This window comes from Neomonachus schauinslandi, chromosome 5 (genome assembly GCF_002201575.2).
Source record: "Neomonachus schauinslandi chromosome 5, ASM220157v2, whole genome shotgun sequence".
Taxonomy (NCBI): domain Eukaryota; kingdom Metazoa; phylum Chordata; class Mammalia; order Carnivora; family Phocidae; genus Neomonachus; species Neomonachus schauinslandi.
In genome coordinates this window covers 109,811,772-109,883,860 of record NC_058407.1, presented here as the reverse complement: position 1 = coordinate 109,883,860, position 72,089 = coordinate 109,811,772, and positions in this window count along the sequence as shown.

Here is a 72,089-nt window from a genome sequence, read left to right as displayed (position 1 = left end):
TTCTAGTTTAATTCCACTATGGAACATATATGATTTTAATCCTTTTAAATTTGTTGACATATGCTTTTTTGGCTCATTTGGTAAAAGTTCCTTGTACATTTCAACAGGATGTGTATTCTGCAGTGGGTGAAAATAATGTTCTATAAACAGTAATTGGTCAAGTTGGTTGATAGTATCCTTAAATATTTTATAACCTTACTGATTTTAAAAGTCTGCTTATTCTATCAGTGGTTCAAAGAATGTTGTTAAATTCTCCAAATATGATGGTGAAATCACTATTTTTCCTCTTTGTCCTGTCAATTTTAGCTTTACATATTTTGGACTTGTATTGTTAGGAATCTATAAATTTAAAAGTGTTCTGTTTTCCTATTGAATTGACCCTTTTATCAGCATAAAATTCTTCCTTTGCCTTTCATAATACTTCTTGCCTTAAGGTCTACTTTGTCTGATATTACTATACTGGATTTCTTTTATTATTGTGCAAGGTACTTTTTCTTCACATATTCTTTTATGCAATATATGCCTTGTGCAAACTAAATATAGTTAATACAGTTGAGTCTTTTTTTAAATGTAGTTCAAAACTTTTTGGCTTTGGTTGGAGGACTAAACCTATTTACATGTAATCAGCTACTGATATTTAAAACACCTTCTTATTATTAGTTTTCTATTCATTCCATCTAATCTTTTCTTTTAATTAATAAATTTTCCTTATTGCATTTTATCTTAGCTTTTTTTTAAATTCCAATATAGTTAACATATAGTGTTGTATTAGATTCAGGTATACAATATAGTTTTCTGCAGTGGCTGCACCAGTTCGCATTCTTGCCAACAGTGCACAAGGGTTCCTTTTTCTACACATCCTTGCCAACATGCGTTATTTCTTGGGTTTTTGATTTTAGTCATTATGGCAGGTGTGAGTTAGTATCTCATGGTAGTTCTGATGTGCATTTTATAATGAGTTATGTTGAGCATCTTTTCACGTGTCTCTTGGCCATCTGGATGTCTTCTTTGGAGAAATGTCTGTTCATGTCTTCTGCCCATTTTTTAACTAGATTATTTGTTTTTTGGGCGTTGAGTTGTATAAGTCCTTTATATATTTTGGATACTATTTATCAGTTATGTCATTTGTGAATATCTTTTCTCATTCAGTGGGTTGCCTTTTAGTTTTATTGTTTCCTTCACTGTGCAGAAGCTTTTTATTTTGACATAGTCCCAATAGTTAATCTTTGTTTTTATTTCCCTTGCTTTAGAAGACATACCTGAAAGATGTTCCATGGCCAATGGAGACATTACTGCCTGTGCTCTCTTCTAGGATTTTATGGTTTCAGGTCTCATTTTTAGGTCTTTAATCTATTTTGAATTTATTTTTATGGTGTAAGAAAATGGTCCAGTTTCATTCTTTCGCATGTAGGTGACGAGTTTTCTGAACACTATTTGTTGAATAAATTATCTTTTTCCCATTGGATATTCTTTCCTGCTTTGTTAAAGACTGACCATATAGTTGTGGGTTTATTTCTGGGTTTTCTATTCTGTTCCATTTATCTATGTGTTTATTTTTGTGCCATTACCATACTGTTTTGATAACACCTTTGTAATTTAACTTGAAGTCTGGAATTATGATACCTTCAGCTTTGCGTTTCTTTTTCAAGACTGCTTTCACTCTTCTGGGCCTTTGTGGTTGTATATAAATTTTAGGATTGTTTCTGTTAGCTTTTTGTTCAAACACCTTTGTACTCTTTTTAAGCAGTTATCCTAGACATTACAAATACTTCCTTGAATTACTACACTTGACTTTTACCACTTCCTATACAAGACAAAAATATTGGTTTTACTCCATTTACACCTATCTGCCCTTTATTCTATTGTATTTTATTTCTACATATGTTTTAAGCCTGAAAGACATTGATTGTTATTATTGCTTTAAATAGGCAAAAATCTTTTATATTTACTCACATATTTATGCTTTTCATTTTTTTCCTAAAGTTCTATGGTCCCAACTGGGATCATTTTTCTTTAGACTGAATAACTTCCTTTAGCATTACTGTACTATGGTGGTGCTACCTGTGATAAAGTCTCCCACCTTTTGTCTAAAAATATCTTTATTTTGCCTTCATTTAAAAAATATTTTTACTGTGCATAAAGTTTTAGGTTGGCAATATTTTTCCTTTCTGCACTTAAACTTTAAAGATGTCATTCCACTGTGTTCTAATTTTAAAAATTTCTGTAGAACAGTCTCCCATAAATCTTATCGTTGCTCCTTTGAAGTTACTGTGGTTTCTTTCCTTGGGTTATTTTAAGATTTTCAATCTGGTTTCTTCAAGTTTCATTATGTTGTACCTATGTGTGGTTTTCTTTATATTAATCTTGCTCAGGGTTCACAAAGTTTCTGTACTTCTTGACTCTGTGGATTGTTATCTTTCATCAGTCTGGAAAATCTTTGGTCATTATCTTTTCAAATATTGTTTTTGCTCTTCTCTCTTCCTGGGACTCCAATTATATGTATATTAGATGAAATGATTCAGTCCGTGTATCTCTTATCCTATATTGTTCTTTCCATTCTTTTCTTTCCCCTGGGCTTTAGCTTGTATATTTTCCCATGGAACTGTCTTTGAGTTTACTAATTCTAGTTGTTTATTTTTTGCTGTGCTTACTTAACTATTAAACTCAAATCTTAACTTCAGATATTGTATTTTTCAGCTCTAGAGTATTTATTTTTTTTATAGATCTCAACTTTGTTGCTATTCTTTGTCTTTTCCTCCATTTTTAACCACTTCCTTTATTTCCTTTAATATATTTATAAGTGATAAAATCCTTGTTTGATTAACTCCTATTTTTAGTGTCATTGATGGATCTACATCTATTTTTTTCTTCTTCGTTGGACTGATTTTTACTTTTCACATCTCATGTAACTTTTTAGTGTATTCTTAATACTGTGAATGTGACAAACTTAAAACTATAGTGGATATTATTTTTTCCCAGTGAGGACCCATCTTTTCCTCTATTAGACAGGTAGAGTGAGGAGATGATCTCTTCAATCTAATCAGTTTACCTCTGTTTTGAAATGTCTCAAATGTTAGAAGTCTGATTACTCTAAGACTACTATGCTTTTAGAAAGGTCATGTGAAGCCAGAATTCCACCTCTGCCCAGGCCCCATATATACGTGTAAAGATATCTTGCATCCTCTAAAGCAATTCACCCACCAGCTAAACACTATCTAATGATCTCATTCAATGCAACATGGAACAGAAAAATCACCCAGCTGAGATCTGCCTCAATTGCCAATCCACAGAATCATAAGCTCTATAAAACAACTGTTGTTTTAAATCACTAAGTGTTGGGACAATTGATTATGTAATAACAGATCATCGCAACAATGATTTTTGTAATTTATTTAAGTTGTTACAGGGGCCACAATAGCCTGTCACCACCTTCTACAACCCAACTGGAAGCAAAAGCCTAAACCTAGATGTTATTCAGAAGTAATGTGCAAAGTTAATTACAAGGTAAAATTATTCCTTAAAGATAAAAAAAAGCCAACATTCTCAGGGTTATTATAAAACAAACAATTTGCCAAACATAAACTTCAACTAAGCTACTGCAATTAACACTTTCTTCTTACTAAATAAACTACTGTACATATATAATCAAGCCAAAAAATTCATGCTCAGGTTGTCCTTTAGTTAATTTAATAAATGGTTACTCAGATACTTTCTCATGATTAGAGCAAGACCAGAATTACAAATATAAAATTGAACACTGATAGCAGACTAAAGCAGTGATTTTAAAATATAAAATATAGAAATACCAGTGTATAAAAAATAAATTATGAAGTACAGAACAGGTAATAGCTGTTACTAAAGTAAAAATATATACATATAAACACACACGTATAGACACATATGCAGACGTATATGTAACTGTGTAATTGTGTATGTGTGTGCACTCAAATCTTATTTAAATGGAGGAGTGCCCCATGCCAGTATGTTTACCACAGCATTATAACAGCTAAAAACTGGAAATAATTTAAATATACATTAACAGGAAAATAAGAAGGGGACAGGGAAAAGAAAGGAGACTTTAGTTTTTTATTCTATATAGTCTATACTTCATATATGAATTGAATTGTTAGAAATGCTTTACAACACACATGTATCACTTTTGAAAATTTATAATGAAAACCACACTATTCCAAGTTTAGTATCTATGGCCATGTTATACTGTCTTCAGAGCCTGAATGATCCCTTGGCCTAAGCACTGGAGAACAGCCAAAATGATTTCTCAGGGAGAATCATAACCCATCAGCACATATTTCTTCAGACTACCTCTATTCATAGACAGTAGACAGTTTATTCTGATACTTTTCCTCCTCGGGCTCCCCAACATTCCTGAAAGGATGCCAACCACACTCCCAATGTAGCTATTAAAGCAAATGGCTCCATATCTAACCTGTAACTGAGAATAACTACACTCCAGGTACTTGCTAGGGGGTAAAATGCTAAACTTAACTATCACTCAGTTTTTACAAAAAAGCTTCTGTGGAACTGCTGCATATCTACTTGGTACACCCATTCATTATTCTAAAACTGCATGTCTGGACTAAGACATACCATCAAAGAGCAGCATTCTTGGCTTTGTCCTTTTACCACTCTCCTTCCTATTCACCCAGCATTACTGTATTTAGTGAAGTGTCTTTGATGTTAAGCCACTAGACTGAATTGAAGGGAGGTTTAAGAAACAGTTCTAGAGAAGTCTTCAGTTACTTACCACAAGGATGCTGTTGAGGGCAGAGCTGAATATGCTGCACTATGAATAAAAGGACACATTTTTCTTTGAATTATAATTATGAGGTTTCTCCTAAGATGCTGATAAATTTTGATCTTGTGAACACTAGTAAAAACATCTCATCTTAGAATGGTCTCTTTAGAAAATTTAGAGCAAAATTTGTGACCGCAAGGAAATATGGGGGCTTTTATGAGATATATTGTGTGTCCTGACCTTGGTCCATTTGTCCCATTTTTATCACCTCTCTTATTTTTACAATACTGAGGTACAATTTACATACCATAAAATTCACCTGTTATAAGTGTACAATGTTTTAGTCAATTTACAGAGGTGTGTAATCATCACCACAATCCAATTTCAAAACATTTCCTTCACTCCTCAATATCTCCTTAAGTCCATATGCAGTAATCCCTGCTGCCACCCCCAAAACTCCTCTGATTGGCTCTATCTAGATATTTCATACAAGTGGAATCATACAATTTTTAGTCTTTTGAATTTGGCATCTTTCACTTAGCATAATATTTTTGAGGTTCATCCATGTTATAGCATATGTCAGTATTTTCATTTTTTCAATTGCTGAAGAGTATTCTAATGTTTTGTTTATCCATTTACTAGTTGATGGACATTTGAACTGTTTCTCATTTTTGTCTATTATGAATAAAGGTACTATGAACAATTGCAAACAAGTCTTTGTGTGGATATATGTTTTCATTTCTCTTGGGTAGATTCTGAGAGTAGAATTGCTGGGTTTTATGGTGTGATGGTTAATTTTATGTGTCAATTTGATTGAGCACAATGCCCAGATATTTGGTCAAACATTATACTAGAAGAGTGTTTTTGCATGAAATTCACATTTAAATTGGTGGACTTTGAGTAAAGCAGATTGGCCTCATTATGTGGGTGGGTGGCATCCAATTAGTGGAAGGCCTGAATGGAACAAAAGGCTAACCCCTCAAAGCAAGAGGAAATTCCCCAGAAGACTGCCTTCAGACTTCATCTGCAACATCAGCTCTTCCTAGTTTTCCAGTGGACTAGCTTTGGACTCAAAGTGCAACTACTTCCTGAGTCCCCAGCCTGTCAACCTCCCCTATCACATTCTGACCCACCAAACCTCCACAATTATATGAGCTAATTCCTTAAAATAAATCTCTCCTATACGTAGACACATCCTATTGAGTATTCCTCAGAAACCTGACTAATGCATATGTTAAGTTGGTTTAATTTTTAAAGAAATGGTCAAACTGTCTTCCAAGGTGGGTGAACCATTCTATATTCCCACCAACAAGGTATGGGAGTTCCTATTTCCCCACATCCTAGACAGGAAATATTATGTGTCTTTTTGACAACAGGCCTCACAGTGGGTATGGAGTAGTATCTCACTGTGTTTCTAATGTGCCTTTTCCTAATAACTAATGATGATGAGCACATTTTCAGGTGCTTATAAGTCATTTAAGTCTTTTTTGATTACATGCCTGTTCAATTCTTTTGCTTGTTTTTAAATTGGGTTGTTTGTCTTCTCATCATTCATCTGTTGAAGTTCTTTATATATTCTGGATACCGTTCTTTATCAGACATGATTTGTAAATATTTTCTCTGTGGCTTGTCTTTTCAGTTTTTTTACAGTGCCTTTTGAGGCACTAAAGTTTGTAATTTTAATGAAGTTAAATTTATCCATTTTTGCTCTCTATGTCTCATGCTTTTGGTGTTATATCTAACAACTCTTTGCCCAATCCAAGGTCATGAAGTTTCTTCTATGCTTTCTTTCAGATGTTTTATAGTTTTAGCTCTTACATTTAGGCCCATAATTAATTCTGAGCTAAGTTTTGTGTATGGTTGACTTTTGTGAGGAAGTACATTTTTTTCGCATATAGATACCCAGTTTTTCCAGGACCATGTGTTTAAAAGATGACCCTTTATTTATTGAATAGTCTTTAGCAGCTTTGTTTAAAAAAAAAAAGACAATGGACCAAATATGTAAGGGTTTATTCTTGGACTCTCAATTCCACTCTATTGATCTGCATGTTCATCATTATGCCAATGATATGTCTTGGTTTTTGTCAATGGATATTAAATTTTGAATTTGGGAAGTAATAAAGCCCTCCAGTTTTGTTATTATACTCATTTATTTAAAACTTTATTTTATATTATGTGTACTAATGAATACCATCTTAAATTCTTTCTGAGCGAAGACAGATATAATACAACAACAAAACAGAGTATATCTTAAAGATGTTTTCAAAAGAATATATTCCTCTTAAGATCTGAAAGTGACAATCACTAATGCATTCTCCTAGGAATAATTATGAAATTAAGTCTCCCCCAACACACACCCACATCCACACTTATCAAATGCTTACTTAGGTATTAGGCATGATGCAGAGTTAGGTGCTAAAGATACAGAGACAAATAAGACACAGTCCCTCACTTAGCACAAAAATAGAGAATGATGGCACAGTGAATTACAGCAACAATTGATGTACAAGAAACAGGGGTAGCAAGGGCAAGGTATATTAATTTTATCTATCAGATCTACCTTACTTCATATAATCTTGTTTCTGAAAAAAAATGGCTTACAATTTTTGGTATTTTTTTTAAACAAAGTGAGTTTGAAAGCACCAAAGAGGCTACTACTTACAAAAGCTTAGAGTAAGCAATTCTTTTACAAAGTAGAGTTTCTCTCATCTAGTAAGGTCTTTTACTTCATTCCTTTTTAAGGACTTTAAAATTTTTACAAAAGAAATTTACACTAATGAAAAAATTCAAACAAAACAGAAATATGTTTAATAAAAAGTGTAAGCCCCATTTTCCCTCCAATCCACCCTACTCCTCCTCCCAAAGGGGCTAGCCATAACTTCTGTTATGCTTGGTCAACTCCTGCTTGTTCAGAGCGATACAAAACGTAGAGAGTAAGACCTCTTGAAATCCTCACACCAATCTCAAATCTTGTTTTATAAAGGAGCCTCTTTCCCACTACACACAATATCAGAATAGCTAGCAAGACTTAAACATTATTCTTTTTCCTTCTATATAGCATGCTACGCCCTAGAAAAGGTGGAGATTAAGAGAAAAATGGACATAAGGAACAGACCTAAATAGTGCGTGTGTGTGTGTGTGTCTGTGTGTGTGTATAAACTTGATAGTAATGATTCCTGAAACTTGTTCTACAGGAAATTTTAATAAGTATTCTTAAAAAAGAAAAGAAAACAAGGAAGCTAAAAGGAAGGAAGGAGGGAGGGAAGGAAGGCAAGCAGAGAGGCAGGCAAGCAGTGGGCATTTCCAAAGTCAAATACATTTGGGAAATACTGGCTTAAATAAAATATCAATATTCACTGAGATGCTCCCACCTTTCATACAATTAGCTGACCACCAAACTCTTTAATCCTGGATCACCTAGTGATATCCTTAAAGACTGAGGCAAAAATACAGTGTGGGAAATAAGCACTGGTTAAAGTTTCCCTTCATCAGCATACTGGCAGCAAGAGTTGAACAAAGGATATGCAGAAATATGCATACGGTCACAAAAATATGCTACGGGCCGAAAGACTAAACAGTAAGACTGTCTTAAGATTCTATCTTTACTATGTTAGAGAAAACTGGTTTCATTTCTTTGTTGTATTGTTTCTCCTTTGACTGTTTATGCAATAAAAGAATAAAACTAGAAATAGAAGTTTGGCTCTAAAATGCACTAAAGTGTTTGCTTTTAATAGTGAATAATAATGAGTAAATACAAAGGGTCTCAATATAAATTCTAGCCATATTTTAATTTGCTTCACAAAACCAAGAAACTGGATTTGTTTGGGATATTATTACAGTAATTGCTTTCTTGTATAAGAATCTTTAAGAGGTTAATAAAAAATTTCTGTGAGGTTCTATTTTTATATAGTTACTGCAGCTACCTATATCTATGCAACAACAACAAAAAAAACAGTGAATTTGGATCTATCTCCTTATATGCAAGACTTCAAATCAAGGTATACATCAGCAGTGAAGTCTGTTAAACTTGCCACTGAGATTGGATGGAGCCTTTACTACCAAAGTATAATCATGAATGATAACTTTTCAATATATATGCTGTCTTCCCACTGAAATTTTAATTTGCGAGGACTTCTTACTGAAGTGGATCCTTAAGGTAACTAACAGAGTTGTATGTCCTCTGTGGAAGCTATTCTGAAATTGCACTTCACTAAAAAATAACGAATTAATAAATCACCAATGGAGAAAAGGCTCCATCCTATCCTTAAGCTTTTTGTTTTTGTTTCTTCACTGCTGTTGGGAAAGGAAGTGTGGTTTCAGATCTTAAGAGGTGAAGTGTCACTTTCAGATCTTAAGAGGAATATATTCTTTTGAAAACTATGACTGGTATTTATAAATGTAAAGTAGGCTCACTCTTTAATATCTAAAACCCAACTATTTGACTAATACTGAACTCACACTTCCTCTCTGAAATCTCTCACCACTCTCTAGTTCAAGTCAAAATGATTTCTCCTTCCACTAAGCTACATGGTTCTTGTTGAGGCCGCTCGCTTAGCACATACCCACATTTAATGTACCGTAAGTTGCTGTTTAACCTGACTAGTGTATGTATCCTATTCATTGAAAAGTCTAAAAGACTTTAGGTGGCACATCTTATCTAGTAAGTATTTGCTGATGACTGACATTACTATTCAGTGCTTTATTATGGTCTTAGAAATAGATATTCCTTGGGAGAATATCTAAGTGTTTTTCCATTTTGAGAATAGTGAATGGGCTTATCAGTTTTAGGAAATGCTAATAGACTATAATTTAAGTAACTTATGACTAAATCTCATTGTTTTCTATGACACAGCAGTGGCATGGTTAGGCCAACCAGGTATACAACACTTTCATGGAGTTGGGCAGAGAATGCTTTGAGAGAATTAACTGTTTAATAACAAAGGACTTCAAACAAGATCTATCATTAGAGACTAAGAGAAAGGGTAAGTGAAACATTACTAGGCATATACATAATCATGCACATACAGAACAATTAAGAATCTACAAAAGTAATCTGGCAGTCTAATTCACTCATTCAACAAACCATTATTGAAAGCCTACTGCATGGCAGGCTCTGTTTAAGGCTTAGGGGAACTAAAGGTGAATGAGAAATATCAACCGTCCATGTTGGCTCTCGCAGGCAGATACAAACAGAATCTAAAAATTCATCTATCCACCTCCGTGTAAAACCATACTACACATGGTTAAGGTGCATAAAGAGTATTTTATCTGTTTTAAGCAATGCAAATAGTTTTCTTTGGCCTAAACACGAGCAAGCTTAAATTATCTTAGAAACTCCTACAAAGAGACATTGTTCCATTTCTGTCTGTCCCCAAACCCTAAGGTTCCCAAGTTGTTGAATGAAGACACAGAGATGTGCTATAAGCAACACAAGCAAACTGACGCAGAGCAGCGTCTAAAGAAACACTCCTTACCTAACAATGGGGGCAGTGCTGGCCCTGGGAGCCCTGCCCCTATCAATTCACCAGCAGCTGCTGACATATTCTTAGGCTTCACAGGAGCATAGCATTTTCTTCTAAAACTGAAGGGGAAAGGCAAAAATAGAAAACCTTTTGCCAACCACAAAAATGTATATTTAAAAAATTGTGGAATAAAAATGAGCTGCTATATACTTTTAAAACCAGAGAAAAAGGAGAAAATTACAACCACCAGTAGCCTCCCTATGCTCAACCACAACCTTCTGAACTGAACTGAAGCAGAAATGTGGCAGTTTCAGTCAAGCAGCTTTGCATCTGAGGCAACTTAAAATGATCTAGCACTTAAGCAAGCTGAAAGTAACATGGTAGAGTCAAATTTTACTCTTTTAGAATCAGAACCCATTTTTCAAGTGTGTTGTTAGAAGGAAGAATGCAATCTTTAATAGATGAATAGGCTTTCATTTAACTAGAAATTCACTAAACCAGGAATCAGGAGATTTTAAAATCTACACAGTTAACTGGACAACAAACTTGGCTGCTAAATTTGATTTTTAAAACTAGTAGGTTATGCTCTGTTCTTGTATTAAATCGCAGGGATTTCTTCTGGGATTGCAAAGGAATGAGCATGTGGCCTATCTCATGAAGGAAGGAGAGATTTCTAGCCTTTAAAAACAGGAGGTTCGCCAACATGATCACCTGGGACAAACTTGGCCAGAGCAAGCAGGCTAGAAGGTTATAGGAGCCTGGGAATGTTTAACATCAAGAAAGAAATTACAGCTCAGTAAGATCAGAGGGAATTACACAGGAAATGTGAACAGTAACCCTTTCATATCTCCACACCCCCTCCTACTGCCTGTGATAAATGGAGTCCTGCAGCCATCCAGCTATGTGAATACACAGACCAACAGCAGAGGGGGACTGGGAAAAAGGAAAGAAGCCATTTTATATAAACACACACACACACACACACTCACAGCCCAGCCAAAATTCATGACATGATAAAATCATGTTGCTCCAGAAAACCGCCTTTAGCCTTTCTAATTGCCACATATGTACTGTATCACCGCCTTATCCAACAGAGCCTTAAGTAAAAATTCCAAAGAAACGTGAAGAATCAGGCGGGGGTGGGGGACAGAATAGTTGGCGCACGCATCACAAGTAGGGAAACGTGGCTCTTCTGAAGCTGACCAAACAAACAGGTCTCCACCCTGGCTTATGTTTAAACATCTTGTTCCTAGTCAGTCTGTAGGGAAAACATTCTTTCCACAATAAATAATACGCAACTGAATCAGAAATTCTTACTCCATCCTTTATCTACTCTATGTAGAAGTTCTTCGGCATTATAATCCAGAAGCTCAGAGAAGTCAACTAATTTTGAACTCTATTAAAAAACAGTTTAGTTGGAGTCAAGGCAAATTAAAATATTTCTTGCTTCTAATTTGAAAAAGCAAATGTGCAGATCCTAGACTCCTCTAGAGACCCCTGGCTTGGGATCTCAAGAAAACAAGCTACTCTTACCACAACTGCCTTTCAGAAAAGGGGAAATGCTCAGTTTCTATAAACAGGTGAGTTTAAAAGAGATTAATTAAAAACAAAACAAAACAAACAAACAAACAAAAACCCAAAACACTATCCGTGATCCTCAGACAGTGAGGGCATGGGTGGGGCAGCAAAATAAATAAAGAAAAAAGTGATATTTCAATGCGCTAAGCTTAAAATATGGAACGGAATTTCATAGATCACTCTGAAATAAGATTTAAGTTTTTTCATTGGTATAACTTCAGGATAGAGGTGGCTTGCCACAAAGAGTAGGTTAAGAAATAAATGAAAGTAAACAGAGATGACAAAGCAAACCACCAGTAAAAGTCAAAAGGGTTAGCTTTTTAGAACTATCCAGAAGAGGAACAATAAAACCAAAGGATTTTTTTTTCCAGCAAAGTGCCTCCTCCAAAGTACACGTATCTTCTTCAAGAAATAGCCTATATCAGTAGTGTTTTTGTATAATAATTGGCACATCAGTCAAATGCCAAATGAGATTTAAATTGCAGACTTCCTAGTTGCCTTAAACAACTGATACCTAATTTCTGGCTCTTAGAGAGGCAATTTGATAACTGTTCAATAAGCTAAAGGTGCTTGTTCTTTCTATGGACTCTGAGTTGCTATAACCTTTATGTTAGGAGAAGCATTAGGGGGATGACAGGGAGCAAAATAATAAACAAATTCTGAGTCAGAAAGCAGACGTCTGAGTGGACTTTCACACAAAATGGGGACCTGAAGGGCACCAAATGGAAACTCAGTGCAGCTACCTCCCCATCTGGAAACGAGAGCTTACCTTTAGCACCTCTTAACCATCGTTCACCCACGTCTTGTTCTGATAAACATAAACACCTCATATCCCCATTGAATGTTATTTGGGATCTCCAAATAATTTAAGTATTATAACCAAAAAGAAACCACAGCAAGATAATTTGATGGTTTTTTCAAACAATGTCGCACTACAACCGAATTTATTACAAACACTTTTTTAAGTACACAGATGTTAATTTATATTTGCTTACTTTTATCTTGAAGACAAAAGAACAAAAATGTCTACGAACACAAATGTATAATGACAATGAAATGGTGATCATTGGGACCTTCAACATATCTCCTCTCCTTGCGAGTTACTGTCAATGATCTTTTCAGTTGTTAAACTGGGCCTAAAGAAATACTGACTCATACATATTAGGCCTTTGATATTTGTTAAATGATTCAGCAATAAGTCCTCTTCTTCTATTTCGAAAATAAGAGAGCCCTAATACAGTACTCTCTTGCAAGTAATAAAGGATAGAAGCATAAGGAGGTTAAATCTTCAGTACAGAAGGAATAGTTAAGAGGCAAACTGTAGACAGCCTTGACAAGAGTTATTATAATAAAAATAGTAAGAATATCACCTAATATTTGCACATTTGTACAGTACTTCCCAATGTACAAAACATTTTATATAATTTCAACCCTCCAACTTTATAAAGTGGATATTATCATTTGATTGAAACAGCATAAAGTGGCTTTTTCTAGATCACCCAGCTAGTTAAGCAGCAAAGCTGAGATTTAAACCTTTCTAAAAAGCTATCTCATTCATTAAAAGTGCTTTATTTTGTCATGAAATTCTGAATATATCTTCCTCCAAACTCCAAAATCAGGGAATACATAATAAACACAACCTTTTTTTCCTCTCAATCCACTCACTATCACTCCCTTTCTACCAATTCCCATTAAAAAAAATCCTCCGAGCTCCTACTGCAACAGCCTTTCTCTGTTTCCTCATACCAGAATGACTAAAGAGCACAGGGAGAAGCATCTTCCAAAAACAAACCTCTTTCCACCTAGGTCTTGTAACCTGTAACTGTTCCCCCAAATAAGGACATCATCACAGGCAAGGACTTTTAAAACCATTAACTAGAGAGGAATGTCTGGGGTTGTCTGTTCTTCATTTAGAATGAGTCAAATACGACACAAATTACCTCTTCATTCCTAAAAGGTGAGCAGGAGTCCCCCTCACATTCCTGGCCTTCTAGCTTAGCAGAGACACCCACTCCGGGGACTTAGTAGTGAAAGGCTGATTGCACAAGAGTAACAAAACTAACAGAGCTAAAAGTTATATTCTTAACAACTTTTACAAATCATCCCACATGTTTATTTTTGAAGTCTTATTAAAGAATGATTAAACTACTGGCATTAGTAATTTAATGTAAATGTGAGGTATAATAAAGGTGAAAATGTATTCATGTAAAACCAACTATTTTTACTCACCTCTGAAGCTTATTATAAAGATTATTAAGCTAAATTATATAAAAAATGCTAAATATCTTGTCTAGTGCATAGTAACTACTCAATAAATGTCAGCTGTGGTTAGTAACATTATTGAAGAATTAAAAACAAAACACGACAGAAGGCCATATTTAAAATGAACAAGCAAACAATATATTCCATGGGTTGTTTTTTTAAAATTTATGCAAAACATAAATATCTGTTCTATGCATACAAACATATCCATATAAATATTCAAAAAAACCTTTTGGATGAATAAATGATAAAATGATGACCTCTGGGAGGATGGGAGAGTGGTGGTCAAAGGGAACTTTGATGTGTAATGCTTTTTTTTTTTAATGAAGTACTTACGTATTCCTTCTATAAATAAATTTTTTAAAAAGCAAAATAGAAAACATCTTTACACAAAATCTTATCTTAATAATTCATTCCTATAGTTATTTCAGCAGTACATGAAAAGTTTACTTCTATTTTTAATGTATCCAAACGATGTCTGAAACCTCATTTTCTTTAGTAATACCATTTAAATTTTACGTTACATACTGCTCTCAATAATCTTCCTAATGATATTCCTAACTGCTATATTAAAAATACTTGCTGGTGCACAAAAAAATATATTTATTAAGTTTTAGAACAACTCAATGTATTTAATCAAGGGGCAAGGAGTCTTTCAAAGTCCAGGAAGCCATAAATCAAAACAGTTTTACATAAAAAGATTACCTTTTCCCTTTAAATTTTCTGTGTGTTTACATTTAAAAAACCAGACAAAAAGTCAAGTCCTTGATTCTTTTTAAAGCTAAAGGGTTGCCTATTTAAAATCATCATAACAATCTCAAATGTCTTGAATGCTGCTCTAATTAAAAACCCTTCCTCCTAGGCTCTTCCCAGCTTCTAATTCTTGTCTGTGCCATATTGATGCTGGTTTTAAAATTCTAGCTTTCCTTCTAGTTTACAACCATAACTTTGACTTTTTCATCCCATTCTTTTTTCCTTCAGACCATCTAGATTTGCGCCCATAAACTGTGGGCAAACCAGGTCACAAAAGCTCTTATTAACTCCCTCAGTGTAGCAAATAGTGGGCCTCCTGTGGTTCAGGCATGGAGGTAAGCCGCATGCACCACAGATCCAACCAGCCTGGGCCCCTTCAATTTACAAATCCAGCTTATAAATTAAAGGCCTCCACTGCTGTAAAAAAAAAAGACCGACATTTCAACGGATGAGCGATAGAGAAAGTAGCCTCTTCCTTGTCCAAGAGACACTGGGTTTAGTAGGAAATCCCCACCTCAAGGAGCTGTGGGATTCAGTGATTATGGGAGGCTGTGCAATCTCTTTAGATATATTCAAAATTCAAGAAAGCCCCTTTCTGTAAATTAATGGGGAACAGTATTTGATCAAGAGGTATCTTCCTATAATTTCAAATAAAATATTCTAGTTATAATTTGTAGCTGCTACAGGGCAATTCCAATAATAATTATAATAATATACAGCTTTAGGGGCGCCTGGGTGGCTCAGTCGTTAAGCGTCTGCCTTCGGCTCAGGTGATGATCCCAGGGTCCTGGGATCGAGCCCCACGTCGGGTTCCCTGCTCGGCAGGAAGCCTGCTTCTCCCTCTCCCACTCCCCCCCGCTTGCATTACTGCTTTCGCTGTCTCTGTCAAAAAAATAAATAAAATCTTTAAAAAAAAAAAAATAATATACAGCTTTATTTCTAGAAAATAAGAAGCACATGTATTGACAGTTTTTTTTCCTCCTAGATGCTCAGCTGTGGACTCATTAATATTAAGCTGCTGGACCTATAAAAATGTACAATGGTTCCCCCAGTAGTCAACTCTCTTAATTTTAGACCACAGCTTAACTTCACACAGTAGTTAAGAACATCAACTTTGGAAACAAGGCCCAGATCTACTACATGCTAATTGTATCGGTCAAGTTACTCAACTGCTCTGTGCCTCAGATTCTAAGTTAATACTAATACCTACCTTATAGGATGACTGTAAGGATTACTTAACTGGTTATACGTAAAACACTAGAACTGTGCCTGACAAAGAGTAAAACATTGTCAAATTCTTGGCTGTTATTATTATCCTTAACATCAGAAATGTATAACTCTTGGAAAAAAACAGAACTTTAAGCACAGCTCACTACAACCATTGAAGAAACAGGTTCTTTGAGACTGTTTAGTTCTATTAGAACACATGCAAAGTTCTCTGCATTATTCTCTCCTATGCATTCTGATTTATTCCCTCCTGCATGTCTCCATGTACCCTGGGCTCTACTTATCCATTTACTCCTCTCCTTCTGGACTATAAATGTCTTGAAAAAAGGGATTCTATCTTACCTTGTAGTTTCAACATCTAGCATAGAGTAGATGCTCTACAAAAACTTAACAAAACATAGTATTAGCAATTTAACCTTGCAAGCCCATGGCCATGACATCAATTCCTTTGCGAAGCTGTGTTTTGCAACTCTCTACCCGAGTAGTCTAGTAGAAGGTGAATAACCTTCTGCATGATAATGACATACAGTATCCCTCTATGTACAGGCTGAAGAAAAGAGGAATCCCGTGTCCCACAGAAGAGTCTAGAATTCAGGTTGTTACTATCAGTAACAAGGGTCTTCCTCTACTAAGAAAAAAAAGTATTAGCTATTTATCTGTCTGCCTTATTCAAGTTAAATTCTTGAGGACAGAGGCCACTGAACGTTGATCTCCGCATCCCTAGGTGGGCCTACCATACAATGGCACTTCATAAAAGCCTATCACCTGGATTTTTTTATCCAAGCTTCTAACTTATTTTGAATTTCACTTGGATTTATTCAAGACATGTCTTTATTTACTAGAACAAAATGCATTTCTGAAATTAAACAATTCTCTTTTTTCCCTAGAAGCTCTTGGTAGAGAGGGAAATAAAACTCCTCAAAGTGATGACTAAAGAGAAGAGAAGCAACCAATGTCTGCTGCATGATCTTTTCCATGCTGCCCTGGATGAAGCCTTTGTTGGTGGCTCATCCTCCAGAATCGAGCCAGAACAAAGCCTTTCTTCAAAAAGAGTCACCTTTGACTGCTGTATAGATTTTATTCAGTCAGCCTTGTTTCCTCGCTCTCTCACAATTGTGACATGTTCATTATTTCAAAATTCTATCTGCCCACCCTACCTGTGACCATGTCCAGCTCAGCTTATGACAAAAAGCCAGCTTGGGCAGCATCCTCTTGCTGATGTTGTGAAACATGAATTCAGTGCTAGCAGCCTTCTGACCACTCAGGAGCTCATCAGTAAAAGACCTTCAGTGTGACCTTTAGTCTGATGTCTGATTATTATCACACAGTGGGCCTACCTCCCAGCATCCTCAATCTCAAGACAAGCACACGTCCTAGAATCACCTTCTGGGAGTCTAGATAAATATGTTTCTACATTTTCTCAGGGAAAAGTAGTGATTTCACATTCCTCTGAGTCATTCTATGACAGACTACTTCAAGGTGTTATAATTGAGATCTCCAGCATAGCATGTGTCACTTACCTAATATTAGGTCAGAGCATAAATACACAAGTCATATATGATCCCTTCTTCTAACTCTCTGCACTCAAAGTAGTAAGATAAGTGATTTATTCCTCTTGACTCTGCAAGATGAAATTAAGCTGACTTCTTTGCTTAATGAAATTAAAAATAAAAATGCTGTCAAATGGAAACTTCTTTGCTATCCTTGGTGCCCTGGTCAGTCATGGAATTTTAAAGTTAGAAAGTATCTCAGAGAGTCATCTTCCTCATTTCATAGAGCTAGCCTGAGGCCCAGAAAAGTCGAGTGTTTTGCCACGGTCACAAAGAAAAACAGAGAACCAAAGCTGGAAAAAAAGGCTTTCCTGCCTCCTCAGCCCTTATGCTTTCCACATACCACACACTAAGATGAGTCTCTTGGCAAGAACTTCATCATAACCCGCAATCCCAGAGAGGCTGTTCTCAGCTTCACCTCACTCCCTACATCTTCGTAGTCCAGCCACGTAATTATCTGCTAAATATATATACATATGTATATATATATTGATATATATGTATATATATGTATATATATGAAAGACAAGACTTCCATCTCTAAAAATAACTTTGCAACATCACTTATCACTGTTTTCTTAAAGATATCACCGCTAGCAACCGCTACAGGCTTCTTCCTTCCACACTGTTTCCAAGACAAGACTGAGTGCTATCTAAGACCCTACTTCCTTAAATAGTCTTTAAGTATAATGTGAAAAAAAAATGGGAAAGCCCCATATACAAGCTCCATTATTATAGAAAGGGAATGGAGCTGGTACCCACTTGAGGTCATCACATGACGAGGAGTATTCAAGATAGGCTATTAGCCTATCAGAGACTCAAAGCAATGAGTCTTTCACTAAGCAAACATTAATGAGAATGTAAGTGCCATGCCCTGTGTTACCTGATAAAGTAATGACAGGGACATCTTAGAAAGCTGACTAGTAAATAACTGGGGATGTTCCCACAAATTCAAAAAATCAAAACCAAATTAAACAAAGATAAACTTTAAATCAAATAGCAAAAAGTCCAAAACACAACAGAAACAAAAAAGAATTTAAAACAGAAAGCTTCAAACAAGAGCAATGTAGTAAAACCAATTAGATCAATTTTGACAATAAATATAAAGGAGTTAAAATATCCTTAAAAGACAAAGGTTCTCACTAGGTTAAAAAATGAAATCTAGCTATACTCTACTTCTAGGAAATATCTAAAACACATGACAAGGAAAAAACAATATAGTAAGTATAAAGACATATAGGGAAATATAAACGAAGGTAGGAATATTCATGTCAGCTAAAACAAAGCACATAGCAAAAATTAGGAAGAAAGTCATATTATTCTGACAAAAGGTGTAATTATCAATTGAGATGTTGACAGCAAATAATACATTAACACACATTCCAAACCAAAACCTGATATAAATATAAGGAAAAATTAATAAATTAATGATTTATATCTTTAAGCCTCTACAGACTAGACAAAAAAATTATAGAAAAGTTGACAACATAATAAATAATTCTAGTTGAAACTGTACTTCAAATTTTGAATTTTGACTTTTCCCAGGTTAACAATATAACACTGAAAAACTGATAACAATAACACTGAACCCTCATGATGCTGAGCAGGGGCGGCAGGCTGCAGCTCCCAGTCAGCCACATGATCACGAGGGTAAACAACCAATAGGCTTAAAACCATGCTGTACACATACAACCATTCTGTTTTTCACTTTCAATAGAGCATTCAATATATTATATGTGATATTCAACACTTTATTATAACACAGTGTTTGTGTTAGAGGATTTTGCCCAGCAGGCTAATATAAGTGTTATGCATGTTTAAGGTAGGCTGGGCTAGCTATGATGTTTGTTAGGTTAGATGTATTAAATGCATTGTCAGCTTAAGATATTTTCAACTTACAATGGATTTATCAGGACATAATCCCATTGTAAGTGGAAGAAAACCTGTATAACATTTATTAATAATTAGTACCTAAAGCTTGAAAGTAACTTGAACTTTGAGAAACACTCTCCTGAATAATTATTTTAATTGAGACTGCACACTAAAATATATTGGATATGGCCAAAAAGTACACAGAGAAAAACAGAATTCTTAAATGCTTTCCTTTGGATTAATGTATAAACTTTCTGCTATAACAAAGAGATTCAGGGGCCCCTGAGTGGCACAGGCAGTTAAGTGTCCAACTCTTGGTTTCAGCTCAGGTTGTGATCTCAGGGTCACACGAGATCAAGCCCTGTGTGGGGCTCTGCTAGAGAATCTCTCTCCCTCTCCCACTGCCCCTCCTGCTCGTGCTCACTCCCTCTCTAAAATAAATAATCTTTGAAAAAAAGAGATTAAAAAATACAGTAGTTCAAGATAGAAAATTTCCTTTTTCATATTACAATACAGGGTGTCAGGGAAAGGTAAGATTTACGAGATCACCAAGGACATACACTGCTCTGTCATTTTCACATGACTTCCAGCTCTGCACCTAAGATGGCTGCTATACCTGATATAACATCCCAGCCAAGCAGAAAGGGAAAAGAGAAAGTCTAGGACATGTGGCTTGTTTTGAAGGAGGTAACGTTATACAGTCACCTTTCAACTATTATTAGCCACAAAGCCACACCCTGCTGCAAGAGAAGCAGAGCAATGTAGTTTCTAGGTGGGCAGCCATATATACGCTCAGGTAAAATCTAGAGGTTCTGTGTCCAAAAGGAAGAATAGATTCTAAGAGACATTGGAGTATTATGCACACGTTCTAATTAGAAAAATGCAGAAGAATAATAAAACAAAACCCAGAATGAATTATATGTAACCACTTCATTTTAGCTAGATTCATCTTAGTGCCAAGGACACTACCAAATACCAATTTAAGAAGTCTGAAAAGTAATCAATGAATATTCTAAGTATGCTAGGGTCCTATTCCAATACATCAAATCATAGGCTAGAAAGTATACTGAGAATTCATTTATTCTCTTTCCTTGTTTAAGGATATTTAATTCATGTATTATTGTTTTTATTGTGTATACTGATTTATCTGAATGGATTTTTCAGGTTGACTCAGTTTCAATCTTAACACAGAGGTCTCCTACTATTAGACAGAGTTAATCTTTTGCTAGTTAAATAACTTTCAAAATCTGTGGAATGTTATTTTAAAAACAACATCACTAGGGGTGCCTGGGTGGCTCAGTCAGTTAAGCATCTGACTCTTGGTTTCAACTCAGGTCATGATCTCAGGGTCATGAGATTAAGCCCAGCAAAGGGCTCTGCACTCAGCACAGAGTCTGCTTGGGATTCTTTCCCTCCTCCTCTCCCTACCCTTCTGCCCCTACCCCTGCTCGCGCACTCTCTCTCTCTCTTCTCATATATACAATCTTAAAAAAATAAAAAATAAAACATTACTCAAGTATAGTTTATATACAGTAAAATATGTGCATTTTCATGCATATTTCAATGCATTTTACAAAGATATATCCACATGTCCATATAATCACCACCAAAACACACTCATCGTGCTGAAAGTTTTCTCACACCTAATCCAGGTCTATTACGCTGAACTCTCAGCTGCAGGCAACAACTTGTCTGCTTATTATCACCATAGATTAAATTTGTCTTTTCTAACATTTCTGATGTAGTAATCCAAGGCAGTAAATGGAATCACAGAATTTGTATCCTTTAGTGTCTGGCTTATTACTCAGCATAATGTTTCTGAGAGTCATTCATGCTGTGTGTAACAGTACTAGCCCCTTTTATTGCCAAGTAGTATTCCACTGCATGGATATACCACAATGTGTTTATCTAGTCACTAGTTGATGGTCCTAGCTTGCAGCTATTATGAATAAAGCTGCTATGAACACTCATGTACAGGTGTGTGTGTAAACTGATTTTCATTTCTTTGGGGTAAATATTTAGGAGTAAAATTGTTGCATCTTATGGCAATAATGTTTACCTTTATAACACTACCAAACTTCTCTAAAATAGTTTTATCATTTAACTTTCCCCATGGCTAAATATATGAAAGTCCAATTGGTCTGTATCTCAGCTAACAATTGTTCTTTTTTAATTTTTAATTCTGTGAATATATAGTGGTATCTCATTGTATTGATTTGCTTTTTTTCTGAGGTCTAATGATATTGAATCCCTTTTCCTGTGCTGCACTGGCCATTCATTATTTTCTTGTGCATATTTTTTTTAACTGGGTTGTCTTATTATTAATGAGTTGTAAAAGTTCTTTATATATTCTGGTCACAAGTCATTTGTCAGGTATATATATTGTGCATATGTTCTCTCTGTTTAAAGACTACCTTTTCATTTTCTTAATGATGTCTTTCAAAGAATAGAAGTTTTAAATTTTGATAGAGTCCCATTTGTCAATTTTTCTTTTAATGTTCATGCTTTTTGTGTCCTAAGATATCTTTGCCTATCCCAAGTTCACGAATATTTTCTGTGATTTTTTTCCTTAAAGTTTCATAGTTTCAGTCTTTTGTATTTAGATCTATGATTCTTTGCAAGATATTTTTGTACATGAAGAGGTAAGGGTTGAGGTTAATTTTTTAAAAAACATTTGGATATCCACGTGTTCTAGTAACATATGTTGAAAAGATTATCCTTTCTCCATTTAATTACCTTGGCATAATTATATGTGGGTCTGTTTTTGGACTCTCTATTCTATTCCATTGATATATATGTCTACTTTAGACCAACACTGCTTTGATCACGGTGGCTTTAAAGAGGAAGCTTTAAAATGTAGAGGAAGTCTTGGGGCACCAGGGTGGCTTGGTTGGTTGAACATCCGACTCTTGAATTTGGCTAAGGTCATGATCTCAGGGTCATGGGATTGAGCCCTGTATCAGGATCTTCACTCAGCAGGGAAATCTGCTTGAGATTCTCTCCCTCTCCCTCTGCCCCTCCCCCTTGTTCACAAACACACTCTCTCTCTTAAATAAATTTTTTAAAAAGTAGAGGAAGTCTTGAAACTTCCAATACTGTTCTTCTTTGTCAATTCTTTTTCTTTTTTTTTTTTAACTTTTCTAGGTCCTTTGTATTTCCATATAAATTTAAAATTTCAATTTCCAATTTTTCATTGCTAGTATATACACATACAACTGATTTTGTATATCTACCTTGTGTCCTGCAAGCTTGCTAAATTCAATTACAAATTCTAGTGGCTTTTGAGAGATTTCTCAGCATTTTCTCTATACCTGATCAGGTTATGTGCAAATAAAGATATTTTATTTCTACTTTGCCAATCTGTATGCCATTTCTTTTTATTGTCTATTACATTGGCTGGGGTCTCATCACAGTATTAGACATAAGGAGGGGAGTGAGCATCCTTGCCTTGTTTCTTATCTTAGGGGGAAAGCATTCTAACTTGTGACATTAATGAGATTTAAGCTAGAGGTTATATGTAAATGTCTTTTCTCAAGTTGAGAAAGTTCCCTTCTGTTTTTAGTTTCCTAAGAGATTCCTTTTATGAATGGCTCTTGTGTTTGGTCCATTGCTTTCTTTGCAACTATTCACAGGACTATTCATAGTATAGCTTTTTTCCCATTTTTCCTGTTAAAGTGATGACTTATGCTAGGGGATTTTCCAATGTTAAACCAAGCTTGCACACCCAGGATAAACCCATTTTTTATATACCGCTGGATTGATTTGCTAATTTTTAAAAACTTTTCAACTACGTTCATGAAGGATGTTTGTTCACAGTTTTCTTGTAATGTCTGCATCTTGATTGGTATCAACATAATGCTGATGTCCTAAAATTAGTTGGGAAGTGTTCCTTCTTTCTCAATTTCCAAATTTTTCTCCTTTAAATGTTTGATGGAATTCATCAGTTAAAACTGTATGGGACTGGAATTCTTTTGGTTTTGGTTTCTGGTTTGCTTTATTTGTATGGAAAGGGTTTTAAACTAAGAATATAACTTCTTTAAGATATGGTACTATTCTAATTTTATTTCTTCTGGAGTCAATTTCAGTAATGTGTGTCTTCCAAGGAATTTATCTGTTTCATCAATGTTGTCAAACTTATTTCTAGATGTTCATAATATTCCTTCTATATACTTTTAATTTCCATAGAATATGTAATGACATCCCCTCTTTCAATCCTGATATCATACTTACTAACATGTGTTTTCCTCCTTCTTTATTTTTCTTGATTAGACTACCTAGAGGTTTATTCGTCTTTTCAAAACCTGCTTTTGGTTTCCTTATCTCTTCGATTTCTGTTCTTGTTGATTATTCCCTTCCTTCTACTTACTTTGGTTTTAATTTGCTCTTCTTTTTCTAGCTTCTTAAGGTGGATATTTAGATCACTTATTTTATCCCTTTCTTCTTTTCTAATACATGTATTTAAAGTTAAATATTTGTCTGAGCACTGCTTCAGCTAAACCCCACAGATTTTTATGTGTTTTCATTCTGATTCACTTCAAGACAACTTTTAATTTTCCTGTTTTATTTATTTATTTTTTTACCAATGTGTTAGAAGCATTTGGGGTAATTATAAATATTGAGGATTTTTCAGATATCTTTCTAATATTCATTTCTAACTTAATTGTTGGGGTCAAAGGACATACTATGCATAACTTCCATTATTTTAAAGTTAATGAGACTTGTTTTATATATTAGCATATGGTGGTCTATGTTGATGAATGTTCCACATGCACTTGAAAAGAATATATACTCTGCTATTCTTGAGTGGAATGTTTTATAAATACTAATCAAATTACAGTAGTTTACAGTGTTATATACACACATCTATATCCTTCCTGATATTTTTTGTACTTGTCCCATCAAATACTTTTATCAATGTTGAAATGTCCAATTATAATAGATTTCTCAATGTATTCTTTCAGCTCTATCAGTTTCTGCTTCATGTATTTTGACAATGTAGCATATTGGCTGCATTTAAATTTAAAGTTATTATTTCTTCTTAAAGAATTGATCCATTTATTATGAAGTGTCCGTTTTTAAACTTATTAACATCACTTGTTCTGAAGCCCACTTTGATATTAATATAGCCACTCCAGTTTTTTTATCCTTAGGACTTACATTGTATATATTTTTCCACCCTTTTTCTAACCTATTTCAAGAGTTTCTTGAGAACAACACAGTTTACTCTTACTTTTTTATTCAATCTGACAATCTTTGCCTTCTAATTAAAATACATCATTTACATTTAATGTGATTATTGATATGGTTGTATGTAGTTCTACCATCTTGTTGCAGGTTTTCTATTTGTCCCTTCTGTTCTTTGTTCCTTTTTCCCTTTTTTTCTATCTTCTTTTGGATTATTTTTTTAGGAGTTCATTTCATATCCACCAATGGTTTCTTGTTTTTTGGTGTTTTTTTTTTTAAAAGATTTTATTTATTTGACAGAGAGAGACACAGAGAGAGAGGGAACACAAGCAGGGGGATTGGGAGAGGGAGAAGCAGGCTTCCCGCCGAGCAGGGAGCCCGATGCGGGGCTTGATCCCAGGACCCTGGGATCATGACCTGAGCCGAAGGCAGACGCCCAATGACTGAGCCACCCAGGCGCCCCCACCAATAGCTTCTTGTTAAAACTCTGTTTTTCCAACCTTTTTAATGGATGCTCTCTTATTTTAACCTACCTTCAAAACACATTACACCTTCATGTCTAAGACTCTTACAACAATATGCTTCCTTTCCCCTATCCAATTCTTTGAGCTATTGTTGTCAGACATTTCACTTTTACATGTTATAACTCTACTAGACACTGTTATTATTTTTTGCTTCAAACAGTTACCTTTAAAAAAACTAAAATACAAAGAAAAAAATTCTTATATTTATCCACATATGAACCATTTCAGGGATTCTTTATTCCTTTGTATAGTCCAAATTTTCATCTGCCACCATTTCCCTTTTGCTTAAAGAAATTCCTTTAATATTTCTTATAATGTAAGTCTGCTCATCATAAGTGTCTCAATTTTTGTCTAAAAAAGCTTTCTCCCTTATGTTTTTTCCTCCTTAATGTCCTAAAATATTTTTGTTAATTATGGAATACTAGGTTGACCATTTTTTAGCACTTAAAAAAATGCTATTAAACTGCATTCTGGTTTGAACAGTTTCTGATAAGTCTCCTGTCTAAATTCTTAACTTTATTCCTTTGTATGCAATGTATTTTTTCCCTCTGACAGCTTTTAAAATTTTTTATCACTGATTTTCAGCAATTTTCTTATGATGCACCTTGGGGTGTATGTATCTTGCCTGGGGTCTGTTTAATTTTTGGATCTGTGGGTTTAGAGTTTACTTCAAATTGGGGGAAATTTCAGCCATTATTTAAATTTTTTTTCCTCTCTTGCCCTCCCCCCAAAATCCTGAGACACCACTTACACTTACGTTAGACTCATGGTATTTACCCTACAGGGCACCAAGTTGCTTTCATCTTTTTCATTCTTTTTTCTCTCTACCCTTGTGGTTGAATTCTCACTGTTTTCAAGTTCATTGACCTCTTCTCCCGAAAGATTTAATCTAACCCCACCTAATTATTGCATTTTTAAATCTCTGGATGTTCCATTTTTTTTCTTTTTTTATATTTTATAGTTCACCCCCATTATGTTTATTTATATAGACCATATTTACAATAACTGCTTTAATGTATTTGTCTGCTAATTGTACCATCTCTGTCATTTTAGGGTCTATTTTTATTGTCTCCTGGTTATGAGATTTGTCTCTTGCTTCTTTATCAAGTAATGCTTAACTGGATGCAATTTACTGTGAATTTTATGTTGCTGAGTGCTAGATTTTTTTGTCTATAGAGTCTAAAGGACTCTACAGAGTGTTAAACTTCTGCCAGACAGTTAAGTTACTTGTGGATTAACATGATTTTTTTGAGGTTTGGTTTTAAACTCTTTTAGGACTTGTATAGAGGAACCTATATTCTAGGGCTCATTCTTATGAAGAACTCGTAAGTTTTCATTCCTTACAAGTTGTCCTTGCCAGCTTCCAGGGGTTTCAAATTGAATGCACAGTGTGGTGTTCAGCCATATCCTCAAGAACACCCCTATGCAGATTTCAGGAATTCTTTCTGTGCCCAAAACCCTCCTCTCCAGTTGAGATTTTAAATGTATCAGACTTTCCTACCTTGCCTCCTTTTTACTTCCTTCCCTGCTCCATAGTGAAAGATACTTCACTTCTAGATTCAGGTTACTGAACTTTAAAGGTTGAAAGGAAAACCGATCTCCCTTTAAAAACCTGCTTGGCATACCTTACTAAAAAAGGAGGTAGCAACATAAAGGGTGCTTATTTTATTTATACACACACACACACACATGTATTTTAGAATTTAATACAGAAAATGCACAGATTCTGCTTCCCAATAAATTTATGCTTAAAAGGTAGTAAATCAATAAATATTAAAAAGTAGGATTCTCTACTCCAAACCATAATTATGCATAAAAATTATTTATTTCACTACCCTTTTCTTAAAAATATTTGCCCTTTACTATTTGTGTTGGTAGATACCCTGACTGAAGTCCCCACTAAACCACTAAGTAGTTTATATATTTATTGAGAAAAAAAAAATGAGCAGATGTTTTTGGAGAGGTTGAAAACAGACATGTGGGTGGCAGGAAGCAAATGTTTTCTCCAAGGCTAGGCTGTCATAAACCCAGTTTATATCTTTTTTAAGTCAAATTTTGAGTAATAGTACAAATTTCATTTTTGAATTTTCTTCTAATTACATTTTAAGAATAACTAAGAGTCACTGAATAGTCTTTAAAAACATGATCCTTAGCCATGGATGGGACTAAGGACAGATGAGTGAGGCACCTACCTCTCCTTAGTCCCAGACCTGTTCTTAACAAACATAATATGAAGGTACTGTAATTCCTTGCTACTCAGAGTGGGGTCCATGGATCAGTATCAGCATTACCTGGGAACTTGTTAGAAAAGTAAAATCTCGGGGCCCCCCACAGACTTAATCAAAGTCTCATTTTAATAAGTTCTCCATGGGATTCATATATACGTTAAAGTTTGAACAGCAGTGCCCTAGTTTCTCTATTTCTTCTATTATTGAAGTTCTGTATTGTTTTCAATTTTTTTGCTATAATAACTATTTTTCTATGATAACATTATAATGGAACCCCAGTGCACATATATATTTGTGTTCTTGAGTAATCATCTCATTAAAAGGAACACATTAAAGTGGGAATCCTAGGTCATTATGTTCTCTTTCAAATTTGAAACTTCTAAGTTGCTGTGGTCTGAGAAACCAGTTAACTGGGCTTCTTGGAATTATGAGTTAGAGAATTCACAGATCAATATAACAAGTGGTTATACACTTGAACTTGAATCCCAACTCTGACAAAACCAACCATATAACTATGGGCAATGATGTAACCTGTCCAAGACAGTTTCCTCATCTGTTAAATGGGGATTATAATAGTATATACCTCATAGGATTGCTATGAGGATTAAGTTAACTAAAATAGATAGAGCACTTAGAATATAGTGTTATTTATGTGTTTGCAATTAAGAGGAAAAATTAGTAAATAAAGATGCTCTAAGTGAACCTGATATATTTTTAAGGTCTGAATTTTCAAACACCATCTATATGTAGTTTAAAAGCCTCTTTCTTCTCATCCTTGATTCCTGGATCTGTCCTAAGTAGATGAGTTTGACAGAGAAAAGCGTATTGCATTTAAGAATTGCTTCTTCCTTTTCTTTCTTTAGTATTTCATCATTAGTTTTAAAAGGAATATGGATATATTTGTCTTCTGCTAAGGCCAGATACAAAAATTAATCTTAATTGCCAAGGTGCAAGAGGTTAAGAACCATGACGCATATGTAATGCTCATGTTACCTTTACAATAGAGGAGATACTACTGTCTATCTCTCCTCCTAGGAGAATCCCTGGCTCAAGTCAAGACAAGAATATCAATAAAAGAGATAATCCAAACTCTATGTTTTGAATCAGAGCAGTAATTTTGTTTCGGTAAAGTCAACATAGTAACCAGGAAGAAGGAGCAGTCAAATCTAAAGGACAGAAATAGGTATTATGGGAAAGGAGGCAGCAAAGTCAGAAACCCAGAAAAGATAGGGAAACAAGACGAGATTCAAGGTGAAAACATGGTAAGGAGTTTAGGCCTTCCTTAGAACAGTATATTCATCACAGTGCTGATTTCATATTGGTCTGCCAAGCACCATGCTGGTTGGGGCAGGCCCCAGTGGCTACACCAAGCTGTGTCAGGCTGGAGGCAACTTTTAGATGTGCCATCCTATTATTTAGGTCCTAGCTACCAGAAGCAATCAAATATAAAGGGGTTCTTGGAATTATGAGCTAGAGAATTCACAGATCAATATAACAAGTGGTTATATACTTGAACTTGAATCCCAGCTCTGACAAAACCAACCGTATAACTATGGGCAATGATGTAACCTGTCCAAGACAGTTTCCTCATCTGTTAAATGGGGATTATAATAGTATATACCTCATAGGATTGCTATGAGGATTTAGTATCCAGAGACCCTGAAAATTATTCTTTCTTATATCATTAATTCCAAGTTCCACAGTTCAGGGGTTATAAGAAACTGGAATTTGCATGAATAGCATTATCCAGGTCTAACTAAAAGCACTTATAACAAAATTCTCTACTATAAAATCATATTTTTGCCTTTCTAAGAGAAGATAAGGGAATGGCTATATCACCCTCAAGGAAATATTCAAACACAATCACTAATTCTCAAAGAGCTTCTGATGTAAGGGAAACGATGGGGTGAATTTGCCATTTCTAGCAAACCCTGATCAAAAGGCAATTTCCCCAAAAAAAAAAAAAAAAAAGGCTATTACCACATATTATTCTCTTTACTTCTGCAACTCAGCGAACTTTTTGTTCAGTAACTAAAACCTATCAGGGAATTTGTGTATGTACGTTTTGTTTATTTTAGACCAAAAATTAATCAAAATAAAATCTAAATAAAAATGGAAGAAAGAAAAATGTCTTAAAGTAATTTCCTTTAGATGGGGACCTAACCAATCTGACTGGAATCAACCTTGAAAATAGCTCTTCTTTCTTTTCAAATATTGGAAACTCCACCTAGAGGTGCTTACCTTTTATTGTTGAAAGCTTCCAATACAAATATAGGAGAATAAATCTGAGGAAGACTCGGAAAGAGTGCTCTGGAAAAAAAAAGAAAGATTCTAAAAACATATAATCTGAGTTAGGAAGATCTAAAAATCAATTCTCCCATCCTCCACTCCAGCACATTTTTCCTCCACAATTTGTGGAGCCTCAACCTGATCAGCCTCAATTACACATACACTGCCAGTGCTGGAGAACTCACTTCCAGTGAAGGAGCCCAGTTTATTTGCCAACTTATTCATTATGTAATTGTTGCCAACTTATTCATTATGGTGCTCATTATACTAAGCAGAAATTCTCTCTGTAATTTCTCCCATTGATTCTAGCTTTGTCTTTCTGTTGTTCTAAATCTCCAATTCCTCTTCCACTTGAAAGCAATGCAAATTACAGAAACTTGGAATAATAGAGCTGCAAAATTTCTAGTGTAACCTCACTTACTACATATATTAGAGAGCCTTGGATATCTATGTTTGTTCTCTCTAAATCCACCTCCACTGCAATCAGACTGGGGGCTGAGCTGGTTGGAATGAGGGTGTAGGGTAGGGAGTAAGAGGGATTTAGTTGATTCCAATGGACTTGGAGAATTTAAGGAATTGCAAAAAGGCAACTGTGGCTAGAGCACAGTGAGCAAGACAGAATGGTAGGAGATAAAGTCAGCAGGCAGAAGATGCAGAGCCTGGTAGAACATGGTGAGACTTTGGGTTTTATCCTGAGTGTAATGGGTAGTCACTCAAGGATTCTGAACAGGAAAATGACAGGAACTGTTTAACATTTTAAAAAAAACCACTTTTGCTCCTGACTAGAGAGGTGCAAGGAGGAGATAAGGAAGGCCAGTTACAAGGCTGTTGCTATCATCCAGGTAACTTATGATGATGATGATAGGTTGTATTATATTAGGGAAGTAGTGGGTAGCGGCAATACAGGGGTATTTTTGGGATATATGTTGAAAGGAGGATATATAAGCCTTATTAATGCGCTGGACGTGGGTTAAGAAGGAAAGAGAAAACTCAAGATGGCCTCTAGTTTCTGGCCTGAGCAACTTGTGGACCATTTACTGAGATTAAGAAGAAGGAGGGCAGGAACACATTTGAGGAGAAGAGTCCAAGAGTTGTATTTCAGACATGCTAAGTTTGAAATGTTTATTAGACTTACAAATAAATGTTGACTATTCAACATAGATATGAGCCTGGAGCTCACAGGAGAGATCAAGGTAAAGAATAAATCTGGGAGAACAGAAGGCATTTAAAGCAAGGGGTCACATGAGACCACATAGGGAATAAATACAGAAGGTGGCCAAGGTCTAAGCCCTGAAGAATGCCAACTTCTGGAGACCATGAAGAAGACAAGATAGCAAAGGGGACTTTGTAATTTTATGTGTATTTTATGCTTTCAAGTGTAAGAGAGACTGGAGATTTAGAGCTACAGAAAGATATAGCTATAACTGATGGGGAGAAGTTACAGAGAGATTTCTGCATGGTGTAATGAGCACTTTGATGAATAAGTTGGTAAGTAACTCTTATTCTTCTTCAAAAAACAGTTAGAATTACAGTTAACCCTTGAAAAACACGGATTTGAACTGCATGGATTTTGGGATGCCTGGGTGGCTCAGTCAGTTAAGTATCTGCCTTCGGTTCAGGTCATGATCCCAGGGTCCTGGGATGGAGTCCCACATCAGGCTCCGTGCTCTGAGGGGAGCCTGCTTCTCCCTCTGCCTGCCACTTCCCCTGCTTGTGCTCTCTAACAAATAAATAAAATCTTTAAAAAATAAAAAGAACTGCATGGATTTTTTTGATACAATACTACACTCTAAATGTATATAATAACATTTTCTTTTCTCCAACTTATTGTAAGAACACAGTATATAATATATATAATGTACAAAATATGTGTAAATGAACTGTTTACATTATTAGCAAGTCTTCCTGTCAACAATAGGCTATTTGTAGTTAAGTTTTAGGGAAGTCAAGTTATATGTGGATTTGACTATGGGGTGGAGCAGGACCCCTAAAGCCCACATTGTTCAAATGTTAACTGTATTTTATATGTACAAAGTTCACACCCACCCATCATAATCTTCAAAAACCACCTTTCAAAGTCACGTGCCTACTCTATTTCTGACTCCTGCCCTATTGACTGAGTCTGGATAGCTGCATTTCACGTGTCAGCTGTTCAATTACCACATCTCTGGCCTCTGGCCTATATCCTGGCTTCTGGATCCAAATTTTCACACCAACTAACAACTCCTAGTTGCCCAACACTGACCAGGAGGCATGCTGAGATCATGTTCCCCAGAGCTGCCAAAAGTTCTTGGCTTATGATCAATGAAGCACACAATGAGTGAGTGTTCAGCAGTTAATCAGGTGACAGTGAACAACTGACATGTTAGGGAACCAAAGAATGAGCCAGATCAAGGCTGGAACAGGGAGCAAGAGGTTGTACTCCAGGCTAGTCACCCCAGGGCAATCTGCTCTAGGTCACCCAGTGTGATCAGACACCCTTTTCCCCCAGAAGAACTGAAGTACTCTGAAGTTTACCACGTATCCGTGGATTAAGGATTTCCTGGAAGCTGGTAACATTATGAACCAAACAGCAGGTACTACACACCATGGGTACCTGTTCTTTCTGCACCAAAGCCTCAGGGTTAGCCTGGAGACATCTGTTACTTTCCCCGCCACATCTATAAAGGGAATTCCAAACTATTTTTGTATTTGTGAAGATTAAATGAAATCACTGTAAGTGCCTTGTACATAGAAAGTGCTCAATACATATTAGCTATTCTCATTTATACTTTAGATGACCACAAAATGACAGTCAGCTGAATGATAAAGTATGTCTCTAAAAACATCACTTCTAGGGCGGCTCTTCTAGCACAAAAGAGTAATAAAAGAGGTTTTCTGTTTGTTTTTTCTGTATGAACTATTACATGATCAAGGAATTTAAACTTGTCCTGAAAAAGCTGTCTTCCATTTTTCTGAACTTCCCTACCAAGATTTGGCAAAATTATGTTACACAACTAAGAAGTAAAGATGTCAATTCTACTAACATGGGGTAGATAACACCGATTCTGAATAAATACCATCAAACAAAACAGAAATCTCTTAGCCTAATAATTATGCTGCAATAGTGACTCAGGCCTGTTGTTGTTTTAAATGTTTATATCCTTTAAGTATAATATATATCTATTTCGCTTTATGAAATTTAAGTTTAACTAAAATCATTAAAGCTGGCAACAGAAGCAGGAAACCATTTATATAAAGACCAGCACGGCTATTTTACTTTTATTAATGAAAAGTTATGTAATAGTTTCAGCAAACTACAGAGTTCCATTCTTGTAGTCTTTTAATATTTATAGAAATTTAAAAGTTATACAGCTAGAGTTCACTTTTGAAACTGAGAATTTCTATTATCTGACAGCAATCAATTATTTTAGCTCAATTACAGAAATGGCTATTTAAGAGTTATGTTCATCTTTATTCATACTCCTTAACAATAGGTCAACTGTGTCTTGTACTTGACCTAGAAGCTCACATAGGTGTAACTGAACAAGACTACACTGAGAGGGTCTCAATTCCAAACTGAAGGCCCATCACTGGCCTTTTGGCCTCCAACAGTACATTAAAGCAAAGAGAAGAAAAAGAAAAAAGCAGGGCATGGGAAAGTGCTTATGTTAATACAAAGTGCTGTACTAAACTACCAAAGAGCATAGAAGCTCCTTAAAAGAATCAAAGAGCAAGTCTGTAATCAGGTATAAGGAGATGGTCACAAACACCATGCCAATATCCAAAAACTGAAATCCCACGCCTCCTACGAACTGAAAAATGAAACCTATAGTCACATATTCCCTTGCATCTCTATTCATGGAATCTGGATTTTTTAAAAGGTAACAATTCTGATTTTTCAAACTATTACAGAGAAAAGCTACTTCTAAACTATAATTTTCAAATAAGTCAACCTTGATTTTTTCTACTTTAAGTGAATTTTTATTTGGGAATAATTTTAGATTTACAGAAAAGTTGCAAGGATACTATGGAGTACCTATATATCCCTCACTCAATTTTAACATCTTACATAATCATGGTTTTGGCAAGACTAAGGAATTAATGTTGACATACTGCTATTAATTAAGCCGCACACTTTATTTGGATTTTACCTGCTTTTCCACTAATGCCTTTTTTCAGTCGCAAGATCTAATCCAGGTACCACACTGCATTTACTGACTTTTTTTTTAGTGCTTTTAAGTTCTGGAACACGCCAAACTTGTGTGTCTTATTAAATGTCTTCATTATAAATATGACAGAAAATAACCCTCAGCTTCCTGGAAAATATGACTTATCGGATCCTAGAGAAATGTTACATTAAGATTCATATAAATATGGTATTTCTACTAATGCTTTACTGAAGAGAAAAAGAGGTAAGTCACTTTGTCAGGACTTTGTCAGGAACCTATGAGATCAAATTATTTAATGTTTCAGAAATATCTCTGCAAAAAATGCTTGTCACCTGTCTCCCAAGGTTCCGGTAAAGAGTCATAAGACATAGAGTAAATCCTTATAATTAATTCTGTAATAGAATGTAAAGTATTATTACAATCATATTCAAATAATCCATTTTTATCAAACATGTAGAAACTGCCTTCCATTCATTCCCAAATTTCATTTTTAATCACTGTATATTTTTATTAAGATAACAAAGGAACTAATTTAAGGGAGAATAATTTGGGAAATTTATTACATGTCTTTAGTTTAAAAGTGAAGGCATGCAAAATTTAATAAAAGTTTTAAGATGAACAGAAAATGTTCTAGAAAAAAAAAGAAATGCCAAATGAATGAAACTGACTAGGAAGAACGTTTCACATTCTTTTCCACGTACATAATGATAAGGAAATTACTAAATAGTCACAAACAAGTGAATCATATTGAGGGCATAGCCTTTTGATGGGACAGTAGTAATCCAGAGTTTGGAGTTATGAGGTTTTTGAAAAAATACATGTCTAGTAAAGTGTCCATGTGTGTCAGTTTGCCTGAGACAGTCCCAGCTTATGCCTGTTGTCACAGCGTCCCACTAAATTTATTATTTCTCTTAGATTTTTCTTATTCTGGTGATTTTGTTGTTGTTGTTAATGGTAGCAGTATAATAAGCCTGGATTTTCACTTTTAGGTTCTGCCATTATCTTGTTGAGCAGTATGAGATGCATGTGCAGAGAACCCACTTGCCAATTTAACACGTGGTTAAATCTGAAAGACCTTGAGCAGTAACCCATCTCTGGATGGGCTGTAACTGATACCTCAATCTCAAAGACAATACCCAAGCCACTTGCAAGAAAAAAAAAAAAAGCCCACTCAGACAGGAATAGCTAGAGACAATTAACTCCTTCAGTCTTGCGTGGAGGTAGAAGAAATATTTAATGCGGCTGCCCCTGCTTATAACTAGCTCAAAGACCAATTTAAGAAGAGCAGATAGAGAGCTTTTACCTATTACTCTATAAAGCATGACTTTTCATTTAGATCAAATGACTGTTCTTTAAATTGATCTCTCTCAATTCTAATTACAATTTATCTTGTTTACACAGTTAAGGGACAGCTGTTACTGTTGGTTCTGTTAACAGAAGAAATTCACACTTAAATGATGCCAACTTTCTATTGGTATAAGGAGATACATCAAATGGAAAACTCAGTTAATTCCCCTTTCTTAACTGGTTTAGAGAGTAATTCAATAAAACAATATGCATACAAATATACTGTTGGGTTAATAACACAAATTTTATATATTTGCAGTAACAACATAGACAAAGTAGATGAGAGGAAAGCTGTATTAGAGTAAGGAAATAACACCAAATGGAAACTCAAATCCATAGAAATATAAGAAGAGAATGAAAAATAGAAAGACTAACATAATTAACTCTATTAATATGTATTTGCTCTCCTTTCTTCTCTCAGCTTCTATAAAAGACAGAAGATTAGGGGCACATGGGTGGCTCAGTCAGTTAAGTGTCTGACTTTGGCTCAGGTCATGATCTCAGGATCCTGGGATTGAGCCCAGCACGGCAGGCTCCATTCTCAGCAGGGAGTCTGCTTGTCCCTTTCCCTCTCCCTCTGCCCTTCCCCTCATTTGTGTGCTCTCTCTCTCAAATAAATAAATAGATAAAAAATAAAAGACATGAAATTATATAAACTGAAAATTATAACAATATACTATTGGGTTTCTACAACATATAGACATAATACATATAATAATGGTAGCAAAAAGTGGGGAAAGAGAAAAATGGAGCTATACAGGAGAAAAGTTTATTTTGCTGAATATAAGTAAAAATGAGAATTAGATTCTTCTAAGTTAAAATGTATATTGTAAAACCTAGAGCAGACACTAAGAAAATAACTGAAGATATATAATTTAAAAATGATTAAGGGACTCAAAATATCACACTGGAAGATATTCACTTAATTCAAAAGAATTCACTTAAGTTTAAAAGAATTCAAGAGAACAAAAAAAGCATGAGACCAGAGATCATCAGATTATATTTTTAAAAATCCAATGATAGTTGACCCTTGAACAACATGGTTTGAGCTGCACAAGTCCATTTAATGTGGATTTTTTTCAATAAATACAGTATAGTACTGTAAATGTATTTTCTCTTCCTTATTATTTTCTCTTTTTTTAAAATATTTTATTTATTTATTTATTTGAGAGACAGGGAGAGCACGAGCAGTGGGGAGGGGCAGAGGGAGAGGGAGAAGCAGACTCCCCACTGGGCAGTGAGCATGACATGGAGCTCGATCCCAGGACCCTGGGATTATGACCTGAGCGGAAGGCAGATGCTTAACTGACTGAGCCACCCAGGAGCCCCCCTTATGATTTTCTTAATAACATTTTCTTTTCTCTAGCTTACTTTATTGGAACATATATCCACATACAACATATAACACACAAAATATCTGTCATTGACTGTTATGTTACTGGTAAGACTTCTGGTCAACAGTAGGCTATTGGTAGTTGAGTTCTGGGGGAGTCAAAAGTTATACCTGGATCTTCAACTGTACTGGGGGTCAGCAACACAACCCCTGTGTTGTTCAAGGGCAACAGTGTCCCTACAGGAAACATATTTTAGGTTCAAAGATTCAAACAGGTTGAAAGTAAAAGGAAAAAGACACACTACGCAAAGAGGAACCATAAGAGAATCTTTAAGACAACAACGAGAGAATCAAAGGAATAAACAATTCAAAAATGATAATGGAAGGTGTCATATCCTCTTTGAATAACAGATGGACCAAGAAGGAAATCCACAAAGAAACAGGATTTGAACAAAACTATAGGCCAATGAGATCTAATAGACATCTATAAAACATTCCACCCAACACCACCACAATACACATTCTTCTCAAGTGCACATGAAACATTCTCTAAAATAGACCAATTCAAGGCCATGAACAAGCCTCAATAATTTAAAGTAATTAAAATCATGCAAAGAATGTTCTGTGATCACAATAGAATGCAGTTAGAAATCAGAAGGAAATTTTGGAAGTTCACAAATATGCGGAAATAAAACAATACACTGCTAAATAACCAGTAAGTCAAAGAAGACCTCATAAAGGGAATAAGAAAATTCCCTGACAGGGCGCCTGGGTGGCTCAGTGGGTTAAGCGACTGCCTTCGGCTCAGGTCGTGATCTCAGGGTCCTGGGATCAAGCCCCGCATCGGGCTCCCTGCTCAGCGGGAAGCCTGCTTCTCCCTCTCCCCCTCCCCCGCTTGTGTTCCCTCTCTCTCTGTGTCTCTCTCTGTCAAATAAATAAAATCTTTAAAAAAAAAAAAAGAAAGAAAATTCCCTGACATGAATGAAAATCAAAACAACATACGAAAACTTATGGGGTACACCTAAAGAAACCAGTGCTTAGAGTAAAAGTTACAGCTGTAAATGCTTATATTAAAAAAGAAAAAAGATCTCAAATGAAAAACCTAAACTTCCATTTTAAGAACTGAGAAAAAGAAGAGCAAACAGAAAAGCAAGTAGAAGGAAGGGAATAATAAAGATTAAAGTGCAAACAAATGAAATACAGAACAGAAAAACGAGAAAGAAAATCAATGAAAACAAAAGTTCGTTCTCTGAAAAGATCAACAAAATTGACATATCTTTAGCTGGAGTAATCCAGAAAAACAAAATGAAGGAACACACAAATTGCCAGAATGCGGAATGAACAAAAGAACATTACTATTGACCTTCCAGAAACAAAAGTTGTTATAAAGGAATACTATGAACAACTGTACATCAATTGAATACATGGATGAAGAGAACAAATTCTTAGAAAAACAGAAACTACTCAATTGAGTGAAGAAAAAACAGAAACTCTGAATAGGCCTATAACAAGTAAAGAGATTGAGTTAGTAATTAAAACACTTCCAACAAATATAAGTGCAGACTCAGAGGGCTTCACTGGTTATACATACATATATATGTATATACATACACATATATACACATATATAATGTACATACATACACACATTTATATATATGTATATAAATGGAGATAACACTTCTACAGGTCAGTATTACTGATACTAAAACTAGACAAAGACATAAGAAAACTAAAGACCAACATTCTTTATGGATATAGATGCAAAAATCCTCAACAAAATACTAGCAAAGCAAATCCATCAATATGTAAAAAGTATTAAAACCATGACCAAGTGAGTTTTACACTAGGAATGACAAGTGGTTCAATACACACACACACACACACCCCCCCCAATGAATATATTAACTAAATTAACTAATACTATATTAACAAAATTTTTAAAAACTACAGGATCATATCAATAGACACAGAAAAAGCATTTGCCAAAACCAACACCCTCTTCTAAAAAGCACTCAACAAACTAAGAATAGAAAGGAACTTCCTCAACCAGACAAAAGACATCTACAAAAAATTCAAAACTAACATCATACTCATAATGAAAGACTGAATGCATCCCTCCTAAAATTAGAAACAAGAGAATTGTGTCCTATTTCTTACTACTTCTACCAAACGTTTCACTGCAAGTTCTAGCCAATGCAATTAGGCAAGAAAAAACAAACAAATAAAAACAGAAACAAAAAAAAGCATCCAGATTGGAAAGGAGTAAATATAACCATCTCTATTCATAGATGACATAATTTTGTATACAGAAAATCCTAAGGAATCTACGAAAAAGAAAAAAATAAAGCTTTTAGAATAACCAACCATATTTAGCAAGTTTGCAGGATACAAGAATAATACACAAAATTATTTTTTTCTATACAACAGCAATGACCAACCCAAAAATGAAATAACGAAATTAAGAAAACAATTCCATTTATAATCACATCAAGAAGATCAAAATACTTGGAATGTATTTAACAAAAATAGTATAAAACTTGCACACTGGAAACTACAAAATACTATTAGAAGAAATTAAAGACAAATAAATGGAAAAACATGTCATGTTCATGGACTGTTAAGACTTAATATCGTTAGGATGTTAACACTTCCAATATTGGTCTACATATTCAGCACAATTCTTATTATAATCCAAGCTGCCTTTTCTGCAAAAACTGAAAAACTTCACCAAAAATTCACATGGATATGCAAAAAGCCCCAAATAGCCAAACGATCTTAAAAAATGGAAAAAATAGTTGGAAGACTCACATATCCTAATTTCAAAACTTACTACATAGTTATAGTAATTGATACAGTATGGCACTGACATACAGATAAGCACGTAAAACAATGGAAAGAAATTGAGAGTCCAGAAATAAATTCTTACATTTATGGTCAATTTTGATAGGTCATCATCCAAAACAATTTAATGGGAAAAATATAGTCTTTTTTAACAAATGGTGCGGGACAACTGGATATCCACAATCAAAAATATGAAGCTAGAGTTCTTCTTCCTTACACCATACACAAAAATTAACTAAAAATGGATCACACTGGGCTCCTGGGTGGCTCAGTCGGTTAAGTGTCTGCCTTCAGCTCAGGTTATGATCCCAGGATCCTGGGATCAAGACCCACGTCGGGGCCCCTGCTCAGCGGGGAGCCTGCTTCTCCCTCCCCCTTTGCCCCTGCTCATGTATGCTCTCTCTCTTGCTCACTCTCTCAAATAAATAATCTTTAAAAATAAAATTAAAATGGATCACAGACATCAATGTAAATGCTAAAACTATAAAACTCTTAGAAGAAAACAGAGCAGAAAATCTTTGTGACCTTGGATTAGACATCGTTTGTTAAATACCGTATCAAAAGTACAAGTGACAAAAAGAAAAAAACAGATAAACTGGGCTATCTCTAAATTAAAATCTTTTGTGCTGTAAATGATATACTATCAAGAAAATGGGGGAAAAACAGAATGGAAATAAATAATTGTAAATCATATATCTAAAAATAAACTGTAATCAGTAATAATGAACTCTTCTAACTCATTAACAAAAAGTGAACAATTAAATTAAATAATAAACAAAAGGTTTGAATAGACATTTCTCCACAGATTTACAAATGTCTAATAAACACATGAGACAATGCTCAACATCATTAACCACTGGGGAAATGCAAGTGAAAACCACAATACATTTTTAATCAATTTAATATTCAGTGAGACAACACTCCATAGCTAGTAGGATGGCTATAATCAAAAAGAGAAATAGCAAGTATTGATGAAGATGTGGAGAAATTAGAATCCTCTACATTGCTGGTGGGAATGAAAAATGGTGCAGCCAATTAGAAAAACATTTTGGCAGTTCCTCAAAAGGTAAAAACATAAAGTACCATTTGACCCAGCAATTCCCACTACTAAGCAACTACTCAAAGTAAATGAAACATACATCCACACAAAAACTTGAACACAGGGGCGCCTGGGTGGCTCAGTCGTTAAATGTCTGCCTTCGGCTCAGGTCATGATCCCAGGGTCCTGAGATCGAGCCCCGCATCGGGCTCCCTGCTCAGCGGGGAGCCTGCTTCTCCCTCTCCCACTCTCCCTGCTTGTGTTCCTGCTCTCACTGTGTCTCTCTCTGTCAAATAAATAAATAAAATCTTAAAAAAAAAAAAAAACTTGAACATAAATGTCACAGCAGCATTAATCATAATAGCCAATAAGTGGAAACAACCCAAACGTCTGATGAATGGATAAACAAAATGTGGTATATCCATACAATGGAATAGTACTTGGCAATGAAAAGGATTAAAATATTAATATATGCCATATCATGAATGAATCTCAAAGGCACTATACTAAGTGAAAGAAGTCAGACACAAAAGACTACACACTGTATGATTCAATTTACGTAAAAAACCAGAAGAAGCAAATGTATAGACAGAAAGTTGATTAATGGCTGTCAAGGCTGGGATGATTGGAAGAATATAGATGGGAGTGACTGCTAACAGATACAGATTTGGTTTTGGGGTGATGAAAATGTTCTAAACCTAGACTGTAGTGATGGTTTTATAATTCTGTGACTATACTAAAACCACAAAATTGTATATGTTAAATGGGTTAATTTGATGGCATGGAAATTGTATTGCAATAAAAATGTTTTTATTTTGGCTAAAACCAAGCTATAGTGTCAAAGGAAGCTAATTAACTCCATAAATATTAAAAAGAAAAATATAAGTGATTACTATGAAAATTGGGATAACGATTACTTAAGAGAGAAAAGAGGGTTGTGACTGACACAGGACACATGGAAGAGTTTCAAGGATGACTGACAAAGTTCTATTTCCTGACCTGGGTGTTACCAGCATTGCAATAATTCAGTAAACCATGTATTTGATTTAAGTGGTTTTCCATATCTATGTTTTATTTTATCATAAAAACATATTTTTAAGAGACATGTTCAGATTTTTTTTTAAATGGGAATTTGAGATTATACTTACCATCTGACTAAATTATTAAGACAATGATGAAAATATCCTATATCTGTATACAATTATTGAGCATTTGAAACATGGCTAGCATGACCGAGGAACTGAATTAAAAAAAAAAATTTATTACTGAAGTATAGTTGACATAGTATGTTAAAAGTTTCAGGTATGCTACTATATTTGACAATTCTATACATTATACAATGCTCCCCATGATTAAGTGTAGTTACCATCTTTCACCATACAACATTATAATATTATTGACTATTCCCTATGCTGTACTTTTCATCTTCATGACTTATTTATTTTATAACTGGAATTTTGTACCTCTTAATCCCTCTAACCTATTTTACTCTTCCCCTCATCCCCCCCACCCCCAGCAACCACCAGTTTTGTTCTCTGTATTTATGATTGTTTCTGGGGTTTTTTTGTTTGTCTGTTTTGTTGTTTAGATCCCACATGTAAGTGAAATGATAGGGCATTTGTCTTTGTCTGACTTATTTCTCTCCTCATAATAACCTCTAGGTCCATCCATATTGTTGCAGGTGGCAAGATCTCGTTCTTTTTTATGATGAGTAATATTCCAACATATATATACTACCTCTTCTTTATCCATTCATATACTGATGGATACCTGGGTTTTCCATGTCTTGGCTATTGTAAATAATGCTGCAATAAACATAGGGTGCATATATCTTTTCAAATTAGTGTTTTTGTTTTCTTTGGGTAAATAACTAGTAATGGAATTACTGGATAGTATGGTATTTCTATTTTTTTAATTTTTTGAGGAACCTCCATAATGTTTCCACAGTGGTGGTACCAATCTACATTCCCACCAACAGTACATAAGAGTTCCCTTTTCTCCACACCCTCACCAACACTTGTTATTTCTTGTCTTTTTGATACTAGCCATTCTGACAGGTGTAAGGCAATACATCATTGTGGTTTTGATTTGCACTTTGCTAATGATTACTGATGTTGAGTATCTTTTCATGTGTCTGTTGGCCAGCTGTATGTTTTCTTTGGAAAAAATGTCTATTCAGGTCCTATGCCCATTTTTAATCAGATTATTTGGGGGATTTTTGTGTTGAGTTGTATAAATTCTTTGTATATTTTGGATATTAACCCGTTACCAGAAATACTTGCAAATATCTTCCCCCATTCGGTAGGTTGCCTTTTCATTTTCTTGAGGGTTTCCCTTGCTGTGCAAAAGCATTTTTGGTGTAGTCCCAATTCATTTATTTTTGCTTTTCTTTCCCTTGCCTGAGGCAACACATCTATAAATACGTTGTTAAGGCCAAAAAAATCCAAGAGATTACTGCCTATGCTTTCTTTTAGGACTTCCATGGTTTCAGGTCTCACATTTAGGTCTTTAATCCATTTTGAGTTTAATCTTTGTGTATGGTGTAAGAGTGGTCAGGTTTCTTTCTTTTGCATGTAGCTATCCAGTTTTCCCAATACCATTTATTGAAGAGATTTTTTTCCCCATTGTATATTTTCCTCCTTCATCATAGATTAATTGACCATATAAGCTTGGGTTTCTTTCTATCCTAGTCCATTGATCTATGTGTCGTGTCTGTGTGTGTGTGTGCGCTCGCGCGTGTGTGCCAGTACCATATTGTTTTGATTATTATAGCTTTGTAGTGTATCTTGAAATCTGGGATTTGGTATTTCTAGAAAGTTTTATTTTTCTTTCTCAAGATTTTTTTTTTGGCTATTTGAGGTCTTTAGTAGTTCTATACAAATTTTAGGATTTTTTTTGTAATTATAAATTTTATTGATGTGTTCATTGTCTGTCTTGCCTCATCTATTACACTGTAATTTCCTTGAGAACAGGGAGTAGGTCTGTTTTAATCACCATTATATACCCACCTACAATGTATTACTTAGTACTTAAAGATTCTCCAAAAAAAATAAAAATGACTAAAAATATCAGCAGTACACAACAAAGAAAAACTTTGTAATTATATAAGGTGGAAATTTTACAATTATTTGTTCTAGTTCTTTGAAAAACATTGTTGGTATTTTGATAGGAACTGCTTGAATCTGTAGATTGTTTTGGGTACTATAGATATTTAACAATATCAATTCTTCCAATCCAAGAGTATGGTGTACCTTTCCATTTGTTTGAGTCATCTTCAATTTCTTTTATCAGTGTCTTCAGTTTTCAGAATATAGGTCTTTTGCCTCTTTGGTTAAATTTATTCCTAGGTATCTTATTATTTTTGCTGCAATTTTAAATGGGATTGTTTTCTTAATATCTTTTTGTGCTAGTTTGTTATTAGTGTATAGAAATGCAACAGATTTTTGTCTATTAATTTGTATTGTGTAACTTTACTGAATTCTTTTATCAGTTCTAATAGTTTTTTGGGGTTTTCTATATATAGTATCATGTCATCTGCAACTGGTGAGTTTTACTTCTTCCTTACCAATTTGGATGCCTTTTATTTCTTTTTGTTTGATTGCCGTAGCTAGGACTTCCAGTATATGTTGAATGAAAGTGGTGAATGCAAACATCCTTGTCTTATAAAGCTTTCAGTTTTTGCAACTGAGATAATGTTAGCTGTGGGTTTGTCATATACAGTCTTCATTATGTTGAGGTATATTCCCTCTAAACCTCTCTTTGTGGAGAATTTTTATCATGAACGGATGTTGAATGTTGTCAAATGCTCTATTGAGATGATCATGTGGTTTTTACCCTTCGTCTTGTTAATGTGATGAATCATGTTGAATGATTTGCAGATACTGAACCCTCCCTGCACCCCTGGAATAAATCCCACATCATCGTCGTAAATGATCCTTTTAATATATTATTGAACTTGGTTTGCTAATAATTTGTTGAGGATTTTTGCATCTATGGTCATCAGGGATTACTGGCCTGTAGTTTTCTTTTTTTGTAGTGTCTTTGTCTGGTTTTGGTATTAGGGTAATGCTGGCCTCATAAAATTAATTTGGAAGTTTTCCTTCTTCTTCTATTTCTTGAAATAGTTTAGTAAGAATCAGCATTAACTTTTCTTTAAATGTTTGGTAGAACTCACCTGTGAATCCAATGGTCCTGAACTTTTGTTTGTTGGTAGATTTTTGATTACTAATTCATTACTAGTAATCAATCTGTTCAAATTTTCTATTTCTTCCTGATTCAGTTTTGGAAGATTATATGTTTCTAGGAATTCACCCATTTCTTCTATGTTATCCAATTTGTTGGCATATAATTTTTCATAGTAGTCTCTTACGATCTTTTATATTTCATGATGTCATGACCTTTATATGATGTCATGTCAAGACCTTTATATGGTGTCAGTTATTCCTCCCCTTTCATTTCTAATTTTACTTGAGTCCTCTCTTTTTTTCTTAATTCTGGCTAAAGGTTTATCAATTTTATTTATCTTTTCAAAGAACCAGCTCTTGGTTTCATTGGTCTACTTTTTTTTAGTCTCTATTTCATTTATTTCTGTTCTGATCTTTATTATTTCCTTCCTTCTACTAATTTTGGGCTTTGGTTTTTTTCAGGCCCCTTAAGTGTAAGGTTAGATTGCTTATTTGAGATTTTCCTTGTTTCTTGATCTAGGACTTTATTACCATAAACCTTTCTCTTAGAACTGCTTTTGGTGGGTCCCAAAGATTTTGAACTGTTATGTTTCCATTTTCACTTGTCTACATGTGTTTTTTTAATTCGTCTTTGATTTCTTCATTGACCCACTAATTGTTTAGTAACATGCTGTTCAGCCTCCATGTGTTTGTGGGTTTTTTCCGGTTTTCTTCTTGTAATTTCTAGTTTTATACTTCTGTGGTTGGAAAAAAATGCTTGATGTGATTTCAATCTTCTTAAATTTGAAACTTATTCTGTGGCCTAACACGTGCTCTATCCTGGAGAATGTTCCATGTACACTTGAATATGTATCATGGTGTTTGGGGATGGGATATTCTGTATATATATCTGTTAAGTTCATCTGGTCTAATATGTCATTCAAAGCCACTGTTTCCATCCTACATCTGTACTGTCCAATCCAATTATTGAGCACCTGAAATGTGGCTAGCATGATTTGGGAACTGAATTATTAATTTAATTCTAACTAGTTTAAATTCAAATTTAAATAGCCACAGGTGGTTGATGGCTACCACACAGACAATGCAGGCTTAGAGCATACAACCACTATGAAATTTTTGGTGGATATATATTTTCAAAAACAGTGGATAAATAAGCTAACCTTTAAAATATTAAAAATAAAATCTATATATCACAGAGATGGCAGCTTTATAATATAAATAAATAAACTTTTTTTAAGTTTGCATAAATTTCTCAAAAATCAATGAAATAAATAGGGAATATATATATATACACACACACATACGCATACATATATAATATATATACGTATATATATATAATATATATGTATGTATGTATATATGTAAACATATATATATAAGAAAATTTTGGTATCATTTGTGCTCATCTTACTGGACAGACTTTTTAATGGGCCGAAGAACTCTTAACAGCAGTCCTATTTCCAGATTTCATCGAAACTCTCAAGAGAATAAAAAAGGCAACCTAATGTGATCATCACTCAAATGCTTTCTATAATCTATCAACAATCCCTATCCCTGCTCAGTCACAAACTCTAAGAACCATGAATTCTACCAGAATCTTGAACAAACCCAACTAAAGTCTAAGGTGTTTCTGTCATCCTATTTGTTCCCCAGTCCTAAGTTCTTCAGATTTGATTTTTATGACCAGTTTTTATCACTAAAAATGGTCCTTAACTTTCAGTCACTTGACAAACATTTCTTATTATGTTAGGTGCTATATTAGGAAACAGGTGAAAAGTATAATCTTTGTCCTTAAATATAGTCTAGAGAGCAAGCACCCAATAAACCTGCAGAACTGAACAGTGATTAAGTGCTAAATGAGTACCATTTATATACCTATATGGTTGCACAGAAAAGGAACACCTAATTCCCAGGAATAGAAAAGAAAAGGCATCAGGGAAGTGAAGCAACAGAGAGGCATCCCTAAGCTAAGTCTTAGAAGATAAGTAGGACCATCAAAGCAGTCAAGGAGGAAAGAGAAGTGTTTCAGGCAAGGAGAAAACATGCAAAGGCTCAAAAACCCAAGAGAACTCAGAATTGAAGCAAGTTCAGTATTGAAATACAGTAAAAGAGAAGAGGGGAGAAAAGAACACTAGACAGGTGGGTAGAGACTCAATCCTGAAGCTCTTTGCTTGCATGGGATGGAGACTGGATTTTATCTGGAAGGTACAGGAGCCTAAAGAATTCTGAACTCAGGAATAATGTGATCAGATTTGCATTAAAAAAAATCACTCTGCAACAGCATGAAGTATAAAGAGAAAATCTGAGATAGAATATAGGATGAGCGCGTTAGAGCATTCTAGTAGCACAAGTGAAAAGAAGTGCTCAAACTCAAGCAGAGACAATAGAGATGGTGACAAAATGATGCACTTGAGGGGTGTTTAGAGTACGAAACATGAATTGACTGTATATGGGGATAAGGAAGAATAAAAATCCAGCGTTCCAGTTCCTTACTTGAGAAAAAGGACACTGGTATTCATCAATAAAACAGAATACAGGAAGAACAAGAAGTGCAGGTTTGAGAGGCAATTTTGAGTCTGGTAAACCCAAGAAGAAGGCGGTAGTCAGTAAAATCAATAATACCAAAAAAAAAAAAAAAAAAAAGGCTCAAATCTACAAGCCCCAGCTCAGACTTACTGAATTAAAAACTCTAGGGATGGAGCCCAGCAATCTATATTTTTAATCACCCTCCAGAAGATTCTGGTGTATGCTAAACCTGCAGAACCACTGGTCTTGCCAAACATTACTGGTAATACTGGCAAAGAATCAGCCAATCAAGTGGGCAGTGATACTGACAGAGGGGAAAGGTTAATTGTAGGAGGAGCAGAATCCCAATCACAAAAGATTTAAGGAATACACTATTAGAAGAGAGAGCACATGCAGACTCTTCTTTCAATATAGCCTGAAGAGAACAAGAAGAGGTGATTTAAAAAAAAAAAAAAATTACTAACAGAAAAAAGTCCTCCAAAAGGAATAAAATGATTCAGAGCCCAGGCAGAGGAACTGGCCTTGGGAGGTATGCCAGACACCAGTGGTTGCCTTCCCAGTCCACTCTCCTTCCTGGAAAACAGAATCCTAATTTAGTTCTTCTCTGGGAGGCTTGGAGGGCCACAAATCTTGACTAGTTTAAGGAAATCACAGGACTTCTATACCCCTTGCCTGGACTGGTTTAGAAATGGGTTATTATGATGTACGTTCAGATAGTGAAGCCTGCTAAGCTTTTTTCACTCTACAAAAAGACATAAAAGAAATGCTATGGCCTGAATTTTTGTGCTCCCCACCCCAAAAAATTCATAGGTTGAAGCCCTAATCCCCAATGTGATGGTATTTGGAGGTAGGGCCTTTGGGAGGTAGTTAAGGTTACATCAGGTGATGAGGAGCCCCCAAAATGGTATTAGTGTTCTTACAAAATGAGAAAGAGACTAGAAAGCTTTCTCTCTGCCATGTGAGGAAACAGCAAAAAGGTGGTTGTCCTCAAGGCAAAAAGAGGCCCTCACCAAGAATTTTCAGGCAACTTGATCTTGGACTTCCCAGACTCCAGAACTGTGCAAAATAAATGTTTGTTGTTTAGGCCACCCAGTCTATAGTATTTTATTATAGCAGCTGAACTGCTGCTGTACAAGACAAGAGACACCTTCCTTTCTTATAATCTTGGGTGCTTGGATATGAGGATATAAATCTTAGAGCTAAAGCTGCCTGCCATCTTCAGACCAAGAGGGGACAAGCCTGAGGACAAAAGCTAACTCATCCAGGATGTTAGAATGGAAAGATCGATCCTGAGAACCTAATGACAGCAGTTAGCTGCTACATGAACCAACTATAAAACCATCTTTCTTCCAAATTTCTAGTTACATGAGATCGTAAAATTTACTTATTATTTTCAGTTTCAGTTCAGTCTTCCATTACTTGCCAGCTGAAAGCATTCTGATACAGAAAGACATTTTCACTGAGATGGGTATAAATGAAATTAACTTTGCCTATTGGAGACATGGGAATTTGAGGGAGTTTCAGACTAAAGTTTCATTTATTAAACAAAATGAAGCTCATATAGATCTATTTTATAAAGGGACTGCCTTAACAGCTCTTTTCTACTTTAAAATATTTAGTATTTCTAATGATAATAGTCATGAGGAAGATGATGGTGATAAGCTCATGGTTATTAAAGTATTTTTAAAAGCTAGGAATTTTATCCTTGTATTGTTTACCTTCTGCAGTCCATTTGACTTCAACAGTGAAATCATACCAATATCTTCTACTTTATATTTATATCAATTTTCATGTCAGCTTCATTTTTCAAACTTTCTTGGTATATAACACTATACCACAATACAGTTTACAGAGGGAACCCTTAACTTGAAAGAACAAACACTCTGAAAACCAAACAATGTATAAAAAGACTTCTATTACGAACCATGAGAGACGATGGACTCTGAAAAACAAACAGGGTTCTAGAGGGGAGGGGGGTGGGAGGATGGGTTAGCCTGGTGGTGGGTATGAGGAGGGCACATTCTGCATGGAGCACTGGGTGTTATGCACAAACAATGAATCATGGAACACTTCATCTAAAACTAATGATGTAATGTATGGGGATTAACGTAAGAATAAAAAAAAAAAAAGATTTCTATTTTTATTTCCATACATTTTCTAAATCTGTTCAAGAAAAGAAAATATTTTAACTGCATCTGTGGAATGATACCTTTGATTCATATCAAGGGGTAGAAAATCAACACTGTAGCCATGTAGATAAACACTAGAGAAAGTAAATTTGAGCACAAATAACAAAAAGCACTAGAATTGTACTCCTATCCAAGCAGTCCCCGAATGGAGAAAAACAAAATTGGAAGTTAAGTTTTAAGACAGGTTTTGAAGCCCAAAACATTTTTCCTATAGAAACAATGTTACTGTGAGTCATTCCATTACTGGGCCAGTCCATAAAACCCTTATAAAACCATACGCATAAGACTATTGTTTGAACTACACCCAGACAGAATAATACTTTTTCCTTTGGAAAATACATGATTTTCTCCCTCCACCCTCTCCCAAGTCCCAGGAGGGTGGGCCTAGCCATGGAGTCTATTCACCTCTCCAACCTCATCGTTACTCTCCACACTGCACATTCTCTGGGTTGGCCACACTGCCCTCCTTCAACCTGCAGGGTCTTTTCCCCTTGTAGTTGCTGCAGTCATGCCCTCCCCGACCTCTTCCAGGTCACCTTCCTCAGCCTTCTCATCTCAGCTTAAATGATACTTCCTCAAGAAGACGGTTCCTCCCCCCCACACTGCATCACTTGTTCCTGCTGCACTCCTCACCAGCATTTCTCCCACTGTATTGTAATCACTTTGCTTAGCCTCCCTGTAATCCCCATATTTGGGGGATACATCTTACTTGCTACAATTTTAAACCTAGAGCATAGATGAGTAGCTGGCATTTTGAAGATGTTTAATATATATTTTTTTGTATGAATGAATTTACATAACAAGGTACTTCAATTTGTTTTTAACCTGACCATGGAGTACGTAACCTGATCTATGGTCACTACCAGCAGACAACGCAGTTTTCCAAAGATTTCTCCACTCCTGAATTTCTACCTACACATTGTTCATAGAGAGGAGGCTACCTATCCAATTTCTTCCCCATTGCTAGTTTATAAAGTAACTTAAATAGAGCACTAAAATTCTAGCAAACAGAAGTATATATTCTAATATTATCTTTTTCTTGTAGGTAATGTCATTCATTCTTTTGTTTTGTTTTTTTAATTCAATTTAATTATCATATACTATATTATTAATTTCAGAGGTAGAATTTAGTGATTCATCAGTTGCATACAACACCCAGTGGTCATTACTTCATGTGCCCGCCTTAATGCCCGTCACCCAGTTACCCCATCTCCCCACCCATCTTCCCTCCAGCAACCCTGTTTGTTTCCTATAGTTAAGAGTCTCTTATGATTTGCCTCCTTCTCTGTTTTTGTCTTATTTTATTTTTCCTTCCCTTCCCCATGGTCATGTTTTGTTTCTTAAATTTCATATATGAGTAAAATCATATGGTATTTGTCTTTCTCTGACTTATTTACGTCCATCAACAGATGAATGGATAAAGATGAGGAATACATATACAATGGAATATTACTCAGCCATCAGAAAGAATGAAATCTTGCCATTTGCAATGACGTGGATGGAACTAGAGGGTACTATGCTAAGGTAATGTTATTCATTCTTATGGCTTTTACTACAATCGATGAAATGCTAATTCCCAAATTTGTATCGCTAGGCCTGATTTGTCTCTTGCCTTAAAAATCTAAATTTCCAGGCATCTACAATTTTATACCTGAATGTCCCATAAGGACTTCACTCCAACGTTTCTTTTCTCCTGTGTTCCCCATTTCAGATAATGACATTACCATCTGGATACTAGAACCTGACACTCAAGTTCTCTCACTCTTATTACTTATTGGTCCATGGACCAACAGTGCTTGTTGTTCATCACCTGTAATATTTTTAGAAACACAAGATTGTGCCCCACCCCAGACCTACTGAATTAGAATTTACCTTTTAACAAAATCCCCAGGCAATTCATGTACATATTAAAATCTGAGAAACACTGATCTATAAATTCCTTTTTCTCCTTACCCCCACGTATCAAGTCCACAGGAAAACGTCTCATATATATTCCTTCCCAACCATTTCTGTTACTGCCCTGATTTAAGCTGTCACCTCCTGTCTGGAACATTGCAATGACCTCTTAGTTGATCTCATTCCTCTAATCCACTGGTTCTCATCCAGAAGTTCATAAGAGACACTCTGTTGTACAGCTAATTTGGGAAAGGCCATATGGTTGGCTGACCAGAACTGTGCATAATAGAAAACTTGTCTTACCTATGTTACAATCAAAATCTAGGGATGCATACATATGGGAAGGCATGCAAAAATAAAAGCGCAAAGACGGAGAACCACTCTTCTGGTGTCTCTGCGCAACAATCATTCTCCATACTGACCTCAGTTTTCTTTCCAAAATACAAATATGATCATGTCATATCCCTCTCTAAAGTCTTTCAGTGGCTTCTGCACACATCATGTACTTCCACACCTCCCCCTTTCTGTTCATGCTTTCCTTTTTTCCTCCTTTTGGCAAAAATCTTGCTCATCTTCTAAAGTCCTGCTCAAGAATCAACTCACTGGAAAAAAAAAAAGAAAGAGTCATCTTATCTTGCCAATTTTCTTGGTAAATAACTGCTTCCCCCTCCCCTTGCACCCCACCATATGTTCATCACCTGATCATGGCTGCCTATCTTCCCTGCCAGACAAGGACTTCCCTGAAGGCACTCTGTATCTCAGTCACTGACAGATGGTAGATTCTCAAAAAATATAAAAGAAGTCAATTACCATTTACATCTGACATCATCAAAAGCTGTAGAACTTCTCACTGATAACGTGAATACCTTTATAAACTATAAAATACTAAGTACCATATATCTAAAAGATGGAATCATTTAGGAAATGAAACGAAATGAAAATACCTCTCAAGCTAGATACACCCAAGCATAGTAAAAGTTTAAATATGCTTGGAGACTTAATTCACAGTCACATAAATGCAGCTACCACTGTGAGCCCACAATCTGGGTAGGTCTACCCTGCCATAGTTAAGCCATATAATTTAATTAGACAAGAAGAAGAGTTTAGCCTTTGATGAGGAGAGGGGGAGATAAGTCTGCCAGTTGACTTTAAAAATTATATATTTTATCATAAAGATTAAAAACTTATCTTTACATAGAAGATGTGGTATATATATACATATATATATATATATATATATATATATATATATATATATATAATGGAATACTATGCAGCCATCAAAAGGAATGAGATCTTGCCATTTGCCATGACGTGGATGGAACTGGAAGGTGTTATGCTCAGCGAAATAAGTCAATCAGAGAAAGACATGTATCGTATGACCTCACTGATATGAGGAATTCTTAATCTCAGGAAACAAACTGAGGGTTGCTGGAGTGGGGGGTGGGGTGGGGTGGGAGGGATGGGGTGGCTGGGTGATAGACATTGGGGAGGGTATGTGCTATGGTGAGCGCTGTGAATTGTGCAAGACTGTTGAATCACAGATCTGTACCTCTGAAACAAATAACGCAATATATGTTAAGAAAAAAAAAAGAAGAAGAAGATAGCAGGAGGGGAAGAATGAAGGAGGGGAATCGGAGGGGGAGACAAATCATGAGAGATGATAGACTCTGAAAAACAAACTGAGGGTTCTAGAGGGGAGGGGGGTGGGAGGATGGGTTAGCCTGGTGATGGGTATTAAAGAGGGCACGTTCTGCATGGAGCACTGGATGTTATGCACAAACAATGAATCATGGAACACTACATCAAAAACTAATGATGTAATGTATGGTGATTAACATAACAATAAAAAATTTTAAAAAACTTATCTTTATATAATAAAATTATTATCTGTAATTTAAAATCATTAACATTTCATTTTTTGCATATTACTTTTCAAATGTGGTTAAATCACACTAAACATACCATTTTGTAATCAGTTATAAAATTCTGCCATAGATTATACTCCTAATTATACTTTCAGTGACCACATTATTTTATCATCTTGACATACCTGTAGTTCATTAAAACATTCATCAAGTTTCATTAATTTAGTTCAGCATTTATTGAACAACTGTTGTGTGCCAGGCCCTGAGACACCAGACCACCCCTAATCTCAAGAACCCCAACTCAAGTGGCAGGGGTTGACGCATATACCCAGCACTGCAGTGGAGTGCTGAACGCACATCAAGGATGGCTCACCAGCAGTGCTAAGTGGGGTGGGATGCCGCTCCATCTGAGTGCTGCTCTCAAAGGATGAGAAGTCAACAGGAGGTCAGGAGGAAGAGGGGGGAAATGCAATATGGACAAGGCATAAGAACCTAAAATCACACACAGAGAAAGGCAGTGGCTGAGAGTACAGCACAAGAAACAACTAAACGTGAACAGCGCCCACTCCATTAAAACCTCACCAGAACTGGGAGTTATTTTAATTTACAGTACTTTCAAGAGAATAGAAAGGGTGACTCAAGGTAGATTTAAAATGCATTTCTTTGATTACCTGTGATGATGAACATATTCCAACATTTTTATTACTAATTGTATTGCTCATCTAACTGTTAAAATTTTCTGTCCATGTATGTACTAAGTCTTGATATTTTTTTCCTCATTAAGTTTAAGAGAACTCTTCAGGTATTACAGATATTAACCCTTAGTCACACCTGATACGAGCATTTCCCCCAGTCTATGATTTATAGGTCTTAAATGTTATATATTCACACTGTTGACCGATTCTTTGGTGAGTTTTTCACTGCTCCAATACTGAGTTATCGTACTGAGTTACTGAGTTATCACTAATCTGATAAATATTACATTCTCTTTTCTTTTTTAATATTTATTTATTTATTTGAGAGAGAGAGAGAGAGAGAGCGCGCGCGCGCAAGCATGGGGGGAGGGGCAGAGGGAGAGGGAGAGAGAAGCAGACTCCCCACTGAGTGCAGAGCCTGACGTGGGGCTCGACTTCATGACACTGAGATCATGACCTGAGCCGAAATCAAGAGTCAGACGCTTAACCAACTGAGCCACCCAGGAGCCCCTATATTCTATTTTCTACTGAGTTTTCTAAAGTGTGACCGTAAAAATATTTAGCTCTTGATACCAGCTAGACCTGATAAAGACATGATGTACACAAACATTCACATATAGCCATTAATCTCCCTCCATCTATCCTACTCCCGTTCCCTTTGCCAAAATACAGCTAAGGAATTCCTTTGCATACAAACTCTTCATTTCTTTCTTTTTTTTTTTTTTTTAGGTCTTTTTATTAAAAAGTTTCAATGTACATTTCTTTGCATGGTCTAAGTTTTACAACTACATGACATCCAAAGCTCAAAAACATAGTTTCATGACTAAAAAGAGATGTTGGAACATTTGTTTGCAAGAATTAGAAAAATAATTTGATTTGTAGATATTGCCTACATTGGACATTTATTATATTCAAATTCCCTTACCTAACTACCAATGCTGGGAAGAGAACAGCTGGAGCAGGTGTCCTATGCACTATGTTTAGAGATGGCCCTGAAACAGCCACACCCTCTATGAAAGAAATAAGAATTAATATTTTAAGGCACATATAAGGACACAAAATACTTAAGGGATCCATCAGCAATAAAAACCAGGGCTAATTTTGAAGTAATGCTGGCAACATTTCAGTCCTATACCTTCTACGTCCCCAAAACTAGAAACAACCTGCATTTTCTTTGAGGGTTTGGCATGCCATAGCCTTTTGACTTGATGTTATGGCAGGCAATTTTAAAATTAGAAAGGGGGGCTTGGTCAAGTGGTTTGCAGTTGAGCACATCTGACTCCCACGGGAGTTTGGAAATTGGAGGGGGGAGGACACATTCTAGATGTCACAATGAGGGAGCACACATTGCTACCAGTGAGGAACCACAGATCTGAAGTGTTCCACTACATATAAGGCAATCTTGTACAAAATGTACACCCCAGATGCCAATGGCCACCTCACTTTAGCTTATAGCCCAAGATGACTTGCTTCCAATGTCTAGTCAAGGCAAATCTGACTTCCATTTGTTCTATCCACCCTGCCATAGGTACTTGTTTCACAGCAAAAGGGCCTGCCACAGGGAAGACTGGGAAGTGTACCTGGCTTTATTGGACTTCCTCCTTACTCCTCCTGTGGAGACTCTCACTTTACTGCCTGTTCTGGCCTGAAGTCATTCAAGTATCCCCACAAGTTCCTGGGCTTTGGCTACACTCTTCTCACTCTGATCCACCAAAACCTGTTTCCTGGAAGTTTTCAGCGAATACCTGATAAACAAATCACTCTAAGATACTAATCTCATGATAATACAATGTATTCTTCTTCCAAGGGATATCTGTATTGAAGATTTAATCCAAAGATACCACTTCTTACCGTCCCCTCTATTACCACCCTGGTCCAAGCTACTACACCATCTTTCTACCTGGATCACCACAGCATTTCTTAGCAAGTGTTCCTGCTTCAACCTTCTAATTCATAGTCTCTTCTCAAAAGTGATCTATCATTTCCTAGCCCCAAGCCCTCTGATAGCTCCCTAATTCACTCAGAATAAAAGCCAAGTATTTCCAATGGCCTGCAAGGCCATAAATGAAATGAGGAAAGCTGGAGGAAGAGTGTACCAGAAAGAAATAACAGGAGTCTACTTTGGTCACGTTAAATATGAGATGCCTAGGAGACATTCCAGGGGAGCTGCCAGAAAGGCATTATCCTCAAGATCCTCAGACAAGAGCTTTAGGCTAGACAAATGGCTCTCACCTGGGGATGATTCTGCCCCCCAGGAAACACTCCGCAATGTGTGACACATTTTTGGTTGCCACTTGTGGGATAGAGGGGGTTCTACTGGCATCTAGTGGGTAGAAGCCAGAGATGCTGTTGCGATACATCGTACGGTGCACAAGACAGCCCCCCTGACAAAAATTTACCCCATCTAAAATGTCACTAGGTGCTGAGGCTGAGAAAACGTACGCTAGAGAAATAAATACGGGAGACGCAGTCAAATAGATCATATTTAAAACCAGAAGTACAAGGTGAGAAAAATAAGAAACCTTGAGGAGCTCCTCTTCCAGCAGTCAGGTAAAAGTGGAAGAACGAACACAGAAGACTGAAAAGGGTCAGCCAGAATGGGAAAAGGCAATGCAGGAAAGGATGGTGGGCCAAAGGCCAAGAGAAGAGTGTTCCTGAAAGGAAGCAACACTCAACAGTGGTCCACTCCAGGGAAAAGGGCTAAGATGGCAAGTGACACCGGTCAGGGGTAAGGTTTGAAAGAATGGAGGAGGTGTGCTGTGGGCGTAAGAGAACAGAGGCACGTGGGAAGGCTGCCAGGCAAATGAGGCTGCTGCATACATCACTCAAGCGAAACCAACAGGCAGTTAGTTGGGCTCCTCCAGTCCTCTGGCTTTGCCAGATGGGAGAGATCAGAGAGGTTTAAAGGAATAAGGGAATCTGCAGGACAGCAATCTGAATTGGGGCAGCTAGGGCTGGAGAAGGAAGAACTGATGACAGAAGGGAACTAAGGAACAGAGAGGAGTGGGGGGAGGGGCTTAATGAACTGAAACACTTGATGAGTCATAAACATGTTTCCATAACAATAAATATACTCCTCCACCACGCTTTTAATTGTTCCATATTAATATAATTTGTTTCTTAATACTATTAAAGGAAATGTGATTTTACTTTAGTAAGAAAGAGCTATTTACTATCTGAACACTGCTCAGGGTCCTATTTACTTTGCCAGACCAGGATGAAACAGCATTTGTGGAAAAGACCATGTAATCATGAAAGATATGCTAAATAACAGTCATGGGTTAAAACGCTGGCGTTTTCGTTGCTCATGTTGCAACTTTGAATGACTTACTTAACCTCTCTGATCCTAAATCTCTTTACTTAACAGAATGTGGTAGGCACAGTAGGCACCCAAATCCCCTTCAAGAATATCCACATCCTAATCCCTGGAATCTGTGAATACATTATGTTACATGGCAACCAGGATTAAGGTTGCTAATCAACTGACCTTAAAGCAAGGAGACTATCCTGGAATACCCAGGTGAACCCACAGGAACCACAAGGGTCTTAAAGGGAAAAGAGAGAAGTGTAAGAGTCAGAACCAAAGACTGCCTGTGAGACTTGACCCACCACCACTGACTCTGTAGATGGAAGGAGGGCCACAAGCCACAGAATGTGGGCAGCCTCTAGAAGCTGGAAAAAACAAGAAAACTGATCTCCCCTAAAACCTCCAGGAAGGAATGCTGTCCTGCCAACACTCAGTAACACCCATTTTGGGTTTCTGACCTCCAGAACTGTAGGATAATAAATTTGTGTTGTTTTAAGCCATGAAGTTTCTCTTAATTTGTTACGGAGCAATAGGAAACTAACACCAGGTAAAATGAATCAACTACGGTATCTGTGTAACCAAGAATATATACATAGAGTACCAAACAGAATGCCTAGGATACGGGGAAACATTTATATAGCTGTTATTGGTATTATTAGTGCTAATACCATCACAGCACCAAAACCAATGGTAGTCAAGAGAAAGAACGCTGACTCAGTTCTAGAATTTACACAACTCTGTGACCTAAGACATCTTAGTTAACCTTAGTTACCCTACAGGACTCGTTTCTCTCACTTATAAAACAAAATGAGGGGGCCTAGAATACATGACTTCTAAAGTTTCTTCCAGCTCTAAAATTTTACAATTCAAAAACCTAATTCTTTAATGACATTCTACTTATTGCTAATTAACAGATTCAGAAAATCCTATTAAATAAAAACAGTAAGCCAAGCAGTTTTCATTTAATGTTTCAACATTTCCAATATTTTATATTGCTGAGTTATAGCCTTATAAAGTTGAGTCGTGGCATAAAAATCACAGACCTGCAAGCAAGGGAAAATATCTAAGTCATCCTGCTACTATTTAAAGGCCTCACAGTCAAACTACAATAATATCTTCTCAAGTAGCTCAAAGTATATTCCCACACATTACCTCATTTATTCTTTTTTTAATAGCTTTATTGAGATGTAATTCACATACTATGCAATTAACCCTTTCATAGCAGATGATTTACTGGTTTTGGTATATTCACAGAGTTGTAAAACCATCACCGCAAACAATTTTTTAGAACATTTCCATCATCCTAAAAAGAAACGCTCTATGCATTAGCAGTCATTCCCCATCTCCCTTCTCCAACCCTTCCTGGCCACTAATCTACTTTCTGTCCCTATAGATTGGCCTATTCTGGACATTTCATATAAATGGAATCATACAACATAGGGCAATTTGTGTGTCTGACTTCTTAGCATGTTTTGAAATTCATCCATGTTGCAGCATGTGTCAGTACTTCATTCTTTTTTCATGCTAAACAATATTCCACTGGACTGTGTGAAAAATATGCCACCACATTTTGCTTATCCATTTCATCAGCTGATGGACATTTGGGTTGTTTCTATGTTTAACTATCTGGAATAATGCTGCTATGAACATTAGTGTGTAAATGTTTATGTGGATGTGTGTTTTGAGTTCTCTTGGGTATAGACCTAGGAGTGGAATTGCTGGGTAACATATGGTAACTCTATGTTTAAACTTTTTAAAGAACTGCTAAGCTGTTTTCCAAAGTGGCTGCCTCCTTCTCTCCCACCAGCAATGTATGATCGTTCATTCCAATTTTTACCACATTCTTACCAACACTTGTTATTATCTATCTTTGATTATAACCAAATAGCTGGTATGCAGTGCTATCTTTTGTGATTTTGACTTGCTTACCCCTATGACTAATGATGTTGAGCATCTTTTCATGAGCTTATTTACAATTTATAAGTCTTCTTTGGAGAAATGTCTATTCAGGTCCTTTGCCCATTTTTTAATTGTGTTGCTCTTTTTATTACCAGGTTGTAAGAGTTCTTTAAAAATTCTGGATACAAGTCCATTGTCAGATAACTGATTTTAATGTATGTATTTTCTCCCACTCTATATACCTCATCTAATCTTAGGGCAGCTACTTAAGCTCAATAAACGAAGTCTGTGTTGCTATCCCCATTTTACTGGTAAAATTGGCATTTTATATGATTAAATAGACTTGAAAACTGGCAGACTCAAAAAAACAACAACTTACAGCTCTGCTCCTATTTTTATTAGTTTAAAGGGGCCATATATTCATGGCAACACTGTTGACAGCACACCCAGGATGGCGCCCTCATTCAACCCTGATGCTGCCCGTATCAATAACCAGGTAGTATTATTTCCACAGTTATATCAAAGATGATTCGTTCATTCACTCAAAAAATAGTTATTAAGTGTTATGTGGCAGGTGCTATGCTCAGGATGCATTTGTGAACATGACTTCATTAACCTTATAATTTGGCAGTGTTATACAAAATCCCTAGTGCTAAATCAATTTCCTAATGGCAAACCATCCAAACAAAGAAATTTATCTTAGTGCTTAAAAAACCACCCTCAACTCTCAAGAAGAAACATTACAGATTTTAATGCAAGGGATATCCTATTTTTTAAAAAAATCCAAAGTGTCAAACTTACTTTGTGGCCCAGGATAACCTTGTTTTGAGTATTGACCTTACTAGGCCATCACTTGGTTCTTATAAATCCTTTTTATAATGCAGCAATGTTTACTTTAATGACATCTGTCAAAATGAAACCCGAGTAAAAGAGGAAAATACTCATATTTTTACCTTTAACCAGAAAAGCCTGAAGGCTCAATGTCTGTATCATAGCCAGTTCCTAACCTGTACGAATAAAAATGTTATGATAGCTCAATTAAACATAAAAACAAAAACACAGAATTACAAATCCAACCACCTAAAAAGGTAGTTCTAACCTGGTCTATCAAAGTAACTTTAATGCAAAGCAGAGGGACTAAATATCCCCAGGAGACTGAAGGCATAGCACTAAATGGCCCACACAAACTTTATATTTCTTGGCCTTGTGTTTTGTCCACACAAATGTTATTCTAAACTATAATATACCTATTTTCTTATTTAAAAAATGTTAGCATTTTTAATTAGAGTCAATAAAAGAATTTGTTGAGAAAGATCTCATGGTTTATAATTAGAACTACATTCATTTTTGCTGTGCAGATTCAGTAAATTCAATAACAGCTAGTAAAACTAACACTGGGGACGATGTACCATGCCTACCTCATAGTTCTGAGTGTCCTCAACACACCGCTTTGTAAACGCAGGGTGTGCATGCTGCCGTCTGGCCAGCTAGGTGCCTGCAGATGAAGGCAGCACATGCTGAACCCAGAGAGGGTGACCCGAGGTGATCCCGGAGATGGCATACTACGAGAGAGGCAGTAGCTACAATCAGTGCGGGGCTCTTCCACACTGTGAACTGAGAGCCTTGGGCTTTGCTTCAGGGAGTCAGGCAACTGCACTAAGTGGGCAGAACACAGCACTGCCGGCTTCCATTTCCCCTGCTTTCACCTGTCTTACACCATGGGCTTCCAGGGAAGTTTTTCAAAGACTAAAATCAGACTCCAACGAAAAGGTCTGTAAACCTAAATCTAGAGGAAGTCTTGGCTCGGCAGAAAACAGTGCGCATCACATCTGAAAGACCGGTGAGGACAAAATGGGAGAATGAATAATGAATTGGTGAGGGGCAGAGTCAAAAACAGGAAAGGGTGCGACAGAAGCCAAGGGTCGGGGGTCAGACCTTTATCCACTGAATATAATGCTTATTGTGGAGTGGGTGTGTCTGCTTAAAAGAGCAGCAATGGGATCCTTCACCCAGAAGCATTCAACTCTGAAATCTTAAACTCCAATATGCTACTTACAGGCTACAATCTCTTACCCTTCTACATCTCTCAATTCCTTACCTGCCACCGCCAATCAAAACTCCACAAAACAGCCAACATGAGCCTTCAGAAAAGTAAAACAGATCATGTCACTTCTCTGATTCAAGCCTTCCAATGGCTTTCCCATGACACTTGAATAAAATCCCAGGTCCTACTGCAGCCCTGAAGTATCACGGCCCTCAGTAATTACCACTCTCCTCCTCACTCATGCTCCCCAGTTACCTGGCCACTCCTCAAGCAAGCTCTGGGCCAGGGCTCTGCCATGCTGTTTGCATACCCTGGGGTGCTCTTTCCATTGCTGTGTCCTAACTACATTCCAGTCTCTGCTCAGAGGTCATCTTTTCCAAGAGCCTTTTCTTGTTCACATTATCTAAAATAGCATCACTCTCTACCCCCTTACCCTTCATTTTTCCTTTTAACATTTTCATATATATGTTTTTCTACCTCCCCTCTAGAAGTAAGCTCTAACAGGGCAGGGACTTGGTTTTGATCGTTGTTTTGATCTAAGGAGCCACACCACAGAGAACAGTGTTTGGAAGATAAATGCTCAATATTTATTGCATGAATGATGAAAGAATGAATAAATCATACTTGATCTTAATTATGTTTAAGATTCCAGTTTTTCCCCATGCCCTCTCTATTCTTTTCCTGATCCATCAGCCATGTTCCAAGCTTCACTTCCTGTCCACTATAAACCTAGGATCTGATTATCCAGCTTTGCCCACTCCCTTGCCTAAACATAAGCTTTCTTGCTGGCTTGTCCTCCCCCTAAACCACTCTAAGAACCTACTTCTCCACTCCCACACCCAGACTAGAGATTGATGCCATAAAAGCCCCAACCAAGTGGACCAGAGACTCTGCAAATGCATGGTCTCCCATCTCAACAGGGCCCTTGCTTGCTGCTGCCCATCAGTCTCTTTGTGGGCTCCCAATCAACTCCCTCTCTCACATTTCACAGAATCAATTCTAAACTTCCATCACTTTCTTCAAGCTTCCTAGTCTTCCCTCTCCTCAGCAAATGACATCTCCACAGAACCAAAAGAGAGGTTATTAGGTCAGACTCCCTCAATTTCCTCCACCCCTGACCAACAACCACACTCTTACCTCCTTCCTGAGAAAGTGGAGGAAGGATGCCCCTCATCCTCCCCAAAGCTAACCTTCAACCAGGGCTCCAGAACTCAAGCCACCCACCTCCTAAGGGATCTGATGCCATCATTTATCCACCTTCCTCTTCTAAATCTTCCACTTCTCCCTTCTGACTCTCCCTCCACTGTACATAAATGTTTAAAGCTCTCCCATTATAAAACAAATGAACAAACGAACCTAATATACGCCCCCACATGTGCTGTCTCTCTCTTGCCACTGTCCTAGTTGCGCCTTCCCTTCACAGCCAAGTATCTTGAAAAAAGGGCTTAAACTCATTATTGCTACCACTCCCACCACCACCCCCAATTCACTAGTCAACCTCTGCAATCTGGACTTCGTGCAAACACAAAACTCTCTCCAAAATACAATGACTTCTTAACTGAAAATTCATTCAGAATTTATTAGACCTGTCAATTTAATATTGACATTCTCAATTTTAAAATGCTTGTCTCTTGGCTTCAGTAACATTACTCTTTCTTGGTGTTCTCCTCTTTTGGACTCTTCTTTGCAGTTTTCTTTGCTATTGATGGATCTGAGAAAAGCCCCTTGCATCTGGTATAGCAGTTAAAAACCTGGGCTGTCTTAGCTTGGGCTGCCATAACAAAATACCATGAGTGGGTGGCTTAAAGAACAAAATGTATTTTTCTCACAGTCTGGAGGCTGGAAGTCCAAGATCAAGGTGGCTGTATAATCTGGTTCTGGTGAAAACCCTCCTCCTGAGCTGCAGACAGTTGCCTTCTCACTGTATCCTCTCATGGCAGAGAGCTCTGGGGTCTCTTCCTCTTCTTATAAGGATACCAGTTCTACTGGATCTATTGGAGCACCCTTATAACCTCATTTAACCTTAGTCACCTCCCTAAAAGCCTTATCTCCAAATATAGTCACACAGGGGATTAAGGCTTCAACATATGAATTGGGGGAACACAATTCATCCCATAGCAGCCAACAGTCATACAAGTATGGTAAAAACCCAATGTTCTATAACAACAATAACTGTACAAGTGTAAGAACTCTACAGCAACAAAGAAAATGGACAGCACATGAAAATATCAGGATACAAAACTGTTACAATATGTTATGCATATGAAATAAAAAGGAAATCACAACAGGAATGATGTTCAAATAAAGGAGTTTATTTCTAAACTCTTTGTTAGACAATTTGAAAGATAAACTTTCACAGAAATATATAAACGAAAAGCTTCAAGTGAAAAAAAAACCACTAAGAACAATTCCAAACTGAATTTCCCATGTTTGTTTCCTATTTTCATCTCTGCCGTCTGTATTAACCAAGATACAGGCTGAACTGCTATAACAAGACCAAGAATGTAGCAGCACAAACGGAAGAGGAGTTCACTTCTCTCTCATGTAGTAGTCATGGGACTGAGGTTCCTTCTCTCCTGTCCTGCCACTCCCCTGGGGCACTGCCCTTGCCTGTATGATGGAAGCTGGCTCGCCCACACCTCATCCATGGGGGCGGAGCAAAAAGAATATGACAGACAGCAGATTTTTAGTACGAATGTGGATGTGCACACATCACCTCCATTCCCATCCACTGGCCAAAACGTAGGTATGTGGTCTCTTCTGGCTACAAGGAGCCTAAGAAATAGGAGCTATGTGGCAGCAAAATATCAGAAATGGGAGTGCATCCTTCTTCCCACTCTGAAACATTCCTCTCCTTTTCTAAAGGGATAACCTGAAGTCCCATCCAGTTATTGGATTCAGCTCAAAGTCTAAGATCTCTGGGTGACACACAACCTCTTCAACAGATATCAATGTGTCTCTGTCCCCGTCCAATGACCTACAAACTAACAGACTTAAGTAACTTTGCTCACTACCACCACCATTACAACCAATATACAATGGAATACAAATAAGATTAATGCAATTAAGTCTTCCATTCTGAAAAGAATGGCAAATACTATTCTTACCAATGATGAATACTGCTGGACAGGAATGGCAGTCCCCACTCTACCAGGGAAGCAAGTTCCTTGGTTAAACGTAGGTTCTGTGCTGGGGTGGGGGGGGGGGCAGGGGGGTCTGTAGGAAGGGGACGGATTCCCTTGTCCATTTGTCTGCTAGAGCCTGGCTTTGTCTCTGGAAGATACTTTCTTCTGTTATGCTTTCTGGCAATATATGAAGTGAACATAAGAGAGTATGTGCTCCAAAGAGGCAGGAAAGAGCTAATAGCCTATTTTCTGGGGGTACATGTTTGGGGGTCAAAGATTGCTTTAGTTGTCAAACAATGTCAAACCACCACAGGTTTTGGCAAGCTAAACTTGTAGTATCTTTGCCAACATAATCCTCTCAAAACCTCCATAGGTCTCTTTGTCTTCAGCCAGTGCCACATGAAAGTAACCACAACTCAAAATTGAGTCTGATGGTAGATGCTAAGCTTGTCAATTCTGTCCTTCTCTATTATTAGCTGACCTCTGAGGCAGATGCATCCCTCTCTCCCTCAATTTAAGGTTAGCTAACTTGAGAGCATCTGATTCACATGGCAGGATGATTATACCACCACCACACCCCATTCACATCAGGGCAAGCCATGTGACTTAAAATGTTCTTTCTGCCTGAATGATTTCAGGCTCAGCCACTTGATTAGCTGTGGCCAATAAAATATGAACAAAAGTAACACATGTCTCTTCCAAGCAGCTGGTTCTGCTATGTCTCCCTTCCCTCTGAAACAGAATAGCAATGTCCCCAAAAAGCCTATTCCTTTGGCTTGAAGTGGTAGAGGATGGTGGAACAGAGCCATAGACAGGTCCTAAGTAAGAAATAAACCCTTGTTGTCCTAGGGAACTGAGACTTGGTATTTGTAACTGGAGCTTTACCTAGCTTAAGTGACTGGTTCAGGTGGGAAGATAAATCCTTAATATGATCCTTGCCTAGCCTGGCTTCCACTTTGCTCTGGCCAAGAAAATCTGACGAAGGTTCCTAAAAACGAATCTAACTTCTTGCTGTTCGGGAAAAAGAAACTATTTTTTCCAACCCTGCAACACCCCGTATTACACTGTCCTTTCAGTCAATGCGAAGCATAGGCCACGGTCGTACAGAACTCCGTTAGCAAATTTATACCCCCTCTAAGTGCAAACTAGCTAATTGTTCTCTTACTTTTCACCCTCTTGCAGTTCCTTGCTAAAGCAGCTAGTCAACTCGTGTTAGCCATCCTTCTATTTTTTTTTTAAATTACATTAGCACTCTTTCTAATTTTTTTTAAAGATTTTATTTATTTGAGAGAGAGAGCATGAGAAGGAGAGGGTCAGAGGGAGAAACAGACTCCCTGCTGAGCAGGGAGCCTGATGTGGGACTTGATCCTAGGACTCCAGGATCATGACCTGAGCCAAAGGCAGTTGCTTAACCAACTGAGCCACCCAGGTGCCCCAACAGCAGTCTTTCTAACCACTCTCCTGGAGGTACAAACTGGACAGACACATCCATGCCCTTCCAAGTTATCAGAGGTGACAGCTTCACTAAGTGTTCTGCCATAGCATAACAAGTGTCACCAGTTTTCCAGCCTATAACATGGTGCCTACTGTCTGCTGGCTAACCACTCAGCCAGTACCATGCATTTTCGCAATTTATTATGGCAACACCCCACTCTGGGTACGTATTTTGGCACTATATTGGATATGGGGAAAGCTGCTGGGATAAAATGATGACAAATACAGCGGCTCAAACAAGAAAGTTTATTCTCTTCCTGGAAATAGCACAGAGATAGGCCGGTGCTTACGGGAGGGTGAGTAGTAGTTGGTTCTGTCCCCCATGGTCATCTGGGGACCTAGGCTGACTAGGGATGGCTCTGCCACCCTCATCACAGGATGTCTACCTCTGGGTTCAAGGCAGCTGTTGCCATTCTAGTTGTTGCTGCTTTCTAGTCAGTAGGAAGCAGGGTGGCATAGAGAGAGGAATAGGACTAGCACCTCATCTTTAAGAAGATAACCCAGAAATTGCACATACCACTTTTGCTCACATTTAATTGGCCCAAACCTAATCATGTAGACAATCTCCTAAAGTCAGGGGAAGCTGGAAAATACAGTCTCTAAGAGAGACTCAAATACGAACAGAGAAAAGGATATCCTAGATACTGGGGAAGAATTAACAACAGTTTCTGCCATACCTCACACAATCTATTCTCAAGAGTCATCAGAAATTTTTTTAAAAACATATTTCAGATTTCAGACTGTGGCACCCTATGTTCAAAACCTCGACTGGCTTCCTCTTTCACTGAGCATAAAAACCAAAGTCCTCCCAATGGCCTACAATCCCCATGCAATCTGCTCCCTCCATTACCTCTCTCACTTCATTTCCTAATACTCTTCCCTTAAAATAAACACCAAATGTATTAAAGATCTAAATGTGAAAGGTAAAACTATGAAGCTAATGAAACAAAAAGTAGGATGATATATTTGTGACCTTGGAGTGATAAAAGTTTCTTAAGATCTCAAAAGTATAAATATGGGAAAATTCTGATGGAACTGAAAGAATTGACTCCATCAAAATTAAGGACTTGTTATTCAACAAAAAACATTATAAAATTAACAGGCAGGAGCCTGGAAAAATATGTTTGCAACTTTAAAAAAAAAAAAAAAGCATTTAATATCCAGTGTATGGCAAGAACTCTTTAAGATAACAAGAAGACCGGAAATGCAATTAAAAATTTGGTAAGAGACAGCAGCAGACAATTTACAGAAGGTAAAGATAAACTATAGAATGCCCCATTAAATTTGAATTAAACATAAGCAATAAAAAAATTCAGTGTAAGTATATCCCAACTAATGCAAGGGTATATACTTATACTCAAAATTTATTTGTTGTTTACCTAATATTCAAATTTAACAGGTTGTCCTATATTTTTATTTGCTAAATCTGACAACTAAAGGTGAAATCTGTATGGCTAACAAGTAAATGAAGAGAAACTGAGGCTCACTGGTAATTAAAGAAATGCAAAATAAAACTATGAGATACCATTTTATACCCATTATATTAGCAGATAATGGGTTTTTTCCATTTTACTACAGAAGATCATCTAACTTAGGATTCTTTTTTTGATCATTTCACTAGGCAATAAAAGCCCAACTATTTACTGCATATGCACAGAGAAAAACCACATTTCAAATCCATTATTTCACACACATAAATAAAGCACATAAATAATCCCAGTAACCATACTCAGGCATCGAAGCTATCTTTTTCCTAGAAAATCTAAGTACCTACTTAGTATAAATTTGTAAAATTTAAATGTTGAGGATAAAAATGTTTGAGTATCATTTAGTAATTAAGCAATAGCACTTCATAAACAATATATTAATTTTAGTACTGGGTTGAGATTAAGCTCTTAAGGTTAACTATCATAGCACGTCAGAAATTTGGACTGTAAACAAATACAAGAATTAGGCTTCACATTTTCAAAGAGCTTTCACATAAAAATGCTTTATCCAAATCATAAATGTAGCTTTATCACTGGATAATACTTGTCTAGAAGGCAGAGAGGTATGGCACAAGCTGTAGGTCAAGGAAGGAAACAGGGGCTGCATATAAACATGACAGTACCGCTACCCATTCTTTTTTTTAAATATTATGAGCTTATTTCATATGTAAATACAGTACACAGGGTATTTTTAATAAAACTTCAATACAACAAAGAAAGTATACCAAAAACTAATTTTGCCTTCTCTAACTTCTAATACAAAGAATGTCCTCTGAGTTTATTTTAGTATCTCAAAGGAAAACATTTTTAAAACTAAAATATTACTGTGAGAGATCAATTTAGAAAATTATCTACTTTTTGTCAGAGTTCCAGTAAATAGTCATAAACAGATCTTTATTTCATTCTGAATAAAAATATTATAAAAATTAAACCAAAATACTTTATAAAAATGGTACTATAATTGTGGTAAAATGATTCACAGATACTAAAATAATTCAGCCTACCTTATATAAAAGACATACACTATAATCATCAACCTTCTAAAATGCTAACAAGAATAATTGTTAATTAACTTTCAAAAAGTCATCACTTCTAGATGTATCTCTAACAACAGCAAAAACAACAAACTTTCAGATCTATAATTCAGCATCCATCAAGACTACTTTTGGCAGGCATATGGTAAGATGCACTCCCACAAGAGAAAAAATAGACATAAAAGTAACAGCTTTCACCATAGTGTTTAAAGATAAGCAATACATTAAAGTATTTCCATAAATAACGTATTACCTTTTTAACTATATATAAAAATAATCCTTGAAGCCGCCTGGGTCCCAAATAACATATAATCCTTTGAATGGTAGATAGAAAACAAATGATAGTCACTGCACTCATTTCTTTTTTTAAAAGTTTGAGAAGAAAAGCAAAATCAGAAGTGTATATTAGCGCAACTGCTAATATAAATGTTTGACATAAATGTCAATGGAAAATAAAAGTACCTATTCTCCAGCTACAAGAAAGGAAAAGATTATTCTTTGGCTCTATTCCAAGCTGGGAACAAGTAACCACAGAACCGGTTTTAAAAATGCCCCAGTCTATCAATCCTTAAACTCCAGTCAACATTTCCACTTAAGCACTCAGCTGAGGAAGTGAGCCGATCAGCAACTGCCTTGCTTCTGTACCTTTGCTCCTCAAACGCCAGCCAGTCCCCAAACTCTAAGTTTAAAGTTGGCCAATCCCTAAATTGTCTCACTGAAAGTAAGCCAATCCTAAAACTCCATGCTTCTTTAAAACCCTATTTAAATACATCTCTGCCTGCTTCAATGATTATATTCTGCAAGCATAGCTCTCCCTTGCTTAGCAAGTATGAAATCCAGCTCTGTTTCAGTTACACTTAATGGTGGTCTCTCCCCTCAATAATACTAGAAATATTATGGTAACTTGGATATAGCATTTTTCTTCACGGAGGTAAGAAAAATATTTTTATGCTAATTCAGTCATATGGAAAGTTGAAAATCTTCACCTTTTAAATATAATTATAATCCTTCATGCCCAATACACAAATGCACTTAAAAAAAACTCTTTTTCCTTCCCTTCTCAGTCCCAGACCCACAGTTTCATACTATCAATTGTCCACATCCAGCCAGTGGATGTATTATAGAAAACATTAAAATTTCCAATTACAGACCTAAAAATACAGAATTGGTGTTTGCCACAAGGGCGGGAGGTAGGGGGATAGGTAAAATGGGTGAAGGGGAATGGAAGGTACAGGCTTCCAGTTATGGGATGAGTAAGTCCCAGGGATGAAAGGGACAGCATGAGGAATATAGTCAAGATATTGTAATAGCTTTGTATGGTGACACTTGCTGTGTGCACAGCACAATGTATAGAGTTGAGAAATCACTATGTTTATACACCAGAAACTAATTTAACATTGTGTGTCAACTACACTTCATTAGAACAAATAATCTGATTTTTAAAATGGGCAGAGGATCGAAATAAGCATTTTTCCAGAGAAGACATACAGATGGCCAACAGGAATATGAAAAGGTGCTCGACATCACTCATCATTAGAGAAATGCAAAGCAAAACCACAATGAGATACCACCTCGCACCTGTTAGAATGGCTATCATCAAAAAGACAAGAGGTAACAAATGTTGGCAAGGCTGTGGAGAAAAGAAAAGGGAAGCCTTGTGCACTATTGCTGGGCATGTAAACTGATGCAATCTTGTGGAAAACAGTGTGGAGATCCCTCAAAAAAAGAAAACTAAAACTACCATATGCCCCAGCAATCCCTTCTGGGTATTAAAAACTTTTCTTCCAATTACTGAAACTCACATCAAGAACTGAATTTCATCAAATAATCTTCAAACAAAATAATAACTCATCAAATATTTGAGTAGATATTCTTTTTGAAAGTAAGAGAGCCTGAAATAATATGGTTTCTAATTTAAAAATTAGAATGAATGGAAGTCCTATTCCAAATCTAAATCCCTCTTTCAAAATGGCAAAGTGAATCATGCCAAGTAGGTCGCCTCAGCCAAGTATACTCAAATACAGCTGAGAGCCATCTCTTCACACTGCTTTTGCACTTACGTGTGCTCAAAAATAAACTCTCCATAGCAAGGAGCACTACCTTATGCTCTATCAAAACTCAGTGAAGATTCCACTCAAGTCACAGTAGGATGACAAACACTGAATTACCAACTAACTCAAGTGACAACATGAACATCTGACTACGTGTTGTAGGAAACCAGAATGTCACCCCCAAATATGGCATTTTGACATTTTGATTATTTTGAATCAAAGGTACTTAAGTAACAGCAGGTGCAAGGACACTCTGACTCTCCTTTTTTTGTCCTCAAAGTAAAAGATAAAACTCCCATGTGAAAGGTATCCTCCCTTGTACCAGGAGGAAGGCAGACATTCTCATCACCAGAGATGGGGAACTAGGAGCTGAGAAACCTGTACAAAGAAATCTTATTAAGCTAATCCTTCTCTTCCTCGTTACTTCTTCACCATTTACTACCCCTAGCCCAGACTCCTCTGGGTCTTGTCAATTCTTCACAAATTTATTGTTTCTTTGTCTAAAATGTATAAAAGCTTCCTATTCTGGTTACTTCTTTGGGTCTTCATTGAAGGTTCCCCTGTACAAGTTTAATAAAGTTTGTATGTTTTTCTACTGCTAATCTGTCTTATATCAGTTTAATGCTTAGGCCCAGACTGAGACCCAAAGATGATGGAGACTTTTTCCTCCCTTAGTGTCAAGAGACCTACTTAGTTAGGTTAAGCATGGATTTGGTGAATTTATCCAGCAACTGTCAAATTTATTTATTAGAGAATATCTGGAGAGGCAGAATAGGTCAGTGAAAATAGGCAAAACTACATTATGAGTTGGGTGACCTTAAGTAAGTTCCCAGTTTTCATAAGACAGTCAGGAAGATCAAATGAGACAACTAGTAACTTTAAAAATGTCCTAGGGCGCCTGGGTGGCTCAGTTGGTTAAGCGACTGCCTCCGGCTCAAGTCATGATCCTGGAGTCCCGGGATTGAGTCCCACATCAGGCTCCCTGCTCAGCAGGGAGTCTGCTTCTCCCTCTGACCCTCCTCCCTCTCATGCTCTCTGTCTCTCATTGTCTCTCTCGCAAATAAATAAAAATCTTAAAATAAATAAAAATCTTAAAATAAATAAAATAAATAAATAAATAAATAATAAAAATGTCCTAAGCATCAAAACCTCTGAGAGTCCAAGATTTGCTTTTGTCCCTAACTTGCTATAATATATACAGCACATCATTTGATCTAAGTCTGTTTCCTCATCTGGCAAGTAGTGAGGATAATGCATGCCCTACACATTTCATGGGGTGTTCATGAAAATCACATATAAAAATTAATATGAAAGGATTTCTGAAATATATAAACAACCGCGTAACTGTGAGATAGTTAATTCAATATATGAAGGAGATTCACACCAGCAAACCTGTTACAACCCAGGACTGTATAATGCCCAAATTAAATTAATTTTACTGAGAAAAAAAATTCATAGCTAAAAACAAACCAAAAACACTAGACATACTGGCAACCAAAAAAATTCAAGGCTATTAGCTACAAAAAATATTTTCCTTGCAATAAATGAACCAAATTGGCTCAGCTCTCCAACAAACTGAAAGCAGTTCAGCACAATCTTTTGTTCAAGTCAGGTGTTTACCACAACTACTGCCTCAACCTCTAAAGCATCAAAAAAAAAAGTAAGGAAGAAAGAAAAAAGTTACATATTGCAGGGTTTCTCAATATCCACAGTATTGACATTTTGAACTTAATATTTTTTTATTGTTGAGGTTGCCCTGTGCCTTGTAGGATATTTAAGAACATTCCTGGTCTCCACCAACTACCTGACAGGTACAATGCCCTCAAACATAGTTGTGATAACCAAAAATGTCTCTAGACATTTCCCCAATGTCTCCAGAGTGACTTGG